The sequence below is a fragment of the Mesoplodon mirus genome, assembly GCF_964341445.2.
Source record: "Mesoplodon mirus genome assembly, chromosome: 15".
In the NCBI taxonomy this organism is placed as follows: domain Eukaryota; kingdom Metazoa; phylum Chordata; class Mammalia; order Artiodactyla; family Ziphiidae; genus Mesoplodon; species Mesoplodon mirus.
In genome coordinates this window covers 43,055,525-43,123,030 of record NC_138991.1, presented here as the reverse complement: position 1 = coordinate 43,123,030, position 67,506 = coordinate 43,055,525, and the positions used below count along the sequence as shown (strand labels likewise).

Below are 67,506 nucleotides of genomic sequence, written 5' to 3'. Positions count from 1 at the left end.
GAGGTGTTGATGTCTTTGGCTGTGCTACGTGGGGGTGAGGGCACTGGAGCCAGGTCGCCCTGGAGTTGAGGTTGGACTTGATCTGTTTGTTCTCTGCTGTGTCCCTGGTTTCTAAGATATGTGGCATACAGTAGGTACTGAAAAAATGCTTGTTGAATGAGTGAATGAATGAAAGTGAGGAAATCAGGATAGAGTGTGGAAAGAGGTAGTGAAGGTGGAGTGGGAGAGAAATCTGTAGGTGGGAGAGCAGGAGGTTGCAGGCTTTCCTGTCTGGTGCCTTCCATCTTCTCTTGGAAACGGGCGGCAGAGTGATCTGCCCAGGCGAGCGGAGGGAGGGCGGGTGGACACGGCCTGGGGGAGCTGCTGAGTCTCAGGGAAGAGGGTTGGGACTTTGGAGGAAATGAGCAAGGAAGGAACTAGACCCCAGGTTCAAGGCAGCTGGGGTTAGGAGTAAAGACTTAGAGGTGGACAGATTGGAGGACAGCGCTGGCAGCAGGGAGCCCAGAGAGCTGAGAAGGAAGAACTGTCTTTGGTTGGAGCCAGGAGGCTGTGCATTCCTTACAGGGGGCAGTTTGGGCTGGTCTGGCTCTGTGGCCCCAGAGGGCCTCTGCAAGAGGAAGGTTTTGCACTCGAATTTGGGGATTTGGAGGTGGGCTTAGCAGGGTGCTGACTTGGTCAGGGGTGTTGAGTCAAGGGGAAAGGGACTGGGGTAAGGCATTTGAACATCAAGTTGTACCTCCCCTGGCTTGGTGTATGCTTTGGCCTCAGACTTCTTCTGACCTCTTGCCTAAGTGTCACTCTCTAGTCTAGAAGGAACTTGGCCATGGCTCCCTGTCGCGTTCACAACGAACTTCCACGGTCCTGTTGGACATCTGGACATGAACGGTGACTGCACTAAGCACTTCTTCTTTTTAGAGAAGCCCTTCAGAAGGGTCCTGCACTATCTCCCTTCTTCTTTTTTTTAACGTCTTTCATTTAATTTTTTTCAGTCATTGTTTAAAAAAATGGAAGTATAGTTAAATTTCCTCTCCCTTCATTTTTGCAGCAAACCTTTGAAATAAGTGCTGCCTTTACCCCATTTTATGGTATGGAAAGCGGAGGCCCAGAGAGAGCAAGTGACTTGCCTAAAGTCACTCAAAGCACAGAGGTGGCAGAGCTGAGATTTAGATCCCCACGGCTCACACTCCTCACCTCTGAGCTCTGTGGCCACAGCCGTCCAGCCTGGCATTCCAGCCCTCCTTGCCACAGCACCCCTACCCTGGGCCTCCTCTAGCCTCACCCCTGCCTCTTCTCCACTTCAGAATTCAGGCTCTAGATCCAGACTAGCCTGGTTTACGACCTGGCTCTGCTCCCACTAGTAGCTGTGGGACGTTGAATAAGTCTCTTAACCTCCCTGGGCCTCATTTTCCTTACCTCTAAAAAGGAGACTAGTATTTACCTCCTAGGGCTGTTGTGAGGTTAAATGCTTAGTGCACAGAATGCAGTAAACCCTCAGTGAACACTAGACGTTAGTGCTAGAGTGACTGTCACCGTCATCCTCATCGTTAAGGGGAGATGATGCATTGCCCTTTGCTCCTGCCGCCTCAGGTTCTCAGAGCTCTCCGTTTTCTCTGTGTGCACTGGGCCTGGATACTGGTTCTTCCTCATCTGGAACTCACATCATCTTCCTCCCCTCACCGGAATAACTACTGCCTTCCTTTTTTTTTTTTTCCTGCCGCGCTGCGTGGCAGGCAGGATCTTAGTTCCCCGACCAGGGATCAAACCCGTGCCCCCTGCAGTGGAAGCTCAGAGTCCTAACCACTGGACCGCCAGGGAAGTCCTAACTACTGCCTTCCTTAAAGTCTCAGATCAGGCATTGTCTCCCTGGGAAGCTCCCCCTCCCAGTTTCTCATTGACTCTTATCATGTCCCTTGTTGCCTTACTTACTGTGGACTTAGCTGTCACCCGCCTGTTTTCTCACTGTTCCATTCCTGGACACTTAGTATCAATAGGGCCCTCAGTGACTGTTGGCTGCCACTCTGAGGTTTAAACCCAGTGTTCTGGTCATCTAAGGGTAAAGGGACAAATTAGCTACAGCCAGGAAAAGTCAGGAGAGACTTCCTGGAAGAGGAAGCACTAGAGCTGAGCCCTGAGTGATCTGGGGTGGTTGGCATTTCTGTCAGTCACACATGTGCCCAAATGTGTTGGCACCAAACAGCGTCTATAGACGGGCAGGTGGTTTGGCCTGGCTCTTGTGGAGTATGATATAGAAACAGTTGGTGGTCTATGTGTGCCCCCAGGGGGAAGGGCTCCCTTCTAGCCGTGGAAGATACAGGAGGGTTTCAAGGTGGTGGCGGCAGTTGAGCTGGAACTCAGGACTGGGTTGGAGTGAGCAGAGAGAGATTTTGGATGGAGTAGGATGGAGAAAAGGGGCAGGACCTAGGGTCAGAAGCTGGGTTGAAGGTGGGTTATTTTGGGGTTTGTTTTTTTCCTTTTCCTTTTTAGAATTGGAGAGATTTGCAAATGTTTATTGGTTGAGTGGAAGGAACCAGGAGAGGGAGAGGCTAGAATGCCAGAAGAGGGGGGAAATGGTAGGAGGTGGCAGGTGGGACAGAGGGATGGAGTTGTTCAGATTGAAAGGCTTAGTGTCTGTGCTTCCAGCTTTCCCTAAAATGTCACCCGGGGCTCCGGAGTGTGCCTGGCAGTTGTAAGTGGCACAAAAACATGGCTTAATCCTTCCATTATTGATAGTTTTGAAAAGGAAATCTCTCCATTGGGGGCTATTATATCTTTAACACCTTTCTAATGCTTATCTCCCTGTTTAATAAAAACAGTCCTTAGATGGTAGCCGAAAGCCACAGCAACACCTAGCTAGAATTTAGTAACCCTGGCCTGTTATTATGGTGTTTATTTCTAAGGTTAACGTATTTATGTGAAACAATACTGGTTTTAAGTTCAAAGAAGACAATCAATTTAAACATAAATTCATGTTCTGCACATGAGTGAATAGCGAATGACTAGAGTTTGGGCATCACTGCCCCAGCCCAGGGCTTCTTGAAGGGAAAGCCTCCAGAATGGGGGCTGGGAGGGAGATAAAGAGACAGCTTCCCGCATCCCTCCTCACCCTTGCTGCTTCAGACGCAGTTCATCTAGCCCAGTGGGAATTTCCTGACATGGCTTTGAACTACTAGAAGAAACTTTTCAGACTGAGTCTTGAGGAACTTCAGTGTACTACAAAGTATTAGTAGATGACCTTGGGAGAGATGGGGAAGGGTTCCCTGGTAAAATAAGTTTGGGAAGCCCTTCTCTGGGTCTCTGCATGTTGGACTAGTCAAGGCTCTCAGAAATGCTGGGATCAGGATCAAACAAACCTGTTTCACTTTGTTGAGGCCTCATTCGTCTTTGTAGTTTCAATACCTGGGACCTACTAGGCCTTCCATAAACACTGACTGAGTGAATAAATGGGAAGCCATAAATGAGATGTGTTGTAGGGGGTGCTCTGTGGGAGCTTTGAGTGGTTCACACTGGCTTGGCATCATCCATTCATGCAACAGATGTGCAACAGGTAATGTACTATGCACCTGGCCCAGTGCTGGGCACTGGGGCTGCTGAGGGGAAGAAGCCAGGGCTGCCCTTGTGGAGCCTCCATTCTAGTTGGAGGGATACAGTAATCAAAGAGAGACTAGGGCTGTAAGTCAAGCCTTGGGCAGCTGGTTCTCAGGATGGGCAGACGCGGATCAAGGGCAGAAATTAGTAGAGGATGAGAAGTGCCCACAGCCACCATAAGAAGCCCAGGGTAGGGGATGGGGGGCTGCTGAAAGATCTCTTTGGGCCTCCATCAAATACAGTGTGTGTGTGTGTGTGGGGGGGTGTCTTTGGCAGAACGGCAGAACGCTTTAGCAGCTGTAAGGCCCGCTAACTATAGTAACCCCATTTGAGCTTACAACAACCTTGTGGGCAGGCTGATTCTGGACTGTCATCTCTACAAGGCCTCTGAGGCTCAGAGAGAGGAGTGGACTTGCCCAAGGTCTCACATCCAGTTAGTGATGGAATTGACCCCTAAGCCCAATGCTCTTGGCCTGGGTCCTGGAAGCCCTCCCCGCTATCTTATATGGACGAGGAGAGAGCTGGGGTGAACCTGTTAGCATGGGGGTGGGGAATTGTGGGCTCCCTGAGAGCTGAGGACTGAGGTCTCTGTCTTCCCCTTGTGGCCGACAGGTGCTACGACAAGCGTCTGTGGCCTCGAATGGACCTGAGCCGGCGGAAGTCACTGACCCCGCCCATGCTTAGTGGTGTGGTTCGTCGCCAGCCTCGAGCTCTGGACCTCAGCTGGACAGGTGTCTCCAAGAAGCAGCTCATGTGGCTTCTGAACCGACTGCAAGGTAGTGCCGGGTGGTGAGGCGGGACTGGGGGAGGAGGGGGACAGACCTCGGACGGAGTCCTCCTAGCGCCAGTTTCCCGATGCCCCCAGGCCTGCAGGAGCTGGTGCTCTCTGGCTGCTCCTGGCTCTCCGTGTCTGCCCTGGGTTCAGCCCCACTGCCGGCCCTGCGGCTCCTGGACCTCCGCTGGATCGAGGATGTTAAAGACTCCCAGCTCCGAGAGCTGCTGCTGCCTCCGCCAGACACCAAACCAGGTGCGGCCTCTGTTCACCCCTCTGTCGAAGGGGTCGGACAGGGTGGGGGTATGAGGCCTCCAAGGTCTCTTCTGACTCCTGCTGGGTATTAAAGGATTTGAAGAAAGGACAGGACACATGAGTTTGAGTAGACAGGCCCTGCTTGGCCATTGTTCATTCGTTCACTCTCCTGCTGTGTGCTGGGCCCTGTGATCAGAGCTGAGGGAACAGGATGAGGAGGATGTAGCCCCTGCCTTCTAGGGGGAAGATGATTATGGGATGAAACACAATATAGGACAGGAGGATGATACAGAATTCTGGGAGAAGCCAGGGGATTGTGAGTGAAGTCTCTGGGTGTGGCGGGCACTACTGGAGAGCCTTCGCCAGAGGGAGCAGCGGTGACCGCTGTGGAAGAATGCAGGCCCAGTGTGGCTGGTCAGTTCCATTTGTCAAGAGGAGCCAGAAATAAGGATTTTCTGTGAAATATCCTGGTTTTTAAATGATGGCAATTAATTCAGATTCTTTTAAAATTCATGTGTGGACCCAGCAAAAATATGACTGAGCAACAGATTTGGCCCCTAGATCCTCTTGTCCTACAGTAAAAGGATAAGGATTTTGCTGAGGGAACAGAGCAGAAAGAGGGAGCCAGTTGACTTGGGAGGTTGTGTGGAGGTGGTAGTTTCATTTCCCAAGTCAGACCAGCCACCTCTTCACCTGGTCAGGCCCAGGTCCTCCGCCAGGTAAAGTCAGCTTTATGGCATACGTAGTTCTGGGTCTGGCCCTATGTAGGGCCCTGGAGACCTCAAACTGTCAGACCCATTCCCCGCCCGGGTGGAACCCCAGTCATGTGGAAGAGAGAGACCCAGAAGTAGAAGGTTATGGCGTGACATGGTGGGAGCTGTGGTCGGTGGGGGCGAGTGGTGGGCAGGAAGGCAGTGAGAGAAGCCTTCTTTGAGGGGGTGCTATTTGAACTGAGTCCTGAAAGGGACAGCGTTTTCCCAGGGAGTGTGAGGCAGGAATAAACAGTTTTATGGGATGTGAAAACCATATTGGCAAAGGGGGATGCTGGGAACTGAGGCTGGTCAGGTGAGCGCAGGCCTGGTCACTTTGGTGGGTCATATGGAGGTGTGAGGTGGGGATGCTGAGGCCTGGGGCTCTTTGTCTAGCTCTAGCCAGGAGATGGGATACTCACGGCATCTTCTCTGGCCCCCACCAGTCTGTTCTCCATAATGAAGCCGGTGAACTATCCAGAAAGTCAGATCTGTCCACGTCACCCCATGCTCTACACTCGTTCTCATTGCTCCTGGTGGTCTTTGGATGAAGATCAGTATTTTACCACAGTCAATAAATCCTGATCTGGCTCCCACTGACCTATGATGTCCTTACACTTCAGCCACCTCAGCCTCCTTGCCAAGTTTCCTCCAGTCCCAGGGCCTTTGCCCACTCCTCTTTGCTTAGAATGCTCTATCCTCCTTCACCTGATGAACACCTAATCGTCTTTCAGGCCTCAGCGTAAATGTCACTTACTCCTAGAAGCCCTCCATGATCTTATCCCCCATTGAGATTACAGTCCCTCTTCTAGAGAACAGTCCCCTCCCAGCATATCATTGTACAGTTGTGAAATGATTTGATTAAAATTAGTTTCCTCCCACAAGATTCTTTTTTTTTTTTTTTTTTTTTTTGGCGGTACGCGGGCCTCTCACTGTTGTGGCCTCTCCCGTTGCGGAGCACAGGCTCCGGACGCGCAGGCTCAGCGGCCATGGCTCACGGGCCCAGCCGCTCTGCGGCATGTGGGATCTTCCCGGACCGGGGCACAAACCTGTGTCCCCTGCATCGGCAGGCGGACTCTCAACCACTGCGCCACCAGGGAAGCCCTCCCACAAGATTCTTAAGCTCTGTGAGGGTGAGGACAGTCTGCTCACCCCAGCACCTTGCTTTCACAGCTCTCTTTCATGGCTCCCTTCTTCCCACCCCATACCCCTCCACAGCAGTCTTGGAAGGGGAGTAGAGGAAGAACTAGGATTTTCCCCATTTTCTGGATGAGGCCCCAGAGGCCCAGAGGCCCAGAGGCCCAGAGGGGTTGAGAGCCAGACCTGAGCACCCACCCACTGCCCAATCTCACTGGAGTTGGACTGAGCATTGGGAACCATGCGTTCCAGGAGGTGAGAAAGTGCCGGTTGTCCGGCAGACTGACTCCATCTCCTCCTGCTTCAATTCACTTCAGTTTAAGCCCCTTTTCTCAGGAGCTTGCAAAGGTGAGCTGTCCAGGCCTCCAAGGCCTAAATTCTCATTGGGACTTTACACCCACCTTTATCATCTTGGCTCCCTGGCTTCGTGCAGCATTCCTGGAACAAAACTGAAAGTTTTCCTACTTCCTTGCTTTTGCCCCTGCTGTTCTGTGCCTAGCTACACTTCCCTCCCATGTTCCCTCTCCACACATTCAAATGCTCGAAGGCCCACCTCAGTGAAATCCTCCCTGATGCCCACTTCTCCCGCCCCAGCCACACGTGACCTCTCTTTCTTCTGCTTCCCTCTATTGGCTCTTAGCTGTGGCCCAAGGTTGAGGGCATCTGCAGATATATCCCCTTTCCAGGCTCTCAGCTCCTCAAAGAAAAAAAAAGAGGTAGACTTCAGAGCTTGCCAAGTCAGGTGCCCACAGACTTGGTGGCCTGGCAGTTTACAGAAGTGGTGGGCTTGGTGCAGGACGTTAGGGAGTACACCATGCAGCTTTCATCATCAGGTGAAAGGGGTAGCCCAGTGATGACAGAGCTGACAATTTTTCAAGGAAAAGCTCCATAACAAAAATTTCTTTATAAAAATGTCCTTTTGGGAATTCCATGGCAGACCAGTGGTTAGGACTCCAAGCTTTCACTGCTGAGGGCCCAGGTTCAATCCTTGGTCGGTGAGCTAAGATCCTGCAGGCCACGTGGAGTGGCAAAAAAAAAAAAGAAAAAAAAGTCCTTTTATGTAGCATCAGTCACTGAGAAAATTTTTAGCACTATGCAGACACCATAGAACACTTGTGTAGGCTAGCCTCCTGACTTTGTGACATCTGATCTAGTTTATTTAGGGGCTAGGCTGGTGTCTGGGAAGCAGATAGCGGTGTGGGAAGAGTTTGGACTTAGAGTCACAAGGCCTGGTGTCCTGACTCTGTTAATTCAGATCTTGGATAGATTGTTAAGTGATTTGAAGCCTCAGTTTTCTCATCTGTAAACAGGAATGATGATCAGAGAACTTGTTTCCCAAGGCTGTGGTTCTTAAAATGTGGTCTCTGGACCAGCAGCTCAACATCGCTGGAGAACCTGGTTTTTTTTGTTTGGTTGGGTTTTTTTGGCCACACCAGGCGGCATGCGGGATCTTAGTTCCCCAATCAGGGATCGAACCCTGCAGTGGAAGCACACAGTTTTAAACACTGGACCGCCAGGGAATTCCCTGGAGAACGAATTGGGAAAATAAACTCTGAGGCCCCACCTTAGACTACCTGAACTCTGGGGGCGGGGCCAGCTGCCAGGGGGATGCAGAAGCCTCTCCAGTTGGAGAGCCGCTGGCCTAGGGGCAGGCAGCCAGTTAGCTGGTGCCTGGCCCACGGTGCATGCTCAAGCAATGGCTGCTGATGCACGAAGGGAATTAAGTTACAAAAACCAAAAACGGAAATGCAGGATTGTGGTAGATACAATAAATGGAAAGCTTTGGGTGCAGAGATAAGGGGTGGATGCTCTTCTACCCCGGAGAGAGAGGAAGAGGAGACCTCTGACCTCAGACCAGAAAGCCAGGGACCCTGGCCAGGCAGGGGATTGAGCACAGGTGGCCCCAGGCAGAATCTCTTGGGGTAGGGTTCCCTGTGGAGTTTGGCCCAAGTATTTGGCGGGGAGAGAGAAGAGTTTGGAGCTGAGACGGGTGAGACCTTGTAGGAACTGGAATGTTCTACCAAGGAGATTGGACTTCTCTGAGGTGCCCTTGGAAAGTTTTTAGCCGAGGAGGGATGTGGTCCCATTTGCATTTGAGAACGGCTCTCTTTGGATGGGTGAGTGAGGAGGCTGGGGCAGGAGCTCCGGCAGGAGTGGTGTCGCCCCAGTGGTAAAGGGATCCAGGTGGGGACTCCACTGATCATGAAAGGAGAGAGATGTGCCAGAGGAGCCTGCTGGATGGCAGTTCCGTCGGGGATGTCATTTGTTGGATGAGTGACTACATTTTGAGCACCTATGCCCCAATTCCTGGGCACAGAGCAAGAACAAGACAGAAATCCTTGCCTTCATGGAAGTGACATTCTAGTGGGACGAGAGGAAAAATATATAATATGTCAGATGGTGAGAAAAAGAGGGAAAATGCAGGGAAGGGGTTTGAGTATGTGGAATGTTACAGTTTCAGGTGGAGTAATCACGGAAGGCCTCCTTGAGGCAGTGTGAGCACTGGACAGATGAAATGATGTCAAGTTGTGTGTGTTTGGGGGAGAAGAGCAAGCCATGAGCCACGCAGAGAATGCAAGTCGAGGTTCCCTTATAGTGGGAGCAGGTTTAGGGGGTGGTGAGGGATGAGTGTGCAGGGATGGCAGCAGCCAGGAGGCTGACCTCTTCTCTGCCTGCCCAGGGCAAACGGAGAGCCGTGGGCGGCTGCAGGGGGTAGCTGAGCTGCGCCTGGCCGGCCTGGAGCTAACGGATGCCTCCTTGCGGCTTCTGCTGCGCCACGCACCCCAGCTGAGCGCCCTGGACCTGAGCCACTGCGCCCACGTTGGGGATCCCAGCGTCCACCTCCTCACGGCCCCCACCTCCCCGCTCCGAGAGACCCTGGTGCACCTCAACCTTGCCGGTAAGCGTGGTCCCTTGTCTGTCCATCCTGCTAACCTCTTGGTCCCGGTGGTCCGTGCCCACCCGCTACTCACCTTCCTGGTCTCAGCTGCCATTGCCCCATCCCCAGGTTGCCACCGCCTCACGGACCACTGCCTCCCGCTGTTCCGCCGCTGCCCGCGCCTACGCCGCCTAGACCTGCGCTCCTGCCGCCAGCTCTCCCCTGAAGCTTGTGCCCGGCTGGCAGCCGCCGGGCCCCCTGGCCCCTTCCGCTGCCCAGAGGAGAAGCTGCTTCTCAAGGACAGCTAGTTGGGTGCCCCCCACCCTCCCCCAGGACTCATCAGGAGCCTGGACCTCAGGCCTTCATTTCACCCCTGCCAGGAGGCCAGGTTCCCCACCTCATGACTAGGGATTCCTGCCCAGGGACTTGAGCCAGCCTCCCCGCCTCTACCCCCTGCACTGATATCTCTGGGGGTCTCTCCTTCCCATCCCCTCCCCCTTCCACCTGCTTCATTGTCCATTCCCTGGGGGGAGTGGGTCAGAGGTACTGGGGGGTGCTGAGCCAAAGGGATGGTGGGAGGGGGGCAGAGGTGCAAGTCTGAGGGAGGGAGAATGGGGAAAGGGTATCTGCACACAGGATACTGGGAGCCAGGGGGCTGGGGGAGGTGGAGGATGGGCGGGGGGGTGGGGGGCGGGCAGAAAGCAGACCACCAAGGGTTCAGGGAACAAAGACCAGATACTTGGAGTTGGGGGGTGGGGTAGGGGGGGCCAAAAAGGGAAACAAGAGGAGCAATTGGGGATCCAGACGTCAGAGATGAGGGGATTCTGGGAGCCAGGGGAAAGGCAGGGCTGAGTGAGGGGTGGGGGCAGGAGCACCCCCTCGGGGTCACCCCTCTCCTTCCTCCCTCCCCAGATTTCAGTTCCTTCCCCCCAGCCCTGACTCCTTGAACGTCACTGACAATGGCAGCTATTGTGAGGAGTGGGGGCTGCGGGCCTACCCGCTGTTCGGCGCGGCCCTGGGGAGCGGTGAGGGGTACCCCAGCCCCCTACCTGCCTCCCCGCACTATACTTGAACATTCATCTGTACTGAAGTGTTACTTGAACCGGGGGAACCTCGGACCTGGGGGAGCCGGAGCTTGAGGGGACAGGACCAGCTTGGACTGAGGCTGGACCGGTGGGTACCCAGTTTGGACTGGACCACCCCCAGGCTCTCTCTTGCTTTACTGTATTGAGCAGCTCCACCCCTCCTGACCTGGGGTGGGGGTGGGGGTGGGGTGCCAGCCCAGTGATGGGGAAGATGGGACTCCTCCAGCTTGGCTCTTCCCACTCTTTCATCGTCATGGAAACTTGTATCCCATTTGCCCAGGGAACTGCCACTCCTGGTTGCCATGGAATTAGCAGCCAATGGACACCTCCCAAAGCCAGTGCTAAGGCTGGAAAGGGCCCCTCTTAGTTGCCGTGGGAACTTAGTAACAGACTCTCGGCCCTCCCCTGCCCCTTCCTCCACTGTGGGGGGCGGGTTTTGGGGAGCCAGGGGGAGGGGTCGGGGCCAGGTCCCGCCCCTCAGCCCAGGCCTCCCTGGGGAGCCAGGTTGTACCATGTAGGGGAGGGGGGAATCTATCCACATACCTCAGGTAACAGGGAGGTGCGCGGGTGGGGGGAGGGACTGGGCGGACCAAAGGCCGGAGGGGAGGGGGTCCTGGGAATCGCAAAAGGCTTGAGGATGGGGCCGCTTGGGGGAGGGGGAGGAGGCAGCCCGGTGTGGGGCAAGTGGGGGACCCAGCCGGGCTGGGCCCCTGAGCCCCGGGTCTGTACAATATGGTTTGCTATAAAAGTCAAAATCTTCCAGCCGGGGCCGCCGAGTTCGTGTGTGTGTCTGCGGCGTTGGGGATGTGGGGCTAGGGCGGGGATGACCCGAGTGTTCTTTGAGGCCCTGGGAGGAGGGAGCTGTTTGGATGGATCTGGGGGACCTAGGTCCTACTGGGCTTCCGGAAGTTGAGGATGCAGGGTCTCCTGCGGTCCCTACAGTTAGATGAGCTCACTTTCCCGGAGTTCACTGTTTTAGGTAGGGTTTTGGAGTCTGGACGTTGGAGGTGTCCAGGTGTACCTGCAGTGGTCCAGAGCCCGGAACTCCCAGTCACTGGCTGGGGCTGGGCGTTCATCTCAGCGGGGCTTAGGCACCTAGAGGATATTCTAAGTGGACTGGGGTCTCGGGGTCCCTTGGGATCTCTGCGGACGGTCCCCCGGCTCCACCCCATCATGTGGCCGCCCCGACTCCGCCTCCGCCCCAGTTCCTGTTTCGGCCTCGGCAGTCCTGCTTCAGCCCCTAGGGCTCCACGCAGACGCCTGCTCTTCATTCTCCGCCTGGGCCACGTCTTCCTGGGCGCTCGCCTTCCGCATCCCCGCTCGTCCCGCCGGGGGATGGGGCCTTCCCCCGGCCTGGGCCGGCCCTGCTGGGGTCCCCGAGGCGACTCGGCCCCGCCTTGATGGACTGACCCGCCTGGTGCTGCGGCCCCAGGATGAAGGGCGGCGAGGGGGACCCGGGCGAACAGGCCCCGCTGAACCCGGAGGCCGAGAGCCCCGCGGGCTCGGCCACCTACCGGGAGTTCGTGCACCGCGGCTACTTGGACCTAATGGGGGCCAGTCAGCACTCGCTGCGGGCGCTCAGCTGGCGCCGCCTCTACCTCAGCCGGGCCAAGCTGAAAGCTTCCAGCCGCACGTCTGCCCTGCTCTCGGGCTTCGCCATGGTGAGGGAAGGGAAGGGGCGCACAGGGTGGGGGTGAAGCACAGTGTGGGCACTGGGTTGGGGGCAAAGTGAATGGGTACCCAAGGGAGACAGGGTAGAGGAAAGGGAAAGACCGGTTTTTAAGAGGTACAAGAGGGGTAGCAAACAAGGTCCCAAGGGACTCTGCAAGTCCCTTTTTATGGGTGTGTGCGTGTGTATAAACAGGTTCCTAGCATAAACTGGGCCGTGGGGAGGATAAGCAAGTCCTAAAGGTGTCACAGGGGACACGTCATGTCAAGGGGGTAGACAAATCACCAAGGGGGATACATATGCAAGGATAGAGCGAAGTGCTCCCAAAGGAGCATGGTCCAGCATTAGTGGTTACTAGATCCCCACCGGAGGTTCAGCAGCAAATCAGAGCTGGGTGGGGGCTGGGAGGTGGGGTGGTTGAGAGAGCAAACTGGATGGAGTGGTCACACCCAAAAGAAGGAGGGCGGCCAGGCCCCAGCAGGCACACAGGGTGCTTAGTGTAGCCCAGGAAAGCTCTGAGAAGAGAGGATGCCTGTGAGGGAGCCCCTAGCGAAAAAAGCTGCTTAGGAAGCTGATACATGATTCTGGAGATGATAAACTCCAAGTGCAGGTGATATCCGCTGACGGTCCAGGGCAGAAGCCTCACAGGAAGTGGGACCGAGGGAGGTCCCAGGGTGAGGAGCAGTTAGCAGACACAAGTCCTGGCTCTTTCCTGCTTGTGGCCAGCTATGTAACCCTGGACAGGCCTCCGCCTCCTCGCAGGCCAGTGGGAAATTGTGAGATCATGGAGGGTGCACCCTCTGTAGCCTGCCAAGTAGCTGCCCCAAGGTGAGCTCATTCTTGTCATCAAACCCTAGATCCAAGCATGTCAGAGCAAGGCACACATCAGAATGCCTCAGACTACCTGTTAAGGGAAACCAAGACCCAGAATGGGACAGTGGCTTTGCCTGCCAAGAGCACTCAGCAGCTGAAGGATATAGGATGAACTAGGACCCAGGGTCGCTAGACTGTTAGTCCAGGGTTTCCCACCATCATGACAGGAAGAAGGAGAAAATGGGCTGGAGGGGGGTCCTCATAGGAACATGAGGGGGATATCAACATGAGGATAAAAAGGGGTCATAGCACCGGGTGATTTGTGTTAGTCTCTGCTCCTCTCTGTGCCACAACCTCTGTATTAGAATGATGAGAGGGAAAGTTTCTACCCCTAAGGGTCATCCTAGGTCTATGGTTTTCTACGTGGGGGTCCGGATCTGCAGGTCAGCTCACCCTTCCTGATGTGGGGTCATCTCAGGACAGGGAGCTGGCTCCCCTTCACCTGTACAGACTGCAGAGGGAAGGGAGCAGCCCCGTGAACCTAGCTGAGGGAGTTGCCCCGCCCCCATGTCCCCCATGGTCCAGCCTGTTCCCAAGGGGACAATCCGGCCAGCTGCTGGACTTGCATGTTGCTGGGGTGACAGCTTAAGGGCCAGGACCTTCTCTGCAGGATCAAGAGGCCAGATGAGTAGGTTCTGGGGGCCAGACTGGCCCCAGTCCTGCCAGGGGAGGTCAAGGCTGAGTCAGGCTGTGGGAGAAACCAGGACCAGGCCTGGCCCAGATCTCTGTCTGTGGAAAACACCTGCTAACACCCGCCATGGCCCAATTTCCCAAAATATTCAGCCTTGCCTTCCTACCACCACCCTCCTGGCTCTGCACCTTCCTCCTTCCCCCAGCCCCAGGGCAACCTAATGGATCTTGCAAGAACCAGGCATGGGGAAAGATCCCGATTCTGGAATTCAGATGGCCTGGGTTAGAATAACATTATATAAATCGTATTGAACCATCACTAAGTACCAGGCACTGTGCTTAAGGCTTTTATGTGTATCATCCTTCTATTATCCTATGAAGTAGGTACCACTACTGTGACCATTTTACAGATGAGAAAACTGAGGATCAAAGATGTTAAGACACCTGCCAGGGTTCCACAGCAAGTAAGTGGCAGGATTGAATTTAGGCAGTCCAGCTGTAGAGTCCAACTGTATACAAGCCTAGAACAGGATCATCAACTCAAATGTTTGCAAAGGCCTTTGGCAATATGGATGCCAAGTTGGCTGGGTGGGGACTGTGGCTATCAAGAGACACTCCTCACCCATCCAAAGGGAGCAGCCATGACTCAACCCTAGCTGATCGGTGCCATGCAGGAATGTGGGCCTGGTGTAACCAGACCTTCCAAGTTTCCAAGAGGATCTGGAAATAGGAATATTTACATGAAATCTCTTGAGTTTTAGAAGTTGGCAACGTAATTCTTTAAAAAACACACTGTCTGAGCCAAGCAAAACATGTTTGCAAGCTGGCCTGGGTTTGTGGCGTGCCAATTTGCAAACTCTGGCCTTGGACTTCAGTGTTAACTCTAATAATAACAGCAGACACTTACCTGAGCCTACTGTGTACCTCACACTATACTTATCACTTGATATATATTATCTCATTCAATTTTCAGAACAACCGTATAAGACAGGTAGGTGCTATTATCAATCCCTGTTTTCCAGATGAGGAGATTGAGGCACAGAGAGAACCAAACCACTTGCTCAAGGCTGCACAGCTTGTGGAGCTGAAAATGAACCCAGGCCACCCCACTCCAGAATCTGTGCTTTTTAACCCCTATAACAAGATAAGATTGTCAGAAACGTGCCATCCAGCCCTCTAGATAGCCAGGTGGGGAAACTGAGGTCTGGAACAGGACAGAGCCTTGCCAAGGCTGCCCATTCATTCACTCAACAAAGACTGGGTGCCCTCTCTCTGCCAAGCACTGTTCTTCTAGGTCTTAGGGATACATCAGTGATGTACACCAAGAGGCAGAAAACCCCTCTACTCTTGAGGTTATGGGCACTCAACCCATCCCTTCTTGTCCCCACAGGTGGCCATGGTAGAGGTACAGCTGGAGAGCAACCACGAATACCCGCCGGGCCTGCTGGTGGCCTTCAGTGCCTGCACCACCGTGCTGGTGGCTGTGCACCTCTTTGCACTCATGGTCTCCACCTGTCTGCTGCCTCACATTGAAGCCGTCAGCAACATCCACAACCTCAACTCTGTCCACCAGTCTCCACACCAGCGACTCCACCGCTACGTGGAGCTGGCCTGGGGCTTCTCCACTGCCTTGGGCACCTTCCTCTTCCTCGCTGAAGTTGTCCTGGTTGGCTGGGTCAAGTTTGTGCCCATCGGGGCCCCCTTGGGCACACCAGGCTCTGTGGTACCTGCTTCCCAGGTGCCTGAGACTCTGCCACCAGTGGCCACCTCCCTTAGTCCAGCTTCCAAGCCATCCTCTACTTCTGCAGCCCCGTCACAGGCTGAGCCACCTGAGGCCTGCCCACCTCGGCAAGCATGTGGCGGTGGTGGGGCCCATGGACCAGGCTGGCAAGCAGCCATGGCCTCCACGGCAATCATGGTACCTGTTGGGCTTGTGTTCATGGCCTTTGCCCTGCATTTCTACCGCTCCTTGGTGGCTCACAAGACCGACCGCCACAAGCAAGAGCTAGAGGAGCTGAGTCGCCTGCAGGGGGAGCTGCAGGCTGTGTGAGGCCGGTGTTAGCCACAGCTGCGAGCACCGCCTCCCTCAGGGGTCAGCCAGAGGCCCCAGGTCTACGGACCCCATCCCCCGCCCTGCCTGGAGCCACTTCCTGTGGCTACTCTCAGGTAGAGAACAGATTCCTGCCCTCAGGGTCCTTTGGGCTGGGCCTTGGGCAGCTCCCACATTCCCAGGGATTCTCCCTGTCAGTCTGTCCCATGGGTTTTGGAAATTCTACTCTACACCTGGGCTGGGAGGAGCAAGGGAGGAAGTGGAAGGTCCTCAGTCCAAGGCTCATGAGGTAGGTAGAGGGGAGGCAGGGAGACCCTGTCAGACCTTTGGTGCTGACTCTTAGCCACTTGCCCCCATATAGAATGTGGACGTCAGAAGCTTACACACCCACCCAGCTGCCCCAGAAGGCAGCCAATCCTTGCTATACTTTTTATGGTTGGCTTTTTTTTTCTTCCTCATCCTCAGATTTTGATGGGTTCCACCCTCTTGCTTTGGTGTTTGGGTAGAGGGATTTGGGTGTTTCTACCGCAGGCATATGTCCAGCCTTTCCAAGGAGGAGCCACCCTATTTGGAAGTTCAAATGCCTGCCCCACTGCCCTAGACCCACACTTACGCTTCTGTATCTGGTTCCTACTCTCCTGGTTCAGGGCTGGGGTCAGTGTGCCAAGCCTGATCCCTAGCAAGGGTTGGGGTGAGGTTTTAAGGGAGGAGGTCCAGTCCATAGCCCTTGGAATACAGAGCTATTCTGACACTGAATTTTTGATGCACCTAGTTTTGTATAATAAATTGTTTCACACATGTCCCTGTGGCTGTGAATGGGGTGAAGGGAGCTGACTTGTTCTTAAGAATCAAGTGGAGGCAAGTGTCCCTGGGGGCAGGGCAGGGGTGGAGGAGAGGAGGTTCCAGGTATGACCCCCTTGTGGTGCTGACAGGGGCCAGTAGCTTCTGAATGTAGAGACTGAGTTATTCTAAGGCTAAAGGCTTTTGCACTCTTGTTACTGAGCCCAGGGTCTCTACCTCATCCATTGAGGATTTAGTATACGTTTCTTTTAGTGTAAGTTTCTTTCTTGAGAGACTACTACATACTAGGGGCTTCTCATAGGTAATCTTATTTAGCCTACTTAATTTATTTAAAAATCACCTCAAGGGCTTCCCTGGTGGCGCAGTGGTTGAGAGTCCGCCTGCCGATGCAGGGGACATGGATTCGTGCCCCGGTCCGGGAAGATCCCACATGCCGTGGAGCGGCTAGGCCCGTGAGCCACGGCTGCTGAGCCTGTGCGTCCGAAGCCTGTGCTCCACAACGGGAGAGGCCACAGCAGTGAGAGGCCCGCGTACAGCAAAAAAAAAAAAAAAAAAATCACCTCAAGAGGCAAGTCTTTATCATTACCGTTTCAGAGATAAGGAAGCTTCAGCCTAAGAAGGCTGAGGATCTTGCCCAAAGCCACCCAGCTAGTCAGTGAAAACTTAGACTACTTTTACCATCACATGGGGAATGGTTTTATTTGAGAAAAGGAACCAATATCTTTCAACTGGGACAAGAGAAAGGAATCTGATCTCATCACCCATGTTTCCATTATAAATTTATTTTTTCAGCCTCATTTTCCTCAAATTTGTAAAGGGTCCTAATCCTCTCCCAGAAGGATTGCTTCTTTTGGTGTGAGACTTTGGACAAATCTCTTTCTCTGTTCCTTAAAATTGTGAATTTGCATGAACCAGGCCTCAAGGGCCTTTCCAACACTGTTTTAATGCATACAATAGTTCCGCATGACAGTATTTAACATCCATTTTCAGAGAAAGAATCTGAAGCTTTAAGAGTTAATGACTCGCCCAAGGTCATACATCGAGGAGGCTGACAGTACTGAGAGAAGTCTGGAACCTAGGGCATCCTCAGCACAGGCAGTGCCTGGGAGTGCCATAACCCTGAGACCTAGATGCCTGCAAACAAGCCTAAGAAAAACGGTGCCCAGAGTCAGGGCAACCTCAGCCCCAGGGTCCGAGGTTTAAGCCCGGGCTGGTGCTGCCCTCGAGCGGCGGGACTGCGTAAGCGAAGGGGGCGGGGGGCGGGGGGCAGAGGGTTGCACATCTGAAAACGGCGGGCACTGGGACCATGACGCCCGGGGAATCGACCAACCCGCCCAAGTTCAAGTACGACCTAGTTTATCGTTTCTTACAGGACCAGTTCAAGGTCCTTTAGGGCCCACCGGCCTTATTACATAACTTTGAGACAGACTAAGATTTAATCACTAATGGCGGGCCAGTACCGGCAAAATGCGGCACCTTCTGAAGGCCTCAGTATCCCCATCTGTCAAATGGGCATCTTAAACAGCTAGAGGCCCAAGGAGGATAACGGGAGTTAAACGCTCCCTGCATTACGTGCGGCGCCAAACAGCCTGAGTCACCGTTGTTGGTAGTATTTTTCCACCTCCCAGGCGCCGCTCCCAGCCCACCCCGGTTTCGGAGGGTCCTACAGGAAGCGCCCCCGCGACGCCCGGCTCCACACGCTGACCACGCCCTCTGCGCGCGGCGCCTTGGCCCCGCCCACGAAGGAATTCGCAGATTCGCTAGGCCGGCTCCTCCTCAGAATTATTCAGGCCTCGCTATACTCGGCTGAAGATCCTCATCGGACTCTGTAGCCATTTCTCCCAGGTCAGAATTGAGCAGTCCTCTGAGTTGTGCTAGTAAGGAAGATCCAGGAAAAGTGGCCCACTCTGCCAGCAGGGCTTGGCTAACCCGGCATTATTTTCTTGACTCCATCAAGGCGGTTAAAGGGAGGCAACAGCTGAGGCCAGGACTTGTGGCGAATCTGCAGCCTCTCAGACCTTTGGCCGCGTGAGGAAGCGGCAGGTTAGAGAGCAAAGGAGCGCGCATCCTGTCTACTGATTCGCCCCGCCCGCCTGACGAATCTGCGCCTGTTCAACTCGCCACTCAAATCTCCCCAGCTCTGGCTGGCCTCCTCCCCTCCGCCCCGCCCCCTTATCCTCAGGGATTAGTCGCTGCTTTCGTCGCCGCCGATTCGTCAAGGACCCCAGGCCAGAGCAGCTGGATAGCCGTGGTGAAGCCCACTCTCCGGGGGATGCGGCCAATCTCCAGGCTCCCTGGGCCGCAACTCTTGAGCCTTACAGCGGGCCGGCCGAGGCGAAGCCGCTATCTTCGGCCCCGTGGGTCTCCCGGCGGCGCCCGTGGCGAAAGTGCGAATGTAGAAGCTGTGCCCGTTGGGCCTCGCGCAGGTGGCGGTGGTGTTTGGTGCGCGCGCCGGGGAGGTGGTGGTGGGGGGGCGCCGCCACCGCCACCGCTGCGGGGCCGGGTCTCGCGCTGTCGCCGCCGCCGCCACCGCCTCGCGCCGCTGAGGTGCCGCGCGGGGTGGGGGGAGGGGGAGCCGCTCGCCACGAGCGGGTGAGTGGGGCCGCGCCGCGCGTGCGCGGAGGTGGGGGGGCAGAACGCGCCGGGGCGGGAGGAGAGGGCAGCGGCGCGCGTTCCCCCCACCCCCCGCCCAGATTCGGGGCCGAAGCCGGGTCTCGAGCTCGGTCTCGCGGTGTTTCCAACGCCCCGAAGAGGTGCCACCTCTTGGCCAGAGGATCGGGGCGCGGGGACGGGAGCCGGTGTGTGGGAGCCGGAGCCGGGCTTGGCCTGGGCCGCTGGCCGGTGAGGAGGCGGGAGGGGGCGGGGCCTGCCAGGGGGCGGGGGAGGGGTCTTGTGCCGAGGCCAAGTGGGGCGCGCGCTAGGGAGAGCGGGAAGGTAAGGGGGCGCGAGATGGGCCTGGGGCCTTGAGGAGAGAGTTGGGAGGTGGAGAGAGAATGGGGTGTTGTGGTGAAAGAAGGTACTTGGGAGAAAATCTGGGGGAGCCTCGGGTCATGGTGAGGTGTGGAAACTGGGGTGATGGGGGTAACTGGAGTCGGGGCTAGTCGGTGAGGGGCAGCAAAGGAGGCAGGCCTAAGTCCTGAGTCCCCTTGCATATTCCTCTTTCCTGACAGTGTAAATGAGCAAAGATGGATCAGGAAGGTGGGGGAGATGGGCAGAAGGCCCCGAGCTTCCAGTGGAGGAACTACAAGCTCATCGTGGATCCTGCCTTGGACCCTGCCTTGCGCAGGCCTTCTCAAAAGGTGTACCGATACGATGGAATCCACTTCAGTGTCAACGTGAGTGCCCCAGGCTTTTCCTTACCATCTAGGGAACTCAAGCCCCGTTCTCTGTTACCTCTGTTCCGCACCTAGAACTCCCATACCCATAGCCTGCCTTCTTTAAAGTGGGCAGCCAGCACCCAGCTCTTTTGCATATGGGTCTCCAAATGGGCTCTAGAGCTCAACACTGATTTCATCTTGAGCTGTCTTTATGTTTCTGCTTTTCTTCCTAGGACTCAAAGTATATACCAGTGGAAGACCTCCAAGACCCCCGTTGCCACGTCAGGTCCAAAAACAGAGACTTCTCCCTCCCAGTCCCTAAGTTTAAGGTACGTGTCTGCTAGTCCCCTGGTGTGGTGGCCCTTGGAGGCGTGGAGGATCCATCCTGGTAATCCAGTCTTAGTGTAGTGTAATAAAAGGGGGTTTTCCAATGAAAGGATCACAGCCAGATCTAATAATCTCTGAGACTGTGAGACTGAGTTGTTCTGGACAGGAGATGTGTTTATTTTCTAGAAAGATACAGGTGAGGTGTCTCAAGCAGTGGTGTTAACTTTCTGAAGGATGAAGACAGGTCTAGCTGTTGCACCTATCACTGTGTACTTCTAGAGAGCACATAGCAAAACAGTGCCCTGTGTGTCGCCCCAGTTTCTCAGTTAAGGGGAGTGACAACACCAGGGACTCCACCCCTGGAGTCCTCTGTTCCTCGCCCCTCCTCCGTCTCGTTTCCTCACAGGATTCCCATGTCCCTGTCCAGGCAGGAGACTCATCAGGCCTTGGAGCACTGGTCCTAGGAAACTGGTGGTTCCTAGTCTCCTTCTCTAATTCTTTATTATTTTTCCTTTTTAAATAAGTCACTTGTGGCATCCTCTCATCCCTATCTTTTCACTTTGTACACTTGTCCTGGACAATCTCTTTCCCACCCACAACTTTGACTATTACTGAAATGTTGATGACGTCCAAACCTCTGATCCGAGCCAAGATCAGTCTCTTGAACCCCAGACTTATACGCTTGGTGGAGGGACAGCTCCATCTGGAGGCGCCATAGAAACCTCAAGCTCAAGAGATGTAAAACAATTATCTTCACCCCCTTAGTCCTGCTCTTCTTTCTATTTTCCTTTTACTGATGAATGGCAACACTATCTACTCAGCTGCACAAGCTAGAAACCTGGGAGTCATCCTATGATTCTTCTGTCCTTAATGTGTCACCAAGTTGTGCTAACTCTTTTTTCTAAACACATCTCTTTTTACCTTAATTTTTCTATTTCTGTTGCCACTCCTTTAATACAGACTTGTATTCATTTCCCCTGGCTTCCTCGCCTCCGTTATCCTCTCCATTTTATTGCTGTCATTTGTCTCTGGTTTTACTGTTCTTTTATTTTACTTTTGCTGCCAAGTCCACGTTTTTTGTGCATTGGTGTGTATGATTATTCATCTGACCAAGCCTCATCTCCTGCCTCGATACTGCATGCCTGTGTTCTGTCCTACCACGCACTTTGCAGTTTCTAGGCAATGCCACGTTATTTTATAGTTCTCTGCCCTACAGGTCCTGTCATTTTGGTGAACTCCGGTTTATCTGAAAAGCCCAGTTTGAATGACACCATCTTTATGAATTCTTTCCTGCCTCTACTCTGAACAAAGGTTTCCTTCTCTGGGCTCCCAAACACCCTGTCTCCACCTTTGCTGACACTTGTTTTGTCATGTTGCGATTGTGTCTGTCTGTCTTGTCTATTCTTCTGAATAGGAATCTCTTTTTTTCACATCTTTGTATTTCTAGTGCCCAGTCCTTGGTAATGATTTAGTAAGAGCTGAACTGGTGAATTATTTCCATGTAACTAGTTCTTTCCATGGAGGTTTAGTTTTCAGTTTGTGCGTTTCTTTTCCTGGTTCTTGTCATTATCCTGTGGTGAGAAGAATTCAGGGAAGAGAGGGGTCAAGACTGATGTATCCCTTGTTGGGACCCCCTTCCCCATTCCCTTGCCTCGTAGTTTCCCAGGTTTATCTCTCTTGGCCTCATGGATCTCACTAAAATTTCCCAAAGGGCAAAGGAGCAGTGGTCAGTATTGAGACCCTGGACTTAACTACTGTCCTTTCCACAGCTGGATGAATTCTACATTGGACAGATCCCACTGAAAGAAGTGACTTTCGCAAGACTGAATGACAACGTGCGGGAGACCTTCCTGAAGGACATGTGCCGAAAGTATGGTGAGGTGGAAGAGGTAGAGATCCTTCTTCACCCCCGTACTCGCAAGCACCTGGGCCTAGCCCGTGTGCTCTTCACCAGCACTCGGGGAGCCAAGGAAACAGTCAAAAACCTCCACCTTACCTCCGTCATGGGCAACATCATCCATGCCCAGCTCGACATCAAAGGTGAGTTCTCCGTCGCCTGCTGCCCATGGTTGGGCTCTGGCAGAGATGGTACACGCAGATGCCTATTGGGGCCAGGCAGGTGATCAGGTTCATGATTTCTCATCTGAAACCTTTGGGCCAGGTGTGTTTCTGACATCAGAATTTTATAGAGAGTTTATGGTACAGATACAGGTTTTGGTTTGTTTTGTTCTTTTAACATTTATTTATTTATTTGCTTATTTATTTATTTATTTTGGCTGCTGCCGGGTCTTAGTTACAGCACGTGGGATCTTCCTTGCAGCATGCAGGATCTTTAGTTGTGGCATGGCGGGCTCTTAGTTGCAGCATGCGGGATCTAGTTCCCTGACCACGGATCGAACCCGGGCCCCCTGCACTGGGAGCGTGGAGTCTTAACCACTGGACCACCAAAGAAGTCCCCAGATACGGTTTTTTGTGTATTGTCTTTGGCAGGGTTGGGGCAGCACCCTTTAGTCTAGCGTATGACTGCATTTGCAAGAAAATGTATGAAGGGTCACACTAGGTAGGATGAATAAGAACTATAGTAAATAGCCTAATGTCAGGTTTTGACACCAAATTCTAAAAACACGAGGTTTTGAAATTTTGGTTTGAGAATTAGGGACCTGTATAGATGAGTGAAGCAGTCTCGGCTTCTGTGCTGAGGAGCAGTAGGGAGGGGTGGGGACCGTGGCATACTGTCTAGTGGCATCGGAAGGAGGCAGCTGTTAGTTGGCATTAGCCAGTTGGTAAGTGGGAATGGGGACTAACATAGACAGTTTTTCTTAAAGCCAGAAATCTAGGTTCTTGTGTGAAATCTCCTGGGTTTTAAATGTTGCATTCCTCCCTTGCCCTTGCCAATAGTTTAAGTGATTGTGTAGGGCAAATAAAACACAACGGTGGGCTGCGTTTAGCCTTCAGGCTGCCATCTTGCAACCTTAGTTTATAGGATGAAGAGGGTGGTGGGATGTAGCATCAGACGACTGGGTTTGAATTCTAGTTTTACCACTTTGTGCAGGTTAGTTTTCTTTAAGCCTGTAAAATAAAATAGGGGTACGGATGCTTCTCCTGGTGATCATCCAACATAGTAACGCATGTTAGAAGTATTTTTGTAAACTGTGAAATGTCACCCGGTACATTGTCTGTAGTAGTTATTAGGTAGAGATGAGGTAGAAGAACTGAAAGCCCCAAACCCAAGACTCCAAGAAATCTTAGGAAGCTTGAGGCCCGAGAAGCAAGTGTGGGGACACAAAATCAGAAAGGAGTTGTTTCCTCCATCTGACTGTGGGTTCCCATTTTCCTCCCTCCAGGACAACAACGAATGAAGTACTATGAACTGATAGTCAATGGCTCCTACACCCCTCAGACGGTGCCCACTGGGGGCAAGGCCCTGAGTGAGAAGTTCCAAGCATCTGGTGCAGCCACTGAGACGGTGAGAAGCTTGTGGTTGCTTTAGCCCTAGCCACATGGGCCCGGTGCTTAGATGCCAGAAACAGCCTTTGGGAGGTTCTGGAGTTCATTGTTAAGTATAGGAAGAGCCAAGGAAAAGAGGCCTAGCTTTTTTCCAAAAGCAGGGAATTGGGGTTCTTGGTTTGGTGAAGGGCATATTGTCAAATGGTGCCTGATCTCTTTTCCTTTCTCCCTGCTCCACTCTCTCCCTCCAGACTGAATCCCGCCGCCGCTCCTCCTCCGACACAGCTGCCTTCCCAGCAGGCACTGCTGTGGTGGGCACTCCTGGCAATGGCACCCCCTGCTCCCAGGACACGAGCTTCTCCAGCAGCCGACAAGACACCCCATCTTCCTTCGGCCAGTTCACCCCACAGTCCTCCCAGGGAACCCCCTACACGTCTCGGGGCAGCACCCCCTACTCTCAGGATTCAGCCTACTCCAGCAGGTACAGCGGAAACACCCCCTGGGACCCCCAGATTCTGGGAGCTGCCACTGGGAAGAAGAAACCTAGAGTCTCTAAGAAGGGGTTGGGAGTAATTTGTCTTAGTTTTTCTGGATCCGGCCAACAAATCCCTGTCCTCAGGGAATTTACTCTCTAGCTAGGAACCCAGTAGCGTGTAGATCTTCCTTTGGGGGCAGCATAGAGGGGTTTTGGGTACTGACAGCGGGGCAGCGGGGTTGGGGCATGCGGAGCTGAACCCAGCTAACTCCTCTGCATACTTTCTCCAGCACCACTTCAGCCTCCTTCAAGCCCCGGCGGTCAGAGAACAGCTACCAAGATTCCTTTTCCCGCCGCCATTTCTCTGCGTCTTCAGCCCCCACGACCACCTCTGCAGCCGTTTCCGCCACCACTGCAGCCACCGCCGCATCCTCCTCCTCTTCCTCCTCGTTGGCCTCGTCCTCTTCATCGTCCTCTTCTTCCTCATCCTCTCATTTTCGTGGTTCTGACTCAAACTACCCAGCATATTATGAAAGCTGGAGTCGCTACCAACGCCATGCTTCCTACCCACCCCGCCGGGCAACTCGGGAGGAGCCCCCTGGGGCACCTTTTGCCGAAAATACGGCTGAGCGCTTCCCACCTTCCTATACCTCCTACTTGCCCCCTGAGCCCAACCGGCCTGCTGACCAGGACTATCGGCCTCCTGCCTCAGAAGCTCCACCCCCAGAGCCTCCAGAACCTGGTGGAGGCGGGGGTGGTGGTGGGGGGCCCAGCCCTGAGAGGGAAGAAGCTCGGACCTCCCCCCGCCCAGCCTCACCTGCCCGTTCCGGCTCTCCAGCCCCAGAGGCCACCAATGAGAGTGTGCCCTTCGCTCAGCACAGCAGCCTGGATTCCCGCATTGAGATGTTGTTGAAAGAGCAGCGTTCCAAGTTTTCTTTCCTGGCTTCTGACACCGAGGAAGAGGAAGAGAACAACACCACGGGCCCTGGGGCTAGGGACACAGGGAGCGAGGTTCCTTCTGGGTCAGGTCACGGGCCCTGCACGCCCCCTCCAGCCCCGGCAAATTTTGAGGATGTTGCACCTACAGGGAGTGGGGAACCAGGAGCTACCCGGGAGTCACCCAAAGCCAATGGACAGAACCAGGTGAGGTTGGGTTGGGGTCAGCCTGGGGAAGTCCCTGGGATCCAGGAGGCAGGGTTGGGAGAAGGAAGGGAACTAGGCAAGAGAACAAAGATTTGAGGAAAAGCCCAAGGAGCAAGCAGTAGCTTTCTGTAACCGTCCTCTGCACCCCTACAGGCTTCTCCATGCTCTTCTGGAGAGGACATGGAAATCTCCGACGATGACAGGGGCGGCTCACCCCCTCCGGCCCCAACACCCCCCCAGCAACCTCCCCCTCCTCCCCCTCCTCCTCCCCCTCCCCCTCCGTACCTGGCTTCCCTTCCGCTTGCTTACCCTCCCCACCAGCCTGCCTATCTCCTCCCACCCCGACCTGATGGGCCACCGCCCCCCGAGTACCCCCCACCTCCTCCACCACCCCCCCACATCTATGACTTTGTGAACTCCTTAGAGCTCATGGATCGACTTGGGGCTCAGTGGGGAGGGATGCCCATGTCCTTCCAGATGCAGACCCAGATGTTAACTCGGCTCCACCAACTGCGGCAGGGCAAAGGATTGACCGCTGCCTCAGCTGGTCCCCCTGGTGGGGCTTTTGGGGAGGCCTTCCTCCCATTCCCACCCCCACAAGAGGCAGCCTATGGCCTACCATATGCTCTGTACACACAAGGGCAAGAAGGCCGAGGGGCATACTCCCGGGAGGCCTACCAGCTGCCTTTGCCCATGGCAGCCGAGCCCCTGCCCTCCTCCTCAGTCTCAGGAGAAGAGGCCCGGCTGCCTCCCAGGGAGGACGCAGAGCTGGCAGAGGGCAAGGCCCTGCCATCGGCAGGCACCGTGGGCCGTGTGCTGGCCACCCTAGTCCAAGAGATGAAGAGCATCATGCAACGAGACCTCAACCGCAAGATGGTGGAGAATGTGGCCTTTGGAGCCTTTGACCAGTGGTGGGAGAGCAAGGAAGAGAAGGCCAAGGTGAGGGCCAGTGCCTCGGACTGGGGAGACCTGGGGCTCCATTGGAGGGAATAGACCTCCGGTTTCTTCAGGCTACACAGCTCAGAATAGAGAAGAGAGGTGATTGGGGCAAGTGGAGAGAGAGACTGTGGCACTCGGTGGCACGCACAGCTGGGCCCAGGGGAGCTGGGGGGCACAGAACAGTAGAAGAAGCAGGAGTCTGAGAGAAGAGCTTTGTCTTGGTTCCACTGCTTCCTTGTGGTGGACGAAGCCCTTAAATCTCTCTGGGCATCAATCTGCAGGGTCTCCATTTGTAGCGTGGGAATAATAGTAGCAGCTTCATAAGATTGATGGACTGAATGAGCGGACTTTCAAGAAAATGCCTGTACAGGGGCTGGTGCGAGGGAGGTGTGGCATAGATGTGTGTCAGATGGAGAAGTGAGTAGATGCATTTCTGTATTCCTGGGGCCTGGGAGTAGTTCTGAGGCAGGAGGGAGCGCCTGGGTTCTGGAGCTTGGTCCCCCTACTGCCTGCAGCCATTCCAGAATGCAGCTAAACAGCAAGCCAAGGAGGAGGATAAAGAGAAGACAAAGCTCAAAGAGCCAGGCCTGCTGTCCCTGGTAGACTGGGCCAAGAGTGGGGGTACCGCCAGCATCGAAGCCTTCGCCTTTGGGTCAGGACTGCGAGGAGCTCTGCGGCTGCCTTCTTTCAAGGTACCCAGGATTGTGATCTTGCCTAGTTGCGTGGGGAGAGGGGGTGAAGGGGGGCTTCCCTTCCTTGGAGTAAGGGTGCTTGGGAACCGTGAGTGTTTGGGTTTTAAAGGGCACCATCTCTTTTCATCTCCCAGGTAAAGCGAAAAGAGCCTTCGGAAATTTCCGAGGCCAGTGAGGAAAAGAGGCCCCGGCCTTCTACTCCAGCCGAGGAAGATGAAGATGGTGAGTGGGAGGTCAGGTGAAGCAGAAAGGAAGAAAAAGGCTGCTTCGATTCTGATAGGAAAGCAGGAGGCAGGGATGAAGGGGTGAAGGTGTCTTGAGGGCAAGGAGCCAAGTGAAGATTTGGCACAGGTTACAGTAAAGCAGTTCTTTGAGATGTGAGAACCTTCAGGTAGGGTTATCCCTGGATCTTAGCTGTGGTTTTTATTTCTGGTATGCTGCCGTAAGTTTTCTGTGTTTCACTTTTTCCCCATAAGAGAGGAATAATCGCGAGGTTAAAACAGATTATCTACCCAAGGTTACCATCTAATGCTTAAGCGCCCTTACACCCTTCCTACCAGTTTGTCTAAGTCTGAGCTGTAGGTTGACAGCTTCCGTGGTGGGAAACTTCCTTATTGAGTCTGATCTGCTTCCCTGGAGACCCGTTGGCCTTAGTACTATTTTCTTGGGCCAGACATAACAAAATCACCTCCCTCTTCCACCCATCACAGAACAAGATGAAAGATAAAATGGGTGCAATGTGTTTAAAACTGTATAAAATGTGAAGTAAAATGTGCAGTTTTTATGTTTCTCTGCTGAGCTTCAACTTCTTGTCTGTAAAATGAGGTCTGTGTTGTGGGACTGTGAGAAAGATCAGTGATGGTGTGTGCAGAGCTCCTTTCACAGGATAGGGCTACTCTTGCTGATGGTAAACTGCACTACTCATCTGGGCCTAGATGCTGAGCGAGAGAAGGAGGTTGGAGAGCCAGGACGTCCGGGGACCAAGCCCCCAAAACGAGATGAAGAGCGAAGCAAGACCCAGGGCAAGCACCGCAAGTCCTTTGCTCTGGACAGCGAAGGGGAGGAGGCATCCCAGGAGTCCTCCTCAGAGAAGGTGAGGGGCTGAGGCACCTGGTCCCTGCCAGGAGCCTACGTCCTGAGTTCCTGCCGCCATAGCCAGCTTCTCTCTGGGCTGGAGCCCTGGTAGCTGTGCTTCCTGGAGGACCAGTTGTCCTTCTATTAATTCCCCTTTATCCCTTTCCTTAAGGATGAGGAGGACGAGGAGGAAGATGAGGACGATGAAGAGCATGAAGAAGCCATGGATGCTGCAAAGAAGGAGACAGAGGCATCAGATGGTAAGCACGCACAGAGTACAGTCAAATTCTGGGGAAGGAGGGACTCAGCCACCTGTCCAGCCCTTTCTGAGCCCACGTAACCTGCCTGCTGGATTGATTGGCCATCTTTGCCTTCCCCCAAAACAACTGCCTTTTAGCTCCATCCTTTGGAACCTTTGGCCCACTGTAGACAATACCCAGAACACTCCCTCCTGCTTACCTCTGAAACATGCTGTCCCCTGAAGACAACCTAGTACAGCCCATTTATTTTCTCAAGATAAGGGGGCTGCATTCTCCTGCTGCCCCACTGTGCCTTTCCCCCTTTGGGCACTGCTCTTCCGTTAAGGCCCAGCCACTGAGCTGTGCCTCCTTCTTCCCCTCGCTGCAGCTGTTGGCACCAGACACAGTTCTGTTCTTCAGTTGATCACCTGTCTGTTCCTCCACATTTGTTGAGGCTTGAGTACACGGTTCAGTCTCTCTTTTATTCCTTTGCTCAGAAATAGATATCGAGCCCCTCCCGTGTGCCAGGCACCGTTCTAGGTGTTAGGGACATATCAATGACCAAGACACATGTGGTCCCTGACTTATTGGAGCTTGCGATTGGTCAAGGGGGGGAGGCGGGGACTTGACGTACAAGTGGACAAATAGTAGTACCACAAGTAGAGATACTTGCTTTGAAGAAGATGAACTAGGGTAACGGGGTAGGGAGTGACTGGGTCAGGGAACGGGGAAAGGTGGACTGTTTTACATCCGATGGTGGGGGGCTGCTTCCGAGAGGTGCCATTTCAGCAGAGGCCAGAATCATGAGAACGGTGATCTGAGAGCCACTCTCTCAGGAAAGCAGAGGGCTAGGTCATCTGCTAAGAGTGAGGGGTGCAGACCCCTACACATCCACTTGGTCACCAAGTCCTGTCCATTTTACCGCTTCAGTGTTTCTTGAATTTGTCACCTCCCTTGTTCCTTCTCTCCTGTCTTTCTCACTCAGAGTCTGCAGCAGTTTTTTCCTTTGTTTGTTTAATTAATTTATTTATTTATTTTTGTCTGTGTTGGGTCTTTGTTGCTGCGCGCGGGCTTTCTCTAGTTGTGGCGAGCGGGCTTCTCATGCGGTGGCTTCTCTTGTTGCGGAGCACGGGCTCTAGGCGTGCAGGCTTCAGTAGTTGTGGCACATGGGCTCCAGTAGTTGTGGCACGTGGGCTCTAGAGCACAGGCTTAGTAGTTGTGGCGCACGGGCTTAGTTGCTCCACGGCGTGTGGGATCTTCCCGGACCAGGGATCAAACCGGTGTCCCCTGCATTGGCAGGCGGATTCTCAACCACTGCACCACTTGGGAAGCCCTCTGCAGCAGTTTTGACTGTTTTCCCCATTTCTGTTTCCATCCCTCTCATTTCAATCCATTTTCCAGCCTGCTGATGGAATCTTTCCTAAAATGCACACCTGACCCTGTTACTCTCCCCCATTAAGTCTCTTCCTGGCTCCCTGTCTTCCAAAGCTGACTTCTCAGCCTGATGCTTTAGGCCATTTGTGATCTAGCTCCTGTTTATCTGTTCAGCTTCATCCTGCCATTCTCCAGACCCCTATTCGATTATGTTCCTCCAAGACTCTGAAATTCTTAATTTCTTAGAGCCCTTCCAGTGTATTACCACTCCCAGAGGCATAGACCATATAACGTTTTCTAAGCTTATTTTACCCTGGAATCCTTTTTCAGAGTCTGTTGTCCAGGCAGTGTCTATAAGACCCACTTTGGGAAAAGCTTTGGTGGTTAGGGCAGGCTGCTTGCCAGTCTGCAAGGGCACCATCTTCTCTTACCTTTGACCTCCCCACTCAGCCCCCATGTCTGCTGGACAGACTCCTTGTCCTTCTTGACTTCAGCATCTCCTTCACAGGGATGCCTTCCCTGACTTGATCAACCAGGCAGAATCCAGGGCTTCCCTTTGCCTGTTCCACTAGCCCTTCATACTGAAGTTTATCACACTGTAGACAGATTGGGTGCTTCTCCAACTCCTTGAGGGTAGGAATCCCCAGCACCTAGCACAGAGCCTAACACATCCCTAGTAGTGAGTCAGTGAATGAACCCACGGCTTGACCAAGTGAGGGGTCTTCTCACCTCGCCTGATTCCCCCTTCTGGATTTCCAGGCGAGGACGACGAAAGCGATTCGTCCTCCAAATGTTCTCTGTATGCTGACTCAGATGGTGAGAATGATAGCACATCGGACTCTGAGAGCAGCAGCTCATCCAGCTCCTCATCTTCTTCATCTTCTTCATCTTCTTCCTCATCGTCTTCCTCATCATCTGAGTCCTCCTCTGAAGAAGAAGAGGAAGAGGAGCAGCCAGCAGCCATACCCTCAGCATCATCACCCCCCAGAGATGTCCCCGTGCCCCTGTCAGCACCTGTGGAGGAGCCCGAGCCAGAAGGGGTTGCAGACTTCCCAGTCACACCTCTCCCCGAACAGAAGTCTCCAGCAAGACCTGCAGGTAGGTGGTATGGAACTGTTGTTGTGGTCTTTGTGTATGTGTATGTCTGTCTTCATGGTAACAGTGTGGTTGACGTTTATTAATTGTATGCAAGTGTGTGACTTTGTTGGAAAACGTACAAAATTGGATGGAAGTCACTATCTCCTGTCACTCCTCCCTTGGAGACATTTATGTCCTAACACACTCAAACTGCACTGCCATAAACAGTTTTCAGAGTTAGACCAGGGTGTATGGCTACTAAAGTAAAACAGAATGATCTTTTCCCAAATAAGTTAAAGAGAATTCCCAACTTAGTAAATTTCTCCTACCAATTTTTCTTAAGCCTCTTCCTTAATGTGTAGTATATACCTGATTAAATGGTCAAATTGGATAGATAATAACTATCAACAACATAAACTCAGAACTTAATTCTGTCTTTGCTTTCCTTTGTGGATTTGTACATTCAGTTTTATATCACACGAGTAATGTATCTTGCTGAGTGAACTGTTCCTTCAGGCAATAGATACTTATTTATTGAATCCTTACAGTGGGTGCAGGGGATGTGATGGTATGCACAGTAGGCACTGTTTGCACTGTCTTGATGCTTACGGTCTATGGGGAGAGACAGTTTAATCTTTACTTAAGAAAACCTGTGACTACAAACTGTAAGAGCCATGAAAGAAAAGTACAGGGTATTCTGAGAACCTGAGCATATCTGTGAGGAAGTCTTCTCCGCTGAAGCACCATTGGGCTGAAATCCAGCCAAAGCAGGCAGGAGGGTGTGATTACCATGTGCAAAGGCCCCAAGGCAGAGTAAATGGCATGTTGGAAGACAAAAAAGAAAGCTAATCCTCTGGAGAGCTGAGAGTGAGGGGGAGCTGGGGTGGCCTAAACTGGAGAGATGAGCAGGGGCTGGATCATGCAAAATGAGTAGGTCACACTAGGAATTTGGGCTTTATCTTGAGGGCAGTGGAATGCCATCAATGGACTGACGTGGTTGTATTTGTGTTTTGAAAAGATGCAGTGCAGAGAAAACTTGGAGAGGGGCCAGAGTTTGTGCAGGGAGATTAAGAGGCTCTTGCAGGAAGTAAGGCAAGCAATGGTGGTGACTTGGAGTAGGTTGCTCTTATGGTGGAATTAACTCAGTTTTCAAGTTATGCTTCAGAGATGCATGTGGCCTTCCAGAGATCTCTCTCGAACATTATTGAGAATCCATGGTCTGAGGTAGGCAGTGAGCACAGGAAGACCTCCTAGCGCTGAGGCGCTCTGTTCTGGCCCAGAACCCGTGAGAGAAGGAGTCGAGGTTCTGATTAATCCTAAGACGCCTCTCAGTCTCTCCGAAGTCCATTGGTGGCAGAAGAGCCGATGGAATCGTAGGTCAGGGGACAGCCATCTCAGTACTCTTTCATTTTCAGGGTAGGAAGAAAAAGTGGGATGTGATCAGATTTGCATTTCAGAAAGATCATTCTCGCAGGAAGGGGAGGGTTGTGGAAGAGATCAGGAGGGAGGTGGGGCAGCTCGTGAGACGGTTTGAAAGGATGCAGGTAAGCGAAGGGCCTGAACCAAAGCCAGGGTGGTTACAGTGAGGTACAGGGAGTGGAAGTGGGGATGAGGGTTTCAGAGAAATTTAGGACTTAGAACCACTTGGTTAAACTACTTAACCAGGAAAGGTAACTCGAGAACCAGAACTAGGAAGAAGGCTGATGCATTTAATTGGGGTTAAGTTTCGTGTTCCTCTGGGACCTCCCAAGTAGAAACAGTGGGCTGTTGGATCAATAGATCTGAAACTCTACACCTGAAACTACCACAACATTGTTAATCAACTATATTCCAATATAAAAAGTTTAAAAAAAAAAAGATTGAAGCTCTAGAAAACAGTAGGCTGGAAATGCGATAGGTATTTGAAAGTATGGGTGTGAATACACTTGTGTATACCTTGGAAGGATGTATGGAATGAGAGAAGGGGGCCAGAGCCTTAATTGTCTTAAAAGAGATAGGGGGGCAGAGTGGAGCCAGAGGAGGCTGAAAAGGAGTGATCAGAGAGGTGGAAGGAAACCAGGGAGCTCGGGTTTTCAAAAGGAGGGAGTGGCCTGTATTGGAAGGCCACAAAACGAAAAGCGTCTGTTGGATTCGTCAGTTAGGAGGTCACTGGTGACCTTATCAATTTCAGTAGCATGGCTCAAGTTAGGGGGTGTTAAGGAGTGAGGGCAGGTGATAGATAACCAGTCTTTTGGAAGGGTAAGCTACTCTTGCAAAAGAAGACAGTTGAGGGGTGGTACTTAATGATATTAGTTAACGTTAATTGAGTAGATCCCATGTGCCAGCCCTAGCATGTTGCAAAGTTGCAAATTTCACTTTCTCATTTACTCCTCACAACATCTCTGCTACTCCCATTTTACAGGTGAGGAATTTGAGGCTTAGTGAGTTGTTCAAGGTTACCCAACTGGAATTGGAGAGACAGCAAGAAAATGCAGGGTTGGTGGAGGGTTAGCTTTTCAAAGTACGTGAGACTGGAGTGTGTTCATACACTGAAGGGACGAAGGAGCTGGTGGATGGACCAGGAGAGAGAGGAATACTTGCTGGGGCAACACACCTAGGGGGGATGGACCCTCTAGGTCGGACACAGATCTCTCCATAAATGGGGAAGCAGGGAGTTGTGGGGTTTCAGCCGAAGGCCTCCTTTTCCTCTCTTCAGTAGGAAGGCAGGACATTTCTGAGCATGAGGGGGCATAAGTGGAGTAGAAGCCTGGAGTATGAGGAGGGTGGGGAGTGAGGATGAAAGCTGACTAGGATTGCCAGCAACTCAGAAGCCCTGCTGAGGCCGGGGGTTGGGGTGAAGGAGGAGAGAAGGCAGGTGGTTGGGTGGATTCTGGGTTAGGGGTCTACAGGGTGGAAGTGGTGGAAGGCTGCGGAAAGTAGCGTGAAAGGAGAGGACAAAGCAAGGGCCACTGTGGTCTGGGCACGACAAAGAATGAAGTTAATTTAAGGGGAGGGTGATGGGCTAGAGGGCAGGGCGATAGAGGATGGGAAATTGAACAGGTACAGTGGAGTGAACTGAAAGGACCTGGGGAACTGTGGTCAGAGGGTAGGGGTCAGAGTGTCACTGTCCAACATGGAGGGGGTGACAAGGTCGGGTGTGTGACTGGTGGAGGGTAGCTGAGGATGAGTGAATGTGAGAATCTGGCAAACAAGAGGGCTATCAGAGTCCCTTAGGTAGATGGCAGAGGTGGGAGAGGAGAGGAAAATTAAGGCCGGTCCCTTGGCTTTTAGAGAATGGTAGGGAAAACCGAGCTACCAAGGACATAACTGGATAGAGGCCTGTGTGGCCCGATGGCGGGAGCCTAGGAGAGGGCTTGTCTGGTAGATCCCAGGGACAGGGGCCTGGACACCTTTAGGACTTGCTTTTCTTCTGTCTTCCCCTCTGATTCATCCCTCTCTCCTGCAAATGGTCTTCCTCTGCTTCTCCATTCCATCAGAGGATGTCTGCCCCCACAGACAGACTTCCTCCTGTCTTTTTTTTTTTTTTTAAGATTTATTTTTTTTAATTTATTTATTTTGGCTGCACCGGGTCTTAGTTGTGGCACGTGGGATCTTCATTGCGGCATGTGGGATCTTTTACTTGTGGCATGCGGTCTTCTTAGTTGTGGCATGAGGGCTTCTTAGTTGCAGCATGTGGACTCTTAGTTGCGGCATGCGTGTGGGATCTAGTTTCCCGACCACGGTTCGAACCTGGGCCCCCTGCATTGGGAGTGTGGAGTCTTACCCACTGGATCACCAGGAAGTCCCACCCCCTCCTATCTTAGAACCTTATCCTCAGGGAAGTTTCTGGTTGGGCTGGCTTGGGTCATTTAGCCATCAGTTAATGATGGCCGGGGGGCAGGGAGGGAGTGGGGTAGGTCATGCTGTAGAAACAGTGGCTTCTGCGAGTTGTGTAGACTGGGCAGGTAACCTGAAAGTTGCCTCCCTAAATGATGAAAGGCCCTGCCAGCTTTCCTTCAGGACGGGGAGCAAAAGGGAAGTCTGTGGGAAGAAGCTGAGTCGGGGGTGGCTGGGTGGAATTTGTTCTCAAGGGCCAGGCTTCCAGAGGGCCCAGTGGGCTAGGTTGGGAGGATGGATCAGAGGAGAGGTCTGCCCCGAAATGCTGGAGAGGAGAGGATGTGAGAGGACTCCTAGGACCTGGGGGACCGGGGACCGGCACCTGGGACCTCACTAGCTTCAGAGTGTGGGTTACTCCTGGCTGAGAGCCCAGGGGTGTCCAGACCCTCGGGAGACAGGAGGCTGAGGGCGTGTCGGTTGAGGCAGTGGACACATGTTGATCACTGCCTGCTCAGGCCAGGCCTGGTGCTGGCTGCCCTTTAGCTCTGTGGGTGGTAGGGCCAGACCTGTAGCCGCTGAGTCCCAGGCTAGGAGGTCCAAAGCAGCGCCGGGCAGTAGGTAAGACCCCGAACTCAACCCAGGCTGCCTTGGGATGCAGGTCTCGTCCTGTCACTTGCTAGCTGGGTGACTTTGGGCAGGTTATCATTCCCTCTGCCTTGACTTCCGTATCTGTAAGAAGCATTAATAATAGTACTCACCTCATAGGGTCGTTGTGAGAATTGAGTACTTACTGTATGTGAAAGGCTTGGACTGGTGCTTGGCACAAAATTCTAGCTATTAATCTGCTGCAGCCAATTTGAAGATGGCAGTTGAGAACCACCGGCCTTCTGGTTCTGAGAGGAAGATGTTACCAATGTCTGAGGAAACTGGGGAAGTCTTTACAAAGGTGGTGTCATTGACCTGGGTCCAAAAGCTGCGTGTGGGCTTTCTGGATGGGCGAAAGGAGAGAGGCATTCCGAACAAAGGGAACCACGTGAACAAAGGGAACCATGTGAGCAAAGAGAACCATGTGAGCAAAGGGCCGGGGGCCTGAAAGGCCATGCCTCCTTGACTGACTAAAACCTAGAATGAGAGGGCAAGGCTGTGGACCGGTTATGGGGATGGGTCAGGTCTGCAGGACAGGGTTGGGCCCTGGGGAGGGCTATGCATGCCTTGAGCAATGTTCAGACCCCAGCACTCAGCAGCAGCCTCGGGGGTGTCCACAGAGGGATGATGTGCTCCCTGTCCCTGTTAGCTGGGGAGAGACAGCACTGCCTGCTCCTCATCCCTGGGACCTCAGCTTCACCCTCAGCTTCTTTTTATTTATTTATTTATTTATTTTTGGCTGTGTTTGGTCTTCGTTGCTGCGCGCGGGTTTTCTCTAGTTGCGGCGTGCAGAGGCTACTCTTCATTGCGGTGCGTGGGCTTCTCATTGCGGTGGCTTCTCTTGTTGCAGAGCACGGGCTCTAGGTGCGCAGGCTTCAGTACTTGCATCACGTGGGCTCAGTAGTTGTGGCTCGTGAGCTCTAGAGCGCAGGCTCAGTCTTTGTGGCGCACGGGCTTAGTTGCTCTGTGGCATGTGGGATCTTGCTGGACCAGGGATTGAACCCATGACCCCTGCATTGGCAGGCGGATTCTTCTGCACTGCGCCACCAGGGAAGCCCCACCCTCAGCTTCTTGAGGGGAGACTTCCTGACCCCTTTCTCACTTGGGCAGGTCCACAGTGCAATTTTATAAAATAGTTTAATAAAAGGATTCAGTTTCTTACATTGTATCTTTTTCACCTCACTGAACAAAGAATATTGTTTGTAGTCAAAATAATGGATGCTTTAATTCAGATCTGGACAACTGCATCCTGGTTATAAAATGCAGCTGACAAAAAGTCGTCTGATCTCTGTGTCTAGTTGTTGGATGTGGTTCTGTCACCGCCAGTCTTGGTAAAAAGACTAGAGTCCAAGTGTTTGTTTCCTTTGAGCCCCTACCCCCGCCCTTCAGAGATCAGGCTGCACATGTGTTTCATGTGATTGTCTCCATCGGACTAGAAGTTCTGTGAGGGAAGGAGTGTCTGTGGGGAGCTGAGGAGTGAGGGCAGCTGGGGTGTGGACTTCCCAGGGAGGCTGGCCAGGTTCTTGCTGGTAGCAAATCTGTGATGACGTTTGGCCGAGAAGCTGACCCTCTCCTTTTCCCCGTGTGCTTCCCTCCCCAGGTTCCACGGAGGAACCGCCCCCCAGTGTGCCCCAGCCAACCCCAGAGCCACCGGCTGGGCCCCCGGCCCCCGCCCCCCGCCCTGACGAGCGCCCCTCCTCTCCCATCCCCCTGCTGCCCCCACCCAAGAAACGCCGGAAAACCGTCTCCTTCTCTGCGGTGGAGGAGGTGCCGGCCCCAGAGCCTCCCCCCGCTGCCCCACCGCAGGTCAAGTCTCCCGGCCCCGCCTCCCGCAAAGTCCCCCGGGCCGTGGAGCGGACCATTCGCAACCTGCCCCTGGACCATGCATCTCTGGTCAAGAGCTGGCCCGAGGAGGTGTCCCGGGGAGGCCGGAGCCGGGCGGGAGGCCGATGCCGCTCCACCGAGGAAGAGGAGGCTGAGCCAGGGACAGAAGTGGACCTGGCCGTGCTGGCCGACCTGGCTCTGACCCCAGCCCGACGCGGGCTGCCCGCCCTGCCCACTGGCGACGACTCAGAGGCCACAGAGACATTGGATGAGGTGGACCGCCCGGGCCCCCTGCTCAGCCACATCCTCCTGGAGCACAACTATGCCCTGGCCGTCAAGCCGCCGTCCTCCACTCCGGCCCCTCGGCCCCTGGAGCCAGTTCCTGCTCCTGCGGCCCTCTTCAGCTCCCCGGCAGATGAGGTCCTGGAGGCCCCTGAGGTGGTAGTGGCTGAGGCAGAGGAGCCAAAGCAGCAGCAGCAGCAGCAAGAGGACGGGGAGGAGGAGGAGGAGGAGGAGTCGGAGTCATCGGAGAGCAGCAGCAGCAGCAGCAGCAACGGCGAGGGGGCCACCCGGCGGCGCAGCCTCCGCTCCCACACCCGGCGCCGGCGGCCGCCCCCGCCGCCCCCGCCCCCGCCCCCCCCCACCTTCGAGCCCCGCAGCGAGTTTGAGCAGATGACCATCCTGTATGACATTTGGAACTCGGGCCTGGACTTGGAGGACATGGGCTACCTGCGGCTCACATACGAGCGGCTGCTGCAGCAGACTAGTGGGGCTGATTGGCTTAACGACACCCACTGGGTCCATCACACCAATATCCTGAGCCCCGGAGGCTGGCCTTCTCGGGACAGGGAGGCAGGCCCGGGGGGGCGGGGTGGGGGGCTGCCCTGCGGTCGCTCAGCCAGGCACTGTCCTCCTGAGATCATTTCTAGGGTCTGCATTGGCCTCCTTCCCTGTCCAGTTCTCTGCCACGTTCAGCTTGGGTATTTATTTCTCCCCTGGCTACCAAGCCACCATTGCTCTCTGTTTCTTGCCTCTTTTCTGCCTCCCAGAGATTTTGTGGCAGGAAAGGTGGGGTCTAAGATGTTTCTCTCCATCTCTCTGTCCTCACACTGAGTATGCTCAGGACCTCCAGCTAAGGTCAGTCGCCCTTTCCTTGGGCTGGGACTGCGGGGGAGAGAGGAGCGGAGCCCCAGGGATCTGGCTGGTGAGGACCCCGTTCTCTTCCTTAACACCCCGCACTCACCAACCTGAGCACTCCGAAACGCAAGCGGCGGCCCCAGGATGGGCCCCGCGAGCACCAGACAGGCTCGGCCCGCAGCGAAGGCTACTACCCAATCAGCAAGAAGGAGAAGGACAGGTACCTAGACGTGTGCCCCGTCTCGGCCCGGCAACTGGAAGGAGCGGACACTCAGGTGAGGCTCTGCCCTGGTACCTGCCCACTGGCGGCATCTTCTTCCTGTTAGTTCTCCTGTCACTTACCTCCTCCCTGGCCTGCACCTCACAGGGGACTAACCGTGTGCTTTCGGAGCGCCGTTCCGAGCAGCGGCGGCTCCTGAGCGCCATCGGCACCTCCGCCATCATGGACAGCGACCTGCTGAAGTTAAACCAGCTCAAGGTGAGGAGTGGGGACTGAGGAGGGAAGGGGCGCCACTGGAAGACAGCGTCGTGGAGCCCCCTAGGGGTGGGCCGGCGGCGAGTGGCCAGAACACCCTCCTGCCCCGGAGGTCTGAGGAGAGGCAAGCAGCAGCTAGGTTGCGGGGGATGTCCAGCAGCACAGTCTGCCTTCTGCCCCCTAGTTCCGGAAGAAGAAGCTCCGATTCGGCCGGAGCCGGATCCATGAGTGGGGGCTCTTTGCCATGGAACCCATCGCAGCTGACGAGATGGTCATCGAATACGTGGGTCAGAACATCCGCCAGGTGAGGCCCCACGCCCAGCCCCTGCCTGACCTGATGGCAGCCTGGGATGCCAACATGAGAACCCACCCGGCCCTCGGGGTCCCTCCTGGCTCTGAGACTTAGCCAGTGAAACCTGCTTTTCTTTTTTTCCCCTTCCTTCCTTCAAAAACTAGTAATGGGTACTAGTAAACTAGATGTTAATGATCCAGCAAGAAACATAAGGATGGTGTTGGGTTGATATGAAAGGCAGTGTTCAGGGAGGCAGGGGAGGTGGGAGCACAGTGATGTTTAAACCAGGGGCTGAAGGATGCTGAGCAACTCCCAGGCCCAGGTGAGGGGAAGGGTGCTCTCCACTGTAGGACGGCACATGCAAAGGCCTGGATGCAGGATGGTCTTAGGGCAAGGAGGTCAGTATGGCCACTTGGAAAACCTAGGGCCAGTGGCAGCAACGTGAGGCTGGAGGGGGCCGGTGGAGGCCGGATGCTGCGGAGCTTGGGAGCCACGTTAATGAGTTTGGACCGATGGTGAGAGGAGAAAAGTTGCTGCGAAGCATTAAGCAGGAGAGGACTTTGGAGGTTAATAAGCTCCATCTGACTGCAGCGTGCAGAGAGAACTGGAGGCTGAGACGGCGGGGTGGGGCTGTTGCAGAGATCCCGGCCGAAGGCGGGGGTGGCTTGGACTAGGCAGTGGGTCCAAGGTAGCAGGAGTCTGTGTGTCCAAGGTAACTGGCAGGACCAGGCAACGAGTTGGTTCTGGGAAATGAGGGCGAGGGCCGAGGCGAGATGGTTTCTCGGTGCTGCCTTTAGCAGCTGGGAGTAGGTAGGGCTGCCAGTGAGATAGGGAGCGAGGAGGAGCGGGTTTGTGGTCAAGATGAGCTCCTGTCAGGACATGTGAAGTTGTAGTGACCGGGGGACATCTACCGGGTGTCGCCCAGCAGTTCCACTGAGGTGGATTTGGCTGGAGATGGAAGTTTGGGAGGAGTTCCCCCCACTTAGCTGGCAGTTGAAGCCCTGGAAGAGAGTGAGTTCACCCCCTTAGGGGAGTGTGCAGAGGGTTTATCGTCCTGTTTTCTGGGAAATGAGGTCCTCCTCCTCACCCAAGAATGTGGGCCCTGATGTGCACAGCAGCGGCCGTGGGCGCCTGTTTTGGAGAGAGGATCCTGGGAGAAGGGATGAGTAGGATTCAGTCCGTGAAACGGCCACTGTCATCTCAGGAACCCACCCCGTCCCCACGGGCTCTCCCATGGGCCAGGCAGACACTCCAGGAGGAGACAGTGACTGCTTCTCCTGCCCAGTGGCCAGTGCAGACTTCCCTGGGGTCCTGTGGGTGACTTTGTCATAACGGCAGCCAAAGGTATTGGGAGGGTGGGGGTCCTCGAGCAAAGTCAGGAGTCAGCGCCTTGGGGTAGCGGGAGCCAGAGGGAGAGCTGTGGATCCAGGACAGGCCAGTGAGGCTCCCAGGGTGGCAGCTGGGAGACTGTCTGGACCCCCCATCACAGGGGCCGGTGGGGTCAGGCCTAGCCTGGCAGGAAGCTGAGGGGAAGCCCCCTGACCATCGCACCCTGTCCTCTATTAGATGGTGGCCGACATGCGGGAGAAGCGTTACGTGCAAGAGGGCATTGGCAGCAGCTACCTGTTCCGGGTGGACCACGACACCATCATCGACGCCACCAAGTGTGGCAACCTGGCGAGGTTCATCAACCACTGCTGCACGGTGCGCAGGGGGCCGGGTCGGGGGGAGCGGACGGGGCAGGAGCCGAGGGGGTGGCCGTGACTCACGCTGCCCTCTTCCTATAGCCCAACTGCTATGCCAAGGTGATCACCATCGAGTCCCAGAAGAAGATCGTGATCTACTCCAAGCAGCCCATCGGCGTGGATGAGGAGATCACCTATGACTACAAGTTCCCGCTGGAGGACAACAAGATCCCTTGTCTGTGCGGCACCGAGAGCTGCCGCGGCTCCCTCAACTGAGGTGGGGCAGGACTGGTGCCCTCACCCTTATTTATTCCCCTTGGTGCCCTGAGCTCCCAGCCCGCCCAGCCTTAGTGGGCTCAGCAGGGCCCACATGCCCCATCTCCAAATGTGGGGTTGGGGGCCCCCGAGCCTAGCGAGGGAGCCTCAGTCCCTTGAGGCAACTTCCGCTTCCCTTCTTGCCCCTGCCCACCCACCCCGATTTTTTTTCTTTGCGGAGAAGAAGCTGTAAATGTTTTGTAGCTGCCAGCAGCTGTTTCCTGTGGAAACCTGGGGTGCCGGCCTGTACAGATCCTGTTTTTGGGGGGGCTGCATAGCCCCCTTGCTTTGTGTTAATGGGGGCTTCCCCTCTGTGCCCTGCGTGCACCCCTCCCCAGTTTAGGGGTCTCTAGGGGCAGTGGCCATGTTCTCCCCCTGGAGGGGGCCCTGCGCCCTCAGTCCTGGGGACTCTGTGCCTGGAACCCTGCCTCGTCTTCTGTTCCTGCCAGACCCTGTGGGTCACCCTCCCACCCTGGTGTCTGGAAGCTCCGGCTTTGCCAGGCCAGGATGGTGGGGGGCGGGCCCTTCCTGTTGGGCTGGACTGTACATATGTTAATAGCGCGAACCCAACGCCACATTTTTATAATTGTGATTAAACTTTATTGTACAAAAGTGCTTTGTCAGTATCTTTGGGGAAGAGCAGGGTGGGATGGGGGTTGAGGACAGAGGGTGGGGCAGGTGAAGACACGGAAATAGGTGGCCTGACGTTTGGGGTGGGTAGAGGGGCTTTCGGGCAAGATCCCAGACCTGCAGACTCGGCCACCATCACTCTGGGCCAGTAGACAGGCTGCAAGAGCCATCGAGAAATCCCCTGCCAAGGCCAGCCAGAGTGGGGCCAAGGTCAGGCCTCCCTTCCCTTCCCAGAACCACAGCTGCTGCTGGGCTTCTGGCCTCCTGGCCTCCTGGGAAATCCAGCAAGAGGGAAAGACTGATATCATGCACCGGGAGTGAGGTCACCCTGCCTGCTCCATTCTGTGGCTGAAACCCCTACTCACACCCACCCGGCAGGCTCTGACTCCCCTACCCCCTTGCCCAAGTTTTGCTGGAACCAGATGCCAGTGCAGCCCGGAGCGGCCACCAGAGGGTGCCCTGTGGCAAGAGTGGGGGGGCGCGGAGAGGTGGAGGCTGGGCTGGTCTCTGTTGCTGGAATGGGCCGGGAGGGAGGAGGAGCAAGCGGAAGGGGACGGTGTGTCGCTGGCCCAGGAGCCTGTAGAAGACGGCCTCCGGTGGCCGGTTTGGGTGGCCTGGGACCGTGGCTGCAGGTAGGCAGTGGTGATGCCAGGGCCCAGGGGTCCCTTCCCCCAGTCCCAGCCCTTTTCGCCTTCCTCTACCCTGCCTCCCCAGCTCCCTGCCAACCACCCTTCGTTTTCTGGTTTTCTGTCCCAGAACCTCTCCCTCCACCTCAAACCCTGACCCCTTCCTGCAGGCCAAGCCCTTCCCCTTATCTCGGTAACTGCAGCCGGCAGGGTCAAAGGGCAGGTAGCCTGGCCACTGCACCGACAGCTACAGCCTCCAGAAACAGCTCTGGCCCCTGGGTTACTGCTCCAGGCCACTCAGCCAGGGGCCCCTCCTAGGAGTCACAGGGCCGCTGGTGCTGGGGCAGTTGATGGCTGACAACCCAGGCGAGCCAGTGTCTCTTTCCCCAGCCAGGTATGGCAGACTCTGCACAAGCCCAGAAGCTGGTGTACCTGGTCACAGGTGGCTGTGGCTTCCTGGGGGAACATGTGGTCCGCATGCTGCTGCAGCAGGAACCCCAGCTCCGTGAGCTGCGCATCTTTGACCTACACCTGGATCCCTGGCTGGAGGAGTTGAAGACAGGTGACTGGTGGGGACGGGGTGGGGGTGGGGGTGGGGGTGGGGGTGGGGGTGGGGGAGGGTGTGGACTCCCTTCCTTGTGGAAAAGATGATGCCTGTTATGTTCTCCAGTGCGAATGGATAGGATGAATGAGTCACACTGGGAAAGTGTGGCTCCAAGGGTGTGGGCCGAACCCAGCAGCTGGCTGACGGCCTCAGCTCTGACATTGCCTCTGGCTGCCCCTACCCACTCCCAGGGCCCGTGCAGGTGACTGCCATCCAGGGGGACGTGACCCAGGCCCATGAGGTGGCAGCAGCTGTGGCCGGAGCCCACGTGGTCATCCACACGGCTGGGCTGGTAGACGTGTTTGGGAAAACCAGTCCTGAGACCATCCATGAGGTCAACGTGCAGGGTGAGATGCTCCCTGCCTGTTCTGACAATGTCCTCAATACTCCCAGGCACATGGCCTGATCTTGGCTGCTTGTTTCCTGCCCCCCTCTTTGACCTTGACCTCTGTGATTCTCCTGTGACAATCTGTCCTGTGGACACTTCTGCCTCTGTCATGGCAGGCCGGCCCTCACTGACCTGCTGTGGTTCTCCCTGGGCCTGGGGAAAGAAGGCACGTGTCCTCATCCAGCTTTGGGATGGGGAGGGGAAAGACGCAGAGGGGGAGGAAGCTTCAGCTTGGATACACCCCTGCCTTCCCCCAGGCACGCGGAATGTGATTGAGGCTTGTGTGCAGACTGGAACACGCTTCCTGGTCTACACAAGCAGCATGGAAGTTGTGGGTCCCAACATCAAAGGCCAGCCCTTTTACAGGTGAGCTGAGGTTCCCCCAATACTTCAAGGGCCCCATCTTCCCTCAGCATTAAGAATCTTCCCTCTCCCCCAACTAGGGGCAATGAGAATACCCCGTACGAAGCAGTACACAGACACCCCTATCCTTGCAGCAAGGCCCTAGCTGAGCAGCTCGTCCTGGAAGCCAATGGGAGGAAGGTGAGACTGGAGAAGATGAGATGTAGGAGACAGGGGTGGAAAGGGCTGCCAGGCAGAGGCAGATCCAGGGCCTGTGGGCTCCTTTTCTTTTTTTTTCCCTTTTGGCCGCACTGCACGGCATGCGGGATCTTAGTTCCCCCACCAGGGAATCGAACCCCAGCCCCCTGCGGTGGAAGGGCAGAGTCTTAACCACTGGACCACCAGGGCAGCCCCTGGTTTTTTTGTTCGTTTCTTACTATGGGCTCCTTTGCATCCTGCCCTGGATTCCTTCCATCTCCAGCTTGAGGAGATCAGGGCAGAGGGCAAACCACCGGGTCCTAGGTCTTAGCAGTGCCTGCCTTTTGCCCCCAGGTCCTCGGGGGGTTGCCCCTCGTGACATGTGCCCTGCGTCCCACCGGTATCTACGGCGAAGGCCACCAGATCATGAGGGACTTCTACTACCAGGGCCTGCGCCTGGGGGGTCGGCTCTTCCGGGCCATTCCAGCCTCTGTGGAGCATGGCCGGGTCTACGTGGGTGAGGCCTGGGCTAGGCGTTGGGGGAGGCTAAAAAAACAGGGCAGGATCCACATGGTTCTGGGGTGAGGGGTTGTTCTATACTCTGGCTAAAAAAGTATGGTCTATACATGGGCCAGAGCAGACTATGATATGTGGGCATCGTCTGCAGGGGCCACAGACAAAACAGTGTCCATGCCAGTTGGGAAGGCTGAGTTTTGTGAGCAGCATCTTCCCAGGAGAGGAGAGGGGAAGCATCTACCCAGGACTAACAGAAGAAGGAATAGCATCCATATAGGCTGGCCTGGGAGAGTAAATGGCTACGGGAGCCTGGGAGAAAGCAGCCTTCAGCAGGGCCGTAGTTATGTGGGCAGCATCTACGTGGGCCCAAGGATGGGGTGGCTTGTCCATGCCCTGGCCCAGAACAGAGCAGTATCTACATGGTTGCAAGGGCACTCAAGGACATATCTGCCCCCGGTTCTCTCCTCGGCACCCCCTCTCCCCCCCCCACCTACAGGTAATGTGGCCTGGATGCACGTGCTGGTGGCCCGGGAGCTAGAGCACCGAGCTGCACTCATGGGTGGCCAGGTGTACTTCTGCTATGACAACTCACCCTACAAGAGCTATGAGGACTTCAACATGGAGGTCCTGGGCCCCTGTGGACTCCGGCTGGTGGGCACCCGCCCACTGTTGCCCTACTGGCTGCTGGTGTTTCTGGCTGCCCTCAATGTCCTGCTGCAGTGGCTGCTGCGGCCGCTGCTACTCTATGCTCCCCTGCTCAACCCCTACACGCTGGCTATGGCCAACACTACCTTCACCGTCAGCACCGACAAGGCCCGGCGCCATTTTGGCTATGAGCCCCTGTTCTCCTGGGAGGAGAGCCGGACCCGCACCATCCGCTGGGTGCAGGCCATGGAGGGCTCAGCCCAGTGATGGTGGAGCTGGGCCTGGAGGCCAGCATGGCACAGCCATCCAGGTCCAGAGCCCTCAGAGCCTGGGGGGAGGTGGGGGAAGGCTGCATTCTAGAGCCGGAGGAGGGGTCTGGTGCCAGACTGGCTGTCCTAGAGCTCCCCACATTGTAATTCATGAGCCTTGAGCCTGTGTCCTAATACCCCTCAGTTCTAGGGCAGGGTTTTGGAGCAAGTGTGTCTTCACTCTCAACCCAGGCCTGACGGCTGGTTGGCGAGGGTCTGATTCCCCTGACGTTCTCCACGGTCCCATCCCATTTCTGGCTTTTCAAGCAGGAAGTGGGTAGAAGTTCCATAGGGCCTCATGCTGGACCTCGGATATCCAGGTGTGATCCTCAGACCCGGATTCAGAGTGAAGATGCTTTCTGGCTCCTCCCACCACCTTTGTCCCTCCTTGGGGGTCATAGTCACATTATTTTAAAACATTTATTACCCTTGGACATTTATCTTTTAATTCGCTTCAACGAAGCCTGAGGAAATCTGTGTATTTTCACCTCTTGCCACCCCTCTACCCAAATCAGTTCCTGCAACACTGTTTAATCTCTGCCTGAGAATGCCCCAGTAATGCTGTACCAGTCCAAGCCCTGGATTAAAACTCCTTCTCTGAGCCCGTGTCCATCCACCTGTCCAGCTCCCACACCCACCTCTCACCATGTCTCCCACTCCCCACGGCGCCCGTCCCGTGTGGGGACAGAAGGAAGTGAGCACACGGCACGCCCGCTGTTGGATTGGTTGCTATTTCTCCCGTCCCACGGGGCCCGACCCGGCCCGGGGTGGGGGTGAGGGGCTCTGGGGACAGGACATGCAGGGCTGGGAGGGGGGCAGAATTTTCCTGTGTTTTATCCATTTGCAACTTGGTCACCAATAGAGAGAAATGGGACTCTGAGGGCTAACAGGAGAGGGTGGCCTGGCTCTGGGCCCCCAGCCAGGCCCCAGGAGTCCTGTTCCCTCTGGGGAGGAGAGGGAAAGAGCTCTAGAAACCAACGGAGAAACAGAAGGGGCAGGGGCTCATGTCAGCAAACACGGCTATATCACGTGACACGCCAGCGACACAGAAACGCCAACGCACACGGCTGCACAGCAGGCGGGGGTGGGGGAGGAGGGAGCCGGGGGCCACCCATCTTGTCCTCTGCGGGGCAGGCTGGGGGTGGGGCAGGGTGAATGCATAGAACACATCATGTACGCACGCTCGAGGCGTGGCAAGAGCGTGCATCAACCCACAGGCACATGGGACGGACACGCAGTGTGCTTCGTGAGAGGCAGGGGGAGGGAGAAAGGGGGAGGGGAAGCAGCGAGCCCTGGCCAGGTCCGGGGCCACCCACGGGGCACACAGGGGCTTGATGGTTGTAGGTGCTTGGCGGGCGGGCAGCACACACTTGTCTGAGAACATGCAAGAGACACCAGCCCCCAGACAACATTCCAGGACACATACAGACACGGCAGCCAACAAGCAAACACATCATGTGATGTGTGGGACTTAGAGAAGCTGGGGCAGAACAGACCCTCAGGGATGCTCTGGTCCATCTGAGGCCCAGAGATGGGCAGCTATGGGCCTAATACCAGTCAAGGAGACAGTCGCACCACTCCAGCCAAGGCTCCACCCTTCTCCTTGTGGCCCCAAGGCTGCTGGAATTCCAGAAATGCCTGGTATGAAAGGGTATCCTGGCTGGACGGCAGGAAGGAAAAAGGCTGGGGTGGGGGGTGCTGGGGCCTGCTCTGACGTCCCCAAAGAAGCCTGAGTGGGAGCAGGAGGGCTGCAGTCAGATACGGGGGCACACTTCCCGTCCTGACAAAGGACACTGTGGGAATGGACAGCCCACCTTGGAGGTTACATACATATATATATATTGGCCACACACAGGCAGGGCCCAGCCAGGTAGGGAAGAGGTTGGCTATCTGAGCTGGGGTGGGAGTGGGGTATTATGTTCCAGAAGGTCACATCTGCACTGTCTCTCTCTCACACATACACGCTTCACATGAAGAGGGACTCCAGGAAACGATCTGCACACACACCAAAGCCCTCCACCCTGTGCACACGGATGTCGGACCCCAAGGCAGGGCGCATTCCTGTACTTGTGTGTTCAATCCTGTATATGTGGGTCCGTGTTCCTGGGCCAGTGGAGTGGGAGGCTTCTAACACTGTCCTTTGCCCACATACCTCCCACCTGCCACCCAACGCACAAACCCACTCATGCATATGTTGTCTACGCAGCAAGGGAGGAGCTGGCCTCTTCCTCACCATCAGAAACTCAGGCCCGTGTCCCACCCTCAGTCTCAGCCTGCAGGGGAACAGCTATTGGTGACATTTCAGCAGGAGATGTGTCCAGGGCATGGGCCCCAGGACTTAGCCCACTCCAGTACGTCGGAAATAAACAGTTCCCTAAATCCAAGTTTCCTGAGGCAAAGGCCAGAGCATCAGATGGGGCGGTGGGGACCATCGCTGGCCTCTCTCAGTTCTGAGGTTAGTGCTCAAGAATGTTCTCATTTCTGAGAGCCTGGGGCAGCCCTTGACATTCCAGTGATCAGTAATGTTTCCCATCAATAGCCCTTCCGGGAGGCATTCATGTGCAAACGAGTGCCCGCCTGAACAGGCACCGTGCCAGCGTCAGCATATGCCAGCTCCTGTGTGCATGTGTGTGCCTGGGTGTGGCCTCATCTGCCGTGGCGGGTGGGAGCACACTGAGGTGTCCCAGCTTCCACATGTGCAGGCCTATCTGACCGAGAAAGATAAGCACATGGGCATGTATGCACAGGGGATCCAACCACGCAGGGCAGGAAGCTGCAGTTGCACAATGTTGATGTAGCAGTGTGTGGCCACACCAGATAGCGGCCAGCAGCTCTGGGGAGAAAGGGAGGGGGCAAATAATCTGGATAGACAAACCTGGATGGGGCACAGGTCCTTGAAGGTAAACGTGTGTGTATAATACACAGGGGGGTAGAAACACACTACGTAGAAATCCTCTACACACACACACACACACACACACACTTGCGCAGGCATACTCTAGATAGCATAGAAATATAGATTTCTGTGCCCACCCAAAACAGGTGTCCAGTGCAAAATGTGGAGGGCTCTGTCTCAGGAGAAGACCTACTGACACTTCAGGCACATCCTAGACACACACACACACACACACACACACACACACACGTCCCTCACATCACCTATTGGGGGAAATGCACATGGATATACAGGCCAAGCTAGGTTATTGACATGTGTATGCTTCTACTCGCCTCGACTGAACTCCACACACACACACACACGTGTTCCCCAGGACACGTCAGCCCCAGGGTGACTAAGCCAGGAGGGTTTGCTCAACATCACGCTGGGGTGTCTGTCATGGCCTGTGTGTGTATTGTGCCCGGATCCTCTGGGAATGTTAGTGTGAGCCTCTGTACACTCACAACCTGCCCCATCTGTAGCAGACATGGGGGAGGGGGGGTGTCAGTGGAGGAGGTGCTGTTACATTGAATTTAAACACTCAAACACAAAATTCCACGTACGCAAACTGTGTGTCCACGGATCTGTGGCGCCACACACACACAGACACACACACACACACACCCCTATTCACAGAAGAGTGGGGCTTGATGGCTGCTGTGTCACACTCGGCCACAGTCTACACAACAACCCAGGGGAAGGGGGAAAGCTCAGACAACACACAGACTTGAGGTGGGGGCCAGAAAGGGCGATTTGGTGCTTCTACACACATCTACACACGTACACACACACACGCTGGGGAGTCCACACGTCTCGAGCATGTGCCGGCGGCATGCATGTTGGTGTGCACGTGTAATCACGCCTGCTGCTATCTACGTGCGGGGCGGGGGGTGGTCCATGGCGGGGGGAGGTCCAGGGACTCCAGGGTCTGACGGGCGGTAAAGGTTGCGGGTGCTGCCCGGGTCTGTCTTGGGGGTGAGCCTGGAGCAGGGGATGGAGTGAAGGGGTGGTGGGGGTATTGCTCCCGATGTAGTGGGGAAGGGTCTGGGAGGGACAGGGGTGGGGGGCCTATAAGCCCAGCGTCCCCCCAATGGATGACGCCAAGACCACCCCCAGCACCACACAGCAAATGATGATCATGATTTTCTTCTGCAGGCAGGAAGGGCGATAGGGAGGGAGGAGACAGAGAGACAGAGAGGTAAAGAGACAGACAAACGACAGACAGATGGGGAGGAGGGTGTGAGGAAAAAGAAGAGGGGAGAGAAAACAGAAAAAGGAAGAGGTCAGAACCAGAGATAAGGCCTCTCGCGGGATTTCATCACTCACCTCAGCCCTGGCCTGAGCCCAGCCCCGCCCGCTTGGCTCCAGCCCACCTGCTCCACAGGCCCGCCTGCCCCGGCTCACCCTCCGGGCCTTGCTCTGATATTTCACAGCTTTCTTGGTGTCAGACACGGCTCGCTCCACGTAGTCCACGGAATGTTCCACGTTGTACTCAATGCGGTCAATCATTTCGCCCTGCAGAGGATACATGCATAGGATGGGGTGGGAGCTGGGCTGGAAGAGGGGATCCCGGGGACCCGGGTGAGGTTCCCCGAGGGCTGTGGCAGAGGCAGTACCTGGCTCTCCACAAGCATGGCCATGTCCACAAACATGTCGTGCAGCTCACGGATGCTGGTTTCCAGTTTGATGATCTCGTTGTGCCTCGTCTCGATTTCATTCAGCGCCTGTTTTGTCATCTGTGAGTCCATTTTGATCTAGGGTGAAAGGGGAGGGGCAAGGGGGAAGAGGGAGGAGAGCTACAGACCACCCTTCACTCCCGGAAGAGCTTGGATTCTGCAGCCAGAGCGTCTGGGTTCGAATCTGGCTGGCGTTCACTAGTTGTAACCATGGGCAAATTGTTTAACCTCTTCAGGCCTCAGTTTCCCCACCTAGAAAATGCAGATACCTCACACCTCACAAGGTTGTGTGAAGATTAAGTGAATGACTATGTGCGTATCAATTAGAATAGTACCTGGCACACAGGAAGCACTAAAGAGACATTTGTTAAATTACAAGAAGGAAAACTTGCCCTGAGCCCGCCATCTCAGCCCAGGGCTGTCTCTATCACACACACCAGGGAGGCCCTGGGAAGGGAGACAGGGGTCCTGGACCCCTCTCAGGATTGGGGGCCACCATCTGGTCAAAGGCAGACAGGATAATGGAAGGGGGACACAGCAGAGAGTGGCAAGCAGAAAAGGAGGCCCAGATGAGAAGGCAGTGTGCCCTGGAGCCCCCATGATATGGGCCGGGGGAGAAATAATAAGGAAATGCTCTGCAGCCCTCAAGAGTCAGTGGGAGAGAGACTCTAACCCATAGTCAGATATACCTCCTCCCCACGGAAGCCAGATCACTCACTTTCCAAACCACTCACTGTTTAGACCACATCCAGACACTCTTCTGCTCTAAAGCCCTCCAAGACTCCCCACCATCCACAGGCTACACACCTTTACCTTAGCAGTCAAGGCCCCATCTCCCTTTCTGTCCTCATCTCCCCAAATCCTAAGAACCCAAATCATCCAATGGCTCTTTGGCAAGTGGTCCACTCGCCCTGTTTTTGTTCAGTCTGTCCCCTTTGTCTGGAATGTCCTTTGCCCATCTCCCCGTGTCCAAATGCTCCCTGTCTCTTAAGGCACACAACTCAATGCCACCTCCCCCAGGAAGCCTTTCCCGACCCTAGAAGTTAACTACTACCTTAGGGCCTGTCTACATCTGGCTCAGCCCTCAGGCAAGGTACCGACCACCCCTGCATCGTAATGATGGTGGGTTAACTGACAGGGATCAGCTCTATCCCCTTAGAACCACTCACCAGGTTTCCCTCCATTCTCAGACAGACTGACAGCCTGGGCAGAGCTGCTTGGGAGGGCTCCGGGCTAACTGGCCCATTATCAATTTGCTCAAAGCTAATTTAACAAAGATCAATTCTCTAAATAGCAATTTGCTGAAAACTGCTAGACAGTCACTGAACATACTTTAATGCTGGTCTAGAAACCTAAACCAGAGTCATTCTGCCACCAGAAGCTGAAAGGGAGACAGAACCTGTCAGCCAGGGCAAAAGTCAAGAAAGAGAAAGAAGAACTACAGTTGGGGAAAGCCCATCTCTTTCACATATAAGATGACAAGTGCAGGGCAGTGTGTAAAACTTCAGCAAAACTAAAACTGATTTTTTAGAAAACCTTCAAAATGTAGGCAAATTAGTCATTTGGTGAAATGACCCGCATCACTAGGGAGAAGTGTATCTTAGCACTGAAGAGTCCTGACTGCGGATTCAGATCCTTGCTCTGCCTGTAGCTGTGTGACCTCAGCAAGCCATTTAACCTTTTTGGATCAGATTACCTCATCTGTGAAACACGACTCCCTCAGAGGCTTGTGGTGAGGATTAAAGGAGTTTAGCAGGTAAATGAAAATAGTTCAGTGCTTAGAACGGTGCCTGGCACCTCACTGTTTGCCATTTTTATGAGGATACTTCCTGCTCTGCCCTCATGGAATTCCCCAGTTCCAGGTTCAGACTTCCCGATGCTTGTTATTTCAGGGCGGACTTAGGACCTTGAGTTCAGTCTACGCTTCGGAAGGAAACGCGAATGTTTCCCCAAAACAGACCCCACCCCCACGCGGGGCTCACATCATCAGTGAAGATGGCCAACTTCCCACTCTCCAGCATGTCTTCCAGTTCTTCGTTGGTCGTGGTCCTTCCAGCTGTGGGGAGAAAGGACCCCCTGCTCAGCGACTGGGCCAGCCTGGACGCCTAAGGTGGTGGGATGTGGCAGGGACCCAGGAGCCCACCCTCCCATCCGGCCTCAGGCCAAGAGTCCCCAGGGGCCTGGAAGGAGTATGAGACAGGTCTGGGGAGTTTGCCGGGGGGAGATGTCACACGCACTGATCTCCAGCTGCCTCTGGATCCGGTCCTTGCAGCGGTCCCGGTACTTGGACTGGGTCGCGTTATATTCAGTCATTACCTCCACGAACTTCCGGGAGAGTGTGGAGTGCTGCGGTGGGGGGCACAGACACATCAGGAGGCAGGGAGCAGAGACCGTGGAGGGATGGAGTGGGCGGGAGGGGCTGAGTTAGCCTACGGCCCCTTCTTCAGCTCATGCCACGATCCCAAGCCCTCGCAAGTGTGCAGTCCCATACCCCAGCACCCCCATCCTACGCCCAAGCCAGCCAAGGCCGGGCTAGGGCACTGAGATGTAGCCGGGTTCCGACCTCCGCTGTAGTCCCGCCCCAAGCCCCGCCCCTGCCCAGGCTCCCCCTTGGCCACGCCCCACGCTAGTGCCTGCTCTGGCCCGCCCACGCCCAACAGGCAGGGCTCCAGCCTGGGCCCCTCCCCTGTCCGGTCCAGTGTGGTTTGGTCCCGGGCCCGACCCTGACCGTGCCTGGCCGCTGCCTCCTACCTGGGTCTTGCGGATGCGCAGGTCCGCCGAGGAACGATTTAGCCCCTCCTCCTGTTCAATGCTTTGCTCGATCGCTGCAGGAGAGAGGACACAGTGACGGGAGGGCGGGAGACCCGGTGCATGTGGGGCGGGGGTCTGGGACATATGAAGGGTGGACACCCCGAGGCAGGCCCCCCAGGCCCGTCAACGGATGCCATACCCAGGCGAGGGCAGACAGTAAAGACTCTAGGGTGGGGAGGCAGAAGGCCAGCGGATAAAGGGACCAATGTTTGAGGGGGCCTGGAAACCAGGTAGGAGGGGATATTGAGGGTCAGTCGGTCACCAGACAGAAGGGGGCTATTTGCTCTGGTGGAAGGATTGCATCTTGGAAAGTCCCACAGCTGTAACTCCTGCCCAGCCCCCCAGTCCACATCCCCTGTATGGGGGGCGGGAGAACTCTCTGCTTTTTGCAGCCTTAGAAAAGGGTCAGGAACCCACCCTGGGATTTTTCTGGTGGAGGGCAAGCACTTTCAAGTGGGTCAGGTTCTAGTGGCCGCCCTTTCCTTGGAAAATTCTAGGGTAAGTGGATGGATGTTCCAACAGAGAAAATAGCTCCCCCCTGCCTTACAAAGTGATCCCTGTCCCAGGAATCCCCACTTCTAAAGGATGTTCTGGAAAAGCATACAGATTAACTGGGATTACTGCTTCTAGATCATGCACTCCCCACACTTATTCAGATTTTCTAAAAAAGAGCTTGAGGGTAAGATCTACTGTGCTCGGAAAATGCAGCAGGGATGAATCACCAGGCCCTCTCAGACCTGGAAGAGCCTCCAGGCCACTCCCGATAACATTGCTTCTCCGTTCCTGGCAGCGGTGGAGGTACGGTGCTGGATGGCACCCCAATGCTCCCCCGCCAGCGATGGCGGGCCAGTGACTGAGTGACAGCTCTGGCCCAGATCTTTATGGGAAAAGTCCAGAAACACACACCCAGGAATGCTGGAATCTCTGGCCCAGACTGGGACCCTGTTGTCAGACTTGGGGCTGGGGCCAAGCCCAGGAGGAAGGGATCCTTTACAGGGTCTTATTGACTTCTTACAGTAATCCTGGGAGTTCAGTGATAGCAGTCCAGGTTTCAGACTAGAAACTGAGGTTGAAATAGAGAAAATAACTCATTCAAGGTCACACACAATGCCGGAGCTCATGCCACCACAGAGCTGGAGAAAGATGGAGAAGATGATCTCTCTTTTTCTGGAGCTCTGGAGGGTCAGCTCCTCTGAGCCACTGCCACGTTTCCTAGCTTCTTTCTTGGTCTATTCCTGAACTCCTAAACCATACAGCCCTCCTCATGGTCTTAGAAAGAGTGTTAATGTCAGAGCTCAATGGGCTCAAAGAAATTGCTGAGCCCAGGGATTTTTAAACTTGTGTCCCACGGAACCCTGCTTCTGAGAAGGAACCTCAGAGGGGTCTGTTGCTGGGAGTGATGAGGAAGCTAGGCAGGTAGGGCTCTGGGTCTCCCAACCCCAGGTCAGCCAGAACAGCCTGACTTTTATATGTTGTATGTATTGGAATTTGGGGTAAGATTTCACTTAGGAAAAAAAGATTTTGCTACCCAAAATCAAAAACAAACAACAACAACAAAAACATCTAGCTTTGAAATTGCTTTAGTAGTTCTTACTCTACTGATGAGGAACTGAGGGTAGGGTACTTGTTCAGAATGAGCTGGTGATGGAAGTGGGCTCCCTCTGTCTGGATTTGCAATCAGTGTGCTCCCAGTTTGGATCATTTTGCTTTCTAGCACGCTCTCCTGAGTGCAAAGGGCTTAAAGATCAGCACTGGAGGCTCACATATGGCCTCCTGTTGAGTCCAGGAGGGCACGAAGTCCCTGTCCTCATCTCTCTGGACCAAGGTCATTGTGCCCAGGGCCAGGCATCTGACATGACTCCTTTCCCCCAAAGCCCAGCAATGTGCCTCAAGGTGCTCGGCAAATGTTTTCTGATGCTGAATTACCATGAGCATACAAATTAGCATCATGGTAACACTGCTATTCCCCTGGCACCAGCAGACAAGGAGGTTCCCAACCCACAGTGATTTGGGGGAAGGTGGTTATTACCAGCACCCAAGTCCTTAAATTAGAGTGAATACATGAGCATTTGGCAAGTCCCTCCTGAAAGTTTGCCAGCCCCTGATGTCAGCCACACAGTCCAATCTGTCCTGCGCTAAGGATACCAATTCAGAAGCATTTGCTGAGCCCACCTACTGGGTGCTTAGCGCTATGTCCGGCAACTGTTCTGGAGAAATGAGGCCTTCGTGAAATTAAACCCACCTGGAAGACTGTATTTTCCTGGTGGACCTTCCTGCTGATGGAACCAGCAGAACTCAGATGCAATTTGGACAGAAAGCCTCCTCTCTGTCATTTCCCTGTCATGTCTGTATCTTTCTCCAAGGCATCTGGAGCAAGTTGGGAAATCTCGGGTTTTATGCTTTCTCAGTGTTTAGGAATCTGGCTCCTGGAAGTCTGCAGACATTCCTCATAGAGAGGCCTGTTTAGTCCAATGGAGGGCAGAGTTTTTTTCCTCCTTAGGCAGGGGATGGCATTCCTCACCTTTCAACTTGGATCGAACCTTGTTGGCCGTCTTCTTGATGTCTGCAGTGAGGTCCTCCAGCTCCTGTTTGGTCTCTGAGGGGAGGGGAGGGGCGGGTGAGATGTCTGGGTGGGACCCCAGACGCCTGCCCGCAGCCCCCAGCCACCCGGCAGCAGCACTTACTCTCATCCGGGTTGGGGGCGGCCAGGATGGCACTATGCTGTTTTTTCACTTGTTCCACATCCTCTGAAAGCTTCTCAATGCAGCCCCGGATCTCTTCCACCTGGGGCAGCAAATCGGCTATACCCAGCCAAGTCGTCGGGCCAGACAAAGGGATTCAGGGGGCTCAGTCAGGGTTCAGGGAAACGGGCCAGACCCAGAGGGGTTGGTAAAAGGCCAAGGGGATGGAGGAGTAGAGAGCAGGGTGGGGGCCGGGGGCCGGGGAGAAGGAAGTTGTTGGCTGGGGGCCAGGTTCTGTTACCTGTTCAAAGAACTCATCCATGAAGTGGTCCCGGTCCACATGGACCACCTCCTCCTCATCATCGCTGTCTTTTGCCTGGGAGGCAAAGAAAGGCAGTTTGTGCGCAATCCCGATGCTCCCAGCTCTGGGCTAGGAGCGGGGGTTCTGGGAAGGGTCACATGCAGGGGGCCAGGGCACCAAGCAGTCACAACGAATACTGGGTGTCTTGTGGCACAGAGTCCCGGAGGCCGGGTACCTTGACAGTCCAAAGGACACCTTGGAGGGAATTAGCCAAAGGCACCGTTTCAGGGGTAGACGTGGTCCTGTGAGTGCAGTCACCCTGGAGGTGGGTGGCGCTCTGGACAGATGCTTTAACCAACCAGTATGGAAGTATTTCGATATTGTAACAACCAGCTAAATGTCAGCCTTGCAGTAACTGGCTCTGGGCTGCGAGAAGGGGTCTGGAATAGCGTCCCAGGAGCCTGACCCCCCCTCCACCATCCCCCCAGCCGCTCCTGCCAGGCTTCAATTTGCTCCCTTCTCTTCCCCTCTAGCCTCCAACGCGACCAGCCACGTCCCCTATGCAAGGTCACTTCACTGCCAGTGGCAGGCGCCAAGTTAAGCAAGCAGTCGGCCAGGGGAGGGCTGGATGAGAGACACAGTCAGCACCCCGACCTCCCTCCTCCCACCCACTCTCTTCCCCTCTCCCCCCTCTCCTCCGTGTATTCACTTGCTTTCATCCAGCCTCTTCCAACTTCACACCCACCTACTCTCACTTGCTTGGATTTCCCAGTTGCAACCTGCAGCTGCTCAGCCCTCCACCCCCAGGGCTCAGAGACACAAGGGATTTACCCACCCACACCGCCACTGCTGCCACCAGACAGGCCAGTGACATAGACAGAAGGGCTGACACACAAGGCACACAGAAATAGGCCCACTGACACCCACACAGACCCACAGCAAAGCTGCCTGCCGACATATGTGGACACACAGACGTGCAGCGGCCCCTCTGCCCCCAGGGACATTCGGGAGGGCCCTCTGGGGCTCTTCTCCCAGCCTCTCTGAGCATCCGGTCTGCACACTCACTCAGAGCTGGGAAGGAGGAAAGGGGGTTAGGAAGGGCTCCACAGTGCTCCAAACTCCAGTCTCAAGACTCTGCTCGGGACAGAAGTCTGAGGGCAAAAGCTGAGCCCATCAAGCTTAATTACATCTGGGGCCCTAATCAGCCTCCATGGAAACTTAAAACAGTTCACCCTGGGCTTCCCTGGTGGCGCAGTGGTTGAGAGTCTGCCTGCCGATGCAGGGGACGCGGGTTCGTGCCCCGGTCTGGGAAGATCCCACATGCCGCGGAGCGGCTGGGCCCGTGAGCCATGGCCGCTGAGCCTGCGCGTCCGGAGCCTGTGCTCCGCAACGGGAGAGGCCACAGCGGTGAGAGGCCCGCGTACCGCAAGAAAAAAAAAAAACAGTTCACCCTGATTTCCAGAAAAAACCGAGCCAAAACTCAGACAGAATCTCATGACCAGAGCCTGAATGAAATCAAGATGGGATCCACACAGCGTCTAGCGGGGGGTATTGCCATTTGGGATCTAAAGAGAAGAGCAGAGCTTGAACAGGGCCTTGACAGGGTCCGAGCAGATCGCAGACAGGACCTGACAGAAACCAGACAGCTCGGACCGAACCAGACTCCGCGCAGACAGATCGCAGACAGATCAGATCAAACCTAGACAGGGCCAGATGGGACCTAGATGTGATCTAGACAGCCAAGTGAACTTGGAATCAGAGGGGCCTGACAGCACCCCGAGGAACCGTGAGCACAGAGACGTCCAGGTGGACCCTCTCGAAGGTACCCCAGCTTGCCACCCAAGCCCGGCTCAGATGGCCCCCAGGGATCCTCCCCTCGCCATGTTGGGGAATACCTTCAGCACTTCCATTTAAGCTCCAAATATCTCCCAGGAAAGGGAGGCTCTTCTTTCTCTGCCCACCAGTAAGACATGCCAGGCTGCAAGAAAGAGCCCAGACAGGAAGCCAGCTGTTCTAGCCTCCATTTGAGCTGCCCCCAGAAGGAGGGGTGGTACCAGGTGGGGCTTGGGGACCCTGATGAGACTTCTGGCTTCTCATGCTTCCACCTGACCCGGAATCACACCAACAGACCTTGGCTCCATGAGGCTCTGGGATGCTCGGCTCATCTCTGAGGACCCACAGGCCTCCCATGATGTTCTGTCCTCAAAAAGCCAGTTGCCTCACGAGATTCCCCTTCCCCTAGAGCCAACCTGCAGCTGCTCAGCCCTCCACCCCCCAGGGCTCAGAGACACACAAGGGATTCACCCCCCCACGCCGCCACGCCGCCTCTGTCCCTTCTCTGCCTTCAAGCACTTGGCCCTCAGCTTGGCTGCCCACAGGTCATGAGGCCTCTCACTGGCCCAGGTATCTGGGAACTTTCCTGTTCTCTCTTTCCCCTCCCCAGGCTGACTTTAGACTTCCTCAAGTCTCATTTCTCTCCCTCTCTCCTTTGGTTCCCAGGGCCAGATCCCTGATTCTGCCCTGGGGCGTCCCTGGCTGCCTGTTTACTTGCCCTTGAGAGAGGAGGAAAGGTAGAGTGCCCAAGGATGACTTAGTTGGTGTAATAATTACAGACAGCTGACAGCTAAAGTTCTCTCCATTTGACAGACACTTTTACATCTATAATCTCTTCTGATCCTCACTACCATAGCCCTCGAAAAAAGCTGTCCCCATTTCACAGATGAGGGGAACAGGAGGTCTGAGGGGGAAGAGGAAATGGACTTGCTCAAGGGCACCCAGGCTGAAAGGGGCCAGGAAATCAGAGACATCTAAGACATGCCTCCTCCCGTAGTCCCTCCTTTCTTTCTTTCTTTATTTTTTTTTTTTTTTTTTTTTCTTTTTGGCCTCGCTGTGCAGCATGCGGGATCTTAGTTCCCTGACCAGGGACAAACCCGTGCCCCCTGCATTGGGAGCGTGGAGTCTTAACCACTGGACCACCAGGAAAGTCCCTCCCATAGTCCCTTCTGAGGCTTGAGACCAGGCTGCCTCCTACTGGCCACTCTGCCACCAGAGATTTCCCTTCTCAGGTCCCCTCCTGACAAGGCACAATCTGGGCGAGGCTCTGCGCCCCGAAAACCTAGCAAAATACTAGCGTGTGATAGCACCTTTGGCCTAGGTCTTGCATTCTTGTTATCTCATTTAAGCTTCATTAAAACTCTGTAAGGACCATTGGTCAACATAACTATAATTGTGGAACACATGTACACAGCATTTGATAACGTGCTGGGCACTGTTCTAAAGCATACTGCATTTATTTATCCACTTCATTCTTACAATAGCTGCCTTTTATAGATAGGGAAACTGAGTCACAGAGAGGCTAACGAGCTTGCCCAGGTCAGCAGCTGGAAGGCCACATGCCTTCTTCCCTCTGAGTTTCAGTCTCTGCATTTGCTGAATGGCGAGAAAGTCCTCCCTAAATGGTGGGCAGAAGGAGCCAGTGAGACGAGGCAGTAAAAATGCCTGATGCTGCCTGAGAGAGTAAGAGCTCAGGGAGGCTTGGCTGTTACCCACTGCCTCTCCCATGTTACAGATGAGGAAACCGCCTCAGAGAGGTTGCCTGACCCTGCCTAAGGCTTCACAGGAAATAAGGCCAGAGGTGGGACCTGAACTGTCGTGGTGCTAAATCTCAGGCTCTTTCCCTTCTCTCTATTCCTTCCTGGCCCCTAAAGAGTCTGCTCTGCTGTATCCTCAGTACCACTGAACTCCTGTGGCTGGGACAGAAAACCAGTAAGACGTGCCAGTCTGCAAGGAAGAGCCCAGACAGGAAGCCAGCTGTTGTAGCCTCCATTTGACTTGCTGTGTGACTCTCAGACCCTCTCTGGGCCCCGGCTTATCTGTGAAATGGGTGGGCCCTCCCTGCTCTGAGGTGTGTGTGTTTCATAATGAGCATGGCCTCCATTTCTGGAAGAAGCTGGCCAGCCTAAAAGAAAACAGGCTGAGGGCAAATGAGACTACCTCAGAAAAGATGACCAAATGTGCTCCCATCCACTATATGGACAATTCAAGCCTCAGTTTCCTCCTGTGCGAAATGAAGAAAGAAAGAATCATATATACCCGACAAGCAGGTAGCAATTACCATGCGTCGGGCTCTGTTACAAGTGCTTTGCATTTCTCGTTTAATCCTTACAGCCACTCACTCCATGAAGTAGATACTCTTCTTATTCCCATCTGATGGATGAGGCAGAGAGAGATTAAGTAATTTGCCTACAATCATACAGCTGATGGGGTGCTGACAGGATGGTGCTTCATTGGAACCCAGGCACACTGCTCTTTACGGATTGCCAGCTCCTCAAGCGCTCAGGAGGATGATATGGGAGACCGTGGAGGCCCTGGGCACCTTCTGGAACCACCTTGACGAGAGGGGGCATCAGATCCAAGCCTCTAGCTTCAGTCCTTCCCCATCAGAGACACCGGAGGTCTTCATAGGAGTGTCAGTGGCGGGGAGACAACATAGACAGATGCGTGGATGGAGGGAGCGGGACAACGTGAGCCAGGAAATCAACAGAGACAAACGAGAGGGTGACTAAAACAGAGGTGGAAAGAGACTGGAATTGGGTGATAGAAAAGTCAGAGTGGGGACTTCCCTGGCGGTCCAGTGGTTGGGAATCCACGCTTCCAATGCAGGGGCTGTGGGTTTGATCCCTGGTAGGGAAACTAAGATCCCAGCATGCCACGTGGTGTGGCCAAAAAAAAAAAAAAGTCACAGAGAGAGAGTGTGTGTGTGTGTGTGTGTGTGTGTGTAAACACATATGCATGCCCACACATACAACACACACGTGCTCACACCTGCTTCTCAGGGGCATGAGCATCTTCTGATCTAGAGGCAGCAGCCTCTCTCCACCGCACCCCCTGCTTCTGTCCATCTGTCTCCCTGACCCAGGCCTCTGCTCGCTCCCAGCATCCAGCCCAGTCCTCCCACCCCAACCTCTCTCCTCCTCCTTCCCTGCCTTCCCCGACCGACTCCCTTCCTCACCCTCCCTCTGCCCCACTGAGTCCTTCAGTCATCTGACAAATATCTCTGATCAGTGTCCAGTTCTCTTCTGGGTGCTGCGGAGAATACAATGGTGAACAAGACAGGAAGGGGTCCTGCCTCCAAGGAGCTGACATTCCAGGGGAGGGAGACAGACAATGGAAAATGAACAGGACAATTTCAGATGGTGCTACTTAGCAAGAGGGAGATAAAGCAGGAGGTGTGATAGAGAGAAATGGGCATCAAGGAGGACATCTGAGCTAAGGCCTGAGGAGTTAACTGCACCACAATCTGGAGGACACAGAATTCAAGGCAGAGGGAACAGTGTCCAGGCAGAGAGAACAGCATTCAGAAGGACCAGCAAGTGCAAAGGCCCTCAAGCGGGGGGAACGTGATGTGTCTGAATGGCAGAAACAAGCCCCACGCAGCTGGGGGATACCAACCCATCACCCAGGGTTCTCCTGGTCTGTGCCCACTCTCCTCAAACACGAGGTGGCCCTTTCCTTCTGCTACGTCAGGTCTGCATTTCTAAAGCGCCTATTGTGCCTATCCCATACCTGAGGGCTACACCTGGGACCCAGTCCCTGCCCTCAGGGTGTATGACTTGTCCTAGAACAGCCTCGTTTCCACCCAACCTCAAATTCCAGCCTCCCTCACCTCAGGCCTCCCCCCACCCACTTCCCAGTCTCCCATCCACCCCCACCCCCGCCTTCCCACTCCACAGCTGCTTCTCAGGCTCCGGCCCACAACGGGTCCCCTTGCGGCTTCTCTCTCCCTGCAACCTTCCTCTCCACCTTACTTGCTCCCTTGCTCTCCTCTTCAGCCCCATCCCTGGACCCATTTCTTGGACCCTGGGACACCCATCCAGCCAACTGACTCCCCATCGCAGCCTCCACTCCAGCCCAGTGCCTCCCAGTTGCCAACCACAGGTGCCTGGTGAACTGAAAACAGAAAACCCTGGTTCAACGCTGGCTCCACCATTAACAGCTGTATGACCTTGGGCAAGTCAGGTTACCGCTGTGGCCCTCAATTTACTCCAATAAATTAGGGGTCCCATCTTACCCATCTCAGGGGGCTGATGTGAGACTCAAGAGAAATAAATGAGTCAGCTGTGGAATAACAAACACTCATGGAGCAATGCTGAGCACCAGGCCTCCTTCTAGGTGCTTCCAGCATAATTTCAATCCTCAGGACAGCCGTCTGAAGCAGGTCCCGTATTACTCCCAATTCACACATGAAGAAAGTGAGGACCAGAGAGGTTAAGCAACTTACCCAAGGTCACACAGGAAGTAGCAAAGCTAGGATTTGAACCCAGACAGTCTGACTCCCAAATCTGTGCCCTTGACAGCTATGTGATGAATAGATGTGAAAACCCCTCAGGAACTCAAAGTACTGTTGGAAAAAGACAATCAGGCCCCCTGGGCTGACATCCCCGCCCATCACTGCCTTTCCATCCCTCTCAGCTTCTCAGAGACCCCTTTCCCAGGCTTCCCATACCCTGCCCAGTCTCTCCTGCCTCCCAGCCTCCTCATTCTCAACTCTGGCGGGGAGACGCCCATACTCCCTGTATCTGGAAATTTTTTTTCCGCCCCACACATGCCCTCCCAAATCTCCAGTTTCCCTGAGCCGTGACTAACATCAGAGCCATCAGCATTCACTCAGCCCCCTCTGCCCCTCCACCCCACCTCCCACCTCCCCCAGCTGCTGCCCCCAGCAGCCCCAGCAGACAGGATTCCTCCCCTCTGGGCAGGGGGTCCCTGATCCACTCAGATGAGGACTCCCATCCCCTGCCTTCCCTGCACCCCTGTCTTCGCCTTTTTCCTCCCCCTCTCTCTAATCACACCACAATTTCACCACCACCTCACCCTGACCCACTTTCCATTTCTTGGGATTTTGGAGTCATGGCAGCAGTGGATCTGGGTTCCAATCTGGACTACTCACTTGCTAGCTGTGTGACCTTGGGCAAGTTTCAACCACTGGGCCTCAGTTTCCTTCACTATAAAATGAAGTAGTCTCCCAGTCTCCCTACCTTACCAGGTGAGGGTCTAATGAGATTATGGATGGCAACCTACTTTGGATGAAAACGGGGTCAGAAGGGGAGTTAAGAGCACCAACACTGGAGTCAGCCTGCCCGCTTGCCTTTAATTAGCTGTGTGACTTTGGTCAAGTTACTTAACCTCTCTGGGCCTCAGTTTTCTTATCTATAAAATGGGATAATACTAGTACCAGTCTCCTAGGGTTGCTGTGAGGATCGAAATGAGTTAATATGTATAAAACACTTAGAACAGTGTCTGGCACATGAGTGTTGGTTATTTTTATCACCGTCATTTTCCTGATGTCTAAGCGTATATTCACTCAAAGTTTAATTTAAAAAAATAAACCTTCAAAATTCCCTCCCCCAACCACCAGTTCCTCCTTCCTTCCCACCTGCCAACCCACCTCTCCCAGAGACAACAGTCACTTGCCTCTAAGCCCCTTCCTCTTGTCTTTCTGTAAGCAGGTTCCCCACCCCCAAATCCAGGGGGCTCTCCAAAGACAGAGCTTTTTACCCCCAGTATTGAGACTTCTCTTTCAAAGGCTAAAAAAGCAGAGACGCATATCAACTTGGCAGACGGAAACCCAGATTCCTGTCTGATGTTCCCAGCCACTTGCTTGGTGACCTTGGGCAAGTTCCTGCCCATTGCTGAACCTCAATCTCCTCATCTGTCAAATGGGATAACAACCCCGGGGTAATAACCAATAGGCTCCTGGTGAAGTGTGTCAGGCTACATCAGTTGGGTCTAGTAGTTTATTAACATAACCCCACAGCAGGCTGTCAGCTCTGCCTCCTCGGGGCCCCAGGTCATTTCTACAGCCCTCCACCCCACTGCATCCCCCCAGGCCCAGAAGCCACTCTTATCAAGCCCCCACTCCCCAGCCCCTCCAAATGGCGGCCTTCACTGCAGACACCAGTGCCACCCTCCTCCTCTGTCACCCAAACACAACTAACTGCCTGGCCCGACTCCTGGAGCTGGGCCTCTTCAGGCCTGCAGACCAGAGGCCCACGTCAGCCCGCCCCTGGCAGTTTAGGATGCCCCAGTTCTCCCCAGTGGAGCATGATCCCTGTCATACAGCCCAATTCCATGGCCCTGTGCATGGAACCTCCTCCTGGTCTCCCCTGCAACCCCCTCTCCCACCTCTGGGGTCACCCTATCTCAGGCCCCAGCCCTCTGGCTATCTCCTGAGGCCACCCCTTCCCTCCTTGTCTCTGAGAGGTGCCCCCTCCCCACAGAGAGCAACACACACACACTTCATTCACTGCCAGGTGCTGGCATCTCAGTCAGTCCCAACGTGTGTCCTTCCCCACAGCAGCCCCCAAATCTGGGTCTCACTGGGCTCAGCTTGGCCCAGGAACTGCCCACATCCTTCTAATTCAGCAAATCTGCCCAGCGGATAACAGCACCCTCCAGTTCTCTCCCACACTCACTCTTTCCCATCCCAAGATTAGACCCCAGGGTCCTCCTGGGAATGTAGGGTGTCCAGGGCCCCTGAGACCTCTCCTGCCCCCTTGTGTCTTAATGGCCTCCAACCCCTTCTAGCCACTGTCCCTAAAATGCAGGTTCATTGGAGACATCAGGTGCCTTCACATATTGGGGTGCCCCTGCCACCAACCTCCAGTCTCATCATTTGCCCCCACATCCCAGCACCTCCCCCACTCCACCCCCACGCGCTCCCCAAATACTGGGGTCCCGCCCCCCCATTTTCCCCACCCCCAAGCTCACACTCCGCAGCTCCTGAGTCCGATCCTTCATCCTGCGACGGCTCCTCCTCCTCCTCCTCCTCCTCGTTCTCCTGCCTCTGCTTCTGCTCCCTGCCTCCTGCCTCGGTGCTGGAGTCCTGAGTCTGGGGGCGCCGGCGGGGGGGGCGCCGAGGCCGCTGTAGGGGGACCCGCGGGCGGGGGCGGGGTGAGGGGCGGCGGGCTGAGGGCCGGGCAGGGGCAGGGGCCTGGGCTTGGCTCGGCTCTGCCGGGGCTGCGGTGGCGATGCGGCTGCGGCACAGGCTTGGATGGAGGGATGCGGGAGCTGAAGCGCGGGGGAGGGGGGAGGAGGGAGGTAAGGAGGAAGGGAGGGAGGGGGGAACCGGGAGGGGGCGGGGAGCAGGGGGCATGCGCAGCGCCCGGGGCTGGGGGCGCCTGGGGGTTGTAGTCCGGGGAGGGGGACCCAGGAGGGAGGGAGACTGGAGAGGCCTAGAGGGGGTGGGGAAGGGCAGAGCCACAGAAGCAGGGAGAGATGCGGAGAGACAGAGGAGATGTGGCTGGAGGCACAGGGATGCTGCTGTGGGACGGGGGTGACGGTGGAATGGCAGAAAGAAGGGGTAAGGGAATGAATTAAGGGAACAGCCTGGGGAGAGGAGCTGTGGATCCCTTTACACCAGGAGATATAGATAGATTTTATAGTTTGTGTTTGGGAGTATCTGTGTGAATCTGTGCACGACCACCTCTGTGTGTGTGTCCCTGCGGGAGGCTCTTTGGACACTAGAAATAGCAAGAGTGACCCTCTAGGTGGCTTTTGTGATGCAAGGAATCGGCCAAGCCTGGCTGAGAAGGACATGGGGCTTGTTTTTTTGCACAGCCTTCCCCATTCTAAGTGTGAGAGTCCCCGGACAGTGTGGGTCACAGAGCTCTGCTTGTCTACCTCCAGGGACAGGGTGCTCACCACCTCCGGGGACCTCCTGGCCTATCTTTAGATGGCTCAAAACAAAATTTGTCCTTATTGGGAGGGGAGTTCTGGTCCCCTCGAGGGTCCAAGTACCCTGCCTCCCTCTCCTTAATGCCTGCCTCACCTCTTCCCATCTCCACGTCTTAACGTCACATCAAGTCCTCTACCCCTGCAATGGGGCTTTGGCCTCCAACAGGCCTTGAACCTGCTTCTGCCAAGTTACCCAGTGACCTCCTCTATGCCGAATCCATGGACCACTTGCCAGGCCTCATCCTCCGTGATCGGAGGATATACGACACTGATGACCCCTCTCTTCTTGAAATCCTTCCCACCTTGGCTCCTACCTGCCTCCTGCCTCCCATGCCTCCCATGCCTCCCCCTCCAAACTCTGGATGTTGTTTCCCAGCCTCCTTCCAGACCGCCCACCCCCCTTTCTTCCACATCCCTGCAGCAGCAGGGTTTCCGGGGCCCCCTCCCAGTTTCTCTTCTTTTTTTACCCTGTCACCTCCCCAGGTTCAGCCGCGCCTACATGCCTGCAATATCCACATCTATGCCTGCAAGCCAGGTCCTGCTCCTCAAGGGCAGTACCTGCTGTATGCCTGAGCACTGAGCTGAGCACCAAGAACAGAGACCAAAGATGCACTCGGAGACGTGTGGATCCATAACTATCGTGAGCGAGGCCAGGGCTTTGACGCTGACCACAAAGACTATGGTGGCCTCGCCTTCCCCCAAAGTGCTCTCCATCAAAGAGGGCATCTCCGTCCACCCAGTCACTCAAAGCACACAGAAAGCTGTCCTTGGCTCCCTCCCCGCTCCAAAGAATGCTGCCATGTTCCGAGCATCTGCCAAGTCCCTGGTGCTCCACTGAGTAGCCCCCATAATCCTTCCAACCTCAGGACAGCTACTGCTATTATCCCAAGTACCCAGATCAGGAAACAGGCTTGGAATGGTTAAATAACATTAAAGGACAGGGCTGGGGCTCTTGCCTGCATCTTTTTTTTTTTTTTTTTTTTTTTTTTTTAATAATACCTAACTCAGAAAGTGAGTGGTGATGATCAAGTGAGCTAAAGCATACAAAGCACCTAGAACAATGCCTGACATACAGTTAACTTCCATTAAATGTTAGCTCTGGTTATTTTTATTTATTTATTTATTTTGCAGTACGCGGGCCTCTCACTGTGGCCTCTCCCGTTGCGGAGCACAGGCTCCGGACGCGCAGGCTCAGCGGCCATGGCCCCCCCGGCCCAGCCGCTCCACGGCATGTGGGATCTTCCCAGACCGGGGCACGAACCCGTGTCCCCTGCATCGGCAGGCGGACTCTCAACCACTGCGCCACCAGGGAAGCGCTTGCCTGCATCTTTTTTTTTTTTTTTTTTTTTTTTTTTTTCCTTTTTGCGGTATGCGGGCCTCTCACTGCTGTGGCCTCTCCCGCTGCGGAGCACAGGCTCCGGACGCGCAGGCCCAGCGGCCATGGCTCACGGGCCCAGCCGCTCCGCGGCATATGGGATCCCCCCAGACCGGGGCACGAACCCGTATCCCCTGCATCGGCAGGCGGACTCTCAACCACTGCGCCACCAGGGAGGCCCTTGCCTGCATCTTTTGATTACAAAGCTCATTCTTGTAAGACCACAAGGTTCTAGCCCCTCCCTCAACTGCCAAATCCAGAGCTGTCTCCTGGGTCCCCTCCATCCCCACCGCCCCTGGTCAGTCTAGGGGTGACTGACCTGGGCCATCAGAACAGCCTCCTTTTGGGGAATTCCCTGGCCGTCCAGTGGTTGGTTAGGACTTGGCACTTTCACTGCCATGGCCCGGGGTTCAATCCCTGATTGGGGAGCTAAGATTCTGCAAGCCGTGCGGCATGGCCAAAAAAGAAAGAAAAGAAAAGAAAAGAAAAGAAAGAAAGAAAGAGAAAAGAAAGAAGAAGGAAGGAAGGAAGGAAGGAAGAAAAAGAAAGAAAGGAAGGAAGAAAAAAAGGAAGGAAGGAAGGAAGGAAGAAAGAAAGAACAGCCTCCTTTCTGGTCTTCCCGCCTGCAGCCCTTTTCCTTCACGTCCAGTTTTCTACCCGGGTGCTAGTGTGATTACCCCCCAAAGAAATGAGATAAAATCAGTCCCCTACATCAACAAAGTCAACGCCCCACAACTTCCTGGATTACACTCAATAGCTGCTCTGGCATTTGGTCCCCATCACCTCATCTCTCCTACCACTTCCCTCCCTGTTCCATGGACCCCAGGCCTTAACGACACCAAGGAATCATGGACCCCAAACACCTTGGAGTCTTTTGCTGTGTCTTTTCCTCTGCCCAGTACACTGTTTCGTCCCTTCATTGATAGTCAGCCTTCTCATCCTTCAAGACCTAGTTCAA

At 54.8% G+C, this 67,506-nt stretch overlaps 5 protein-coding genes across 10 annotated transcripts in view; 4 read left to right on the top strand and 1 right to left on the bottom strand.

The window, feature by feature from the left end:
• FBXL19 (F-box and leucine rich repeat protein 19) overlaps positions 1-9,938 on the top strand; it is an 18,651-nt gene extending 8,713 nt beyond the window's left edge. For 2 of the 3 annotated variants that reach the window (XM_082645608.1, XM_082645606.1), the window contains exons 8-11: positions 4,198-4,361; positions 4,451-4,612; positions 9,179-9,397; positions 9,506-9,938. In XM_082645608.1, the coding sequence (XP_082501734.1) occupies positions 4,198-4,361; positions 4,451-4,612; positions 9,179-9,397; positions 9,506-9,684 (724 nt within the window). In that variant the 3' untranslated portion in view covers positions 9,685-9,938. Of the gene's footprint in view, positions 1-4,197; positions 4,362-4,450; positions 4,613-5,807; positions 6,119-9,178; positions 9,398-9,505 lie in introns of those variants that run through there. The other variant, XM_082645607.1, reaches the window with a different exon arrangement.
• Positions 9,939-11,309: 1,371 nt separating this feature from the next.
• ORAI3 (ORAI calcium release-activated calcium modulator 3) lies at positions 11,310-16,481 on the top strand. Its single transcript, XM_082645605.1, has 2 exons — positions 11,310-12,122; positions 15,024-16,481. Exons 1-2 carry the CDS (start codon positions 11,895-11,897, stop codon positions 15,681-15,683), a joined length of 888 nt encoding a protein of 295 aa, XP_082501731.1. The 5' UTR covers positions 11,310-11,894; the 3' UTR covers positions 15,684-16,481.
• Positions 16,482-17,258: 777 nt separating this feature from the next.
• Positions 17,259-41,362, top strand: SETD1A (SET domain containing 1A, histone lysine methyltransferase). The gene is made up of 19 exons (XM_082645182.1): positions 17,259-18,910; positions 19,655-19,819; positions 20,035-20,130; positions 21,898-22,168; positions 23,473-23,594; positions 23,827-24,056; positions 24,341-25,193; positions 25,347-26,132; positions 26,648-26,824; positions 26,959-27,046; positions 27,760-27,917; positions 28,071-28,158; positions 30,271-30,609; positions 36,650-37,684; positions 38,113-38,285; positions 38,378-38,488; positions 38,670-38,789; positions 40,344-40,481; positions 40,565-41,362. The coding sequence occupies exons 2-19, from the start codon at positions 19,670-19,672 to the stop codon at positions 40,736-40,738; spliced, it is 5,109 nt and encodes a 1,702-aa protein (XP_082501308.1). The 5' UTR covers positions 17,259-18,910; positions 19,655-19,669; the 3' UTR covers positions 40,739-41,362.
• A 571-nt stretch (positions 41,363-41,933) lies between these two features.
• On the top strand, positions 41,934-45,635 carry HSD3B7 (hydroxy-delta-5-steroid dehydrogenase, 3 beta- and steroid delta-isomerase 7). 4 transcript variants are annotated; one of them, XM_082645872.1, is made up of 7 exons: positions 41,934-42,039; positions 42,424-42,595; positions 42,829-42,984; positions 43,283-43,391; positions 43,523-43,568; positions 43,920-44,082; positions 44,578-45,635. In XM_082645872.1, exons 2-7 carry the CDS (start codon positions 42,430-42,432, stop codon positions 44,991-44,993), a joined length of 1,056 nt encoding a protein of 351 aa, XP_082501998.1. In that variant the 5' UTR covers positions 41,934-42,039; positions 42,424-42,429; the 3' UTR covers positions 44,994-45,635. The 4 variants fall into 4 exon arrangements, with proteins under 4 accessions (XP_082501998.1, XP_082501997.1, XP_082502000.1 ...); XM_082645871.1 differs by having other exon boundaries at positions 43,469-43,568; XM_082645873.1 differs by having other exon boundaries at positions 41,993-42,039; positions 42,428-42,595; positions 43,469-43,568.
• A 1,080-nt stretch (positions 45,636-46,715) lies between these two features.
• Positions 46,716-64,237, bottom strand: STX1B (syntaxin 1B; the record flags this gene model as incomplete). Its single annotated transcript, XM_082645875.1, has 10 exons — positions 46,716-49,118; positions 49,374-49,484; positions 49,586-49,723; positions 51,628-51,701; positions 51,883-51,991; positions 52,397-52,470; positions 54,978-55,052; positions 55,141-55,240; positions 55,439-55,513; positions 64,208-64,237. 10 exons carry the CDS (start codon positions 64,235-64,237, stop codon positions 49,038-49,040), a joined length of 867 nt encoding a protein of 288 aa, XP_082502001.1. The 3' UTR covers positions 46,716-49,037.
• Between the last annotated feature and the right edge of the window lie 3,269 nt (positions 64,238-67,506).

Excerpts from the sequence above, each read along its gene's own strand:
- ORAI3 (XM_082645605.1), top strand. The coding sequence starts at position 11,895 with ATGAAGGGCGGCGAGGGGGACCCGGGCGAACAGGCCCCGCTGAACCCG. Across the intron at positions 12,123-15,023 it reads TGCTCTCGGGCTTCGCCATG|GTGGCCATGGTAGAGGTACA; the intron begins GTGAGGGAAGGG and ends TTGTCCCCACAG.
- HSD3B7 (XM_082645871.1), top strand. The coding sequence starts at position 42,430 with ATGGCAGACTCTGCACAAGCCCAGAAGCTGGTGTACCTGGTCACAGGT. Across the intron at positions 43,569-43,919 it reads TGGAAGCCAATGGGAGGAAG|GTCCTCGGGGGGTTGCCCCT; the intron begins GTGAGACTGGAG and ends TTTTGCCCCCAG. Across the intron at positions 44,083-44,577 it reads GCATGGCCGGGTCTACGTGG|GTAATGTGGCCTGGATGCAC; the intron begins GTGAGGCCTGGG and ends CCCCACCTACAG.
- SETD1A (XM_082645182.1), top strand. The coding sequence starts at position 19,670 with ATGGATCAGGAAGGTGGGGGAGATGGGCAGAAGGCCCCGAGCTTCCAG. Across the intron at positions 27,918-28,070 it reads AGGAGTCCTCCTCAGAGAAG|GATGAGGAGGACGAGGAGGA; the intron begins GTGAGGGGCTGA and ends CCTTTCCTTAAG. Across the intron at positions 38,286-38,377 it reads TGGAAGGAGCGGACACTCAG|GGGACTAACCGTGTGCTTTC; the intron begins GTGAGGCTCTGC and ends TGCACCTCACAG.